This window comes from Bos indicus, chromosome 7, assembly GCF_029378745.1.
Source record: "Bos indicus isolate NIAB-ARS_2022 breed Sahiwal x Tharparkar chromosome 7, NIAB-ARS_B.indTharparkar_mat_pri_1.0, whole genome shotgun sequence".
NCBI lineage: Eukaryota > Metazoa > Chordata > Mammalia > Artiodactyla > Bovidae > Bos > Bos indicus.
In genome coordinates, this window is record NC_091766.1 from 68,557,699 (window position 1) to 68,617,590 (window position 59,892).

Below are 59,892 nucleotides of genomic sequence, written 5' to 3' on the forward strand. Positions count from 1 at the left end.
GTAGTGATGCTTTCTAAGGCCCACTTTACTTCACATTCCAGGATGTCTGGCTCTAGGTCAGTGATCACACTATCATGATTATCTGGGTCGTGAAGATCTTTTTTGTACAGTTCTTCTGTGTATTCTTGCCATCTCTTCTTAATATCTTCTGCTGCTGTTAGGTCCATACCATTTCTGTCCTTTATCGAGCTCATCTTTGCATGAAATGCTCCTTTGGTATCTCTAATTTTCTTGAAGAGATCCCTAGTCTTTCGCATTCTGTTGTTTTCCTCTATTTTTTTGCATTGATCGCTGAAGAAGGCTTTCTTATCTCTTCTTGCTAGTCTTTGGAACTGTGCATTCAGATGCTTATATCTTTCTTTTTCTCCTTTGCTTTTTGCTTCTCTTCTTTTCACAGCTATTTGTAAGGCTCCCCAGACAGCCATTTTGCTTTTTTGCATTTCTTTTCCATGGGGATCATCTTGATCTCTGTCTCCTGTACAATGTCATGAACCTCATTCCATAGTTCATCAGGCACTCTATCTATCAGATATAGGCCCTTAAATCTATTTCTCACTTCCACTGTATAATCATAAGGGATTTGATTTAGGTCATACCTGAATGGTCTAGTGGTTTTCCCTACTTTCTTCAATTTCAGTCTGAATTTGGCAATAAGGAGTTCACGGTCTGAGCCACAGTCAGCTCCTGGTCTTTTTGCTGACTGTATAGAGCTTCTCCATCTTTGGCTGCAACGAATATAATCAATCTGATTTCGGTGTTGACCATCTGGTGATGTCCATGTATAAAGTCTTCTCTTGTGTTGTTGGAAGAGGGTGTTTGTTATGACCAGTGCATTTTCTTGGCAAAACTCTATCAGTCTTTGCCCTGCTTCATTCCGTATTCCAAGGCCAAATTTGCCTGTTACTCCAGGTGTTTCTTGACTTCCTACTTTTGCATTCCAGTCCCCTGTAATGAAAAGGACATCTGTTTTGGGTGTTAGTTCTAAAAGATCTTGTAGGTCTTCATAGAACCATTCAACTTCAGCTTCTTCAGCATTACTGGTTGGGGCATAGACTTGGATTACTGTGATATTGAATGGTTTGCCTTGGAAACAGAGAGATCATTCTGTCATTTTTGAGATTGCATCCAAGTACTGCATTTCAGACTTTTGTTGACCATGATGGCTACTCCATTTCTTCTGAGGGATTCCTGCCCGCAGGAGTAGATCTAATGGTCATCTGAGTTAAATTCACCCATTCCAGTCCATTTCAGTTCGCTGATTCCTAGAATGTCGACATTCACTCTTGCCATCTCTTGTTTGACCACTTCCAATTTGCCTTGATTCATGGACCTGACTTTCCAGGTTCCTATGCAATATTGCTGTTTACAGCATCGGACCTTGCTTCTATCACCAGTCATATTCACAGCTGGGTATTCTTTTTGCTTTGGCTCCATCCCTTCATTCTTTCTGGAGTTATTTCTCCACTGATCTCCAGTAGCATATTGGGCACCTACTGACCTGGGGAGTTTCTCTTTCAGTATCCTATCATTTTGCCTTTTCATACTGTTCATGGGGTTCTCAAAGCAAGAATACTGAAGTGGTTTACCATTCCCTTCTCCAGTGGACCACATTCTGTCAAATCTCTCCACCATGACCCGCCCATCTTGGGTTGCCCCACGGGCATGGCTTAGTTTCATTGAGTTAGACAAGTCTGTGGTCCTAGTGTGATTAGATTGACTAGTTTTCTGTGAGTATGGTTTCAGTGTGTTTGCCCTCTGATGCCCTCTTGCAACACCTACCGTCTTACTTGGGTTTCTCTTACCTTGGGCGTGGGGTATCTCTTCATGGCTGCTCCAGCAAAGCGCAGCCATTGCTCCTTACCTTGGATGAGGGGTATCTCCTCACCGCCACCCTTCCTGACCTTCAACGTGGGATAGCTCCTAGGTTTTGTATATTTGAAATGGGGGGGGGGGGGGACTAAACATCTATGTGTGAGGAAGTGATTTCATAGATTAAGTACATTTGTTCTACTTAATACTACATAGCTGTCTAAGTAAAGGCTGTTGTCCCATTCTCACAGGGAATGATGAGCTTCTGTATGTAGTGGAAAAAATTAGGTTACTGTGTGTGTGTATGAGTGAAAGAGGGGGAAAAAATAAGAGAATAGCCTAGAACTTTGCTAACTCTAGAGCCACTAGCCACATGTGGCTACTGAGCACTTAAAAAGTGACTAGTCAGAATGGAGATGTCCTCTAAATGGAAAATACTCACTGAACTGTGAAGACTTATAATGAAGGGGGAAAAAAAGAACAAGAATAAGAAGAGAAAAAAAAACACTGCATTTCTACTGGACAGTGCTGACCTAGGACTGTTCCTGGGGATTGGGACTGGGGAAAAATTTTGATGGAGAGGACAGGGAATAGGCATTTCCAGTTTTAATTATTTTTCAGAAAGCACTTAATTTAAAATTTTAAAAATCAGAGTAGGAATCCAAGCAAAATTTATCGTTTAGTTACTATTATGTGTCAGTCTTAATTCCTTAGTCTTCACAAATGGTACCATGGTTATGTAAGCTGTTAACCAAAAAAAAAAAAAAAAATCTGCTGAATACAGGAACTCTACACTATCATTGCAACTTTTCTGCAAATCTCAAAGTATTTAAAAATAAAAACCTAAAAAAAAAACAACAATGAGGGAAACAAGCACTCTAACAAGATATATCTTCCGCTTAGAGATTCTTACTTGGAGTTTCAAAGTACTTACTGTAAAGTAACTCACCTACCCACAGTTCCTTGTAAACACATTTGCTTGAAACAAGGCAGCTAGGATTACTAAATATCATATTCCTTAGCTCCCACCTGAAATTCCATCAATTCAGAAAACTCCCTTCTCCCTTGGTGATTAGAAGCTGCCTGGCTGCTGCTTAGGTACCAGGGATTTTTGCTGGAGTAGGAGGCTTGCTCAGAGAAGAGGAAAGCTGCCACCTCTCCAAGGACTTCACTGAGGCCTGGGCAGCTAGAAGTTTTCAAAGCCCCTTCACTTGCTCCTTGCTCCCTCATCGGCTCCTGGCTCCAGCCCTCAGACTAAACCAACACTAAGGTCAAGAGATTTTTGTCAAGCTACCAACAGTATTCTTCACAGAGCTAGAACAAATAATTTCACAATTTGTATGGAAATACAAAAAACCTCGAATAGCCAAAGCGATCTTGAGAAAGAAGAATGGAACTGGAGGAATCAACCTACCTGACTTCAGGCTCTACTACAAAGCCACAGTTATCAAGACAGTATGGTACTGGCACAAAGACAGAAATATTGATCAATGGAATAAAATAGAAAGCCCAGAGATAAATCCACGCACATATGGACACCTTATCTTCGACAAAGGAGGCAAGAAAATACAATGGATAAAAGACAATCTCTTTAACAAGTGGTGCTGGGAAATCTGGTCAACCACTTGTAAAAGAATGAAACTGGACCACTTTCTAACACCATACACAAAAATAAACTCAAAATGGATTAAAGATCTAAACATAAGACCAGAAACTATAAAACTCCTAGAGGAGAACATAGGCAAAACACTCTCCGACATACATCACAGCAGGATCCTCTATGACCCACCTCCCAGAATATTGGAAATAAAAACAAAAATAAACAAATGGGACCTAATTAACCTTAAAAGCTTCTGCACATCAAAGGAAACTATTAGCAAGGTGAAAAGACAGCCTTCAGAATGGGAGAAAATAATAGCAAATGAAGCAACCGACAAACAACTAATCTCAAAAATATACAAGCAACTCCTACAGCTCAACTCCAGAAAAATAAACGACCCAATCAAAAAATGGGCCAAAGAACTAAATAGACATTTCTCCAAAAAAGACATACAGATGGCTAACAAACACATGAAAAGATGCTCAACGTCACTCATTATCAGAGAAATACAAATCAAAACCACAATGAGGTACCATTTCACACCAGTCAGAATGGCTGCGATCCAAAAGTCTACAAATAATAAATGCTGGAGAGGGTGTGGAGAAAAGGGAACCCTCTTACACTGTTGGTGGGAATGCAAACTAGTACAGCCACTATGGAGAACAGTGTGGAGATTCCTTAAAAAACTGGAAATAGAACTGCCTTATGATCCAGCAACCCCACTGCTGGGCATACACACTGAGGAAACCAGAAGGGAAAGAGACACGTGTACCCCAATGTTCATCGCAGCACTGTTTATAATAGCCAAGACATGGAAGCAACCTAGATGTCCATCAGCAGATGAATGGATAAGGAAGCTGTGGTACATATACACAATGGAGTATTACTCAGCCATTAAAAAGAATACATTTGAATCAGTTCTAATGAGGTGGATGAAACTGGAGCCTATTATACAGAGTGAAGTAAGCCAGAAGGAAAAACATAAATACAGTATTCTAACGCATATATATGGAATTTAGAAAGATGGTAACAATAACCCTGTGTACGAGACAGCAAAAGAGACACTGATGTATAGAACAGTCTTATGGACTCTGTGGGAGAGGGAGAGGGTGGGAAGATTTGGGAGAATGACATTGTAACATGTAAAATATCATGTAAGAAACGAGTTGCCAGTCCAGGTTCAATGCACGATACTGGATGCTTGGGGCTAGTGCACTGGGACGACCCAGAGGGATGGTATGGGGAGGGAGGAGGGAGGAGGGTTCAGGATGGGGAACACATGTATACCTGTGGTGGATTCATTTTGATATTTGGCAAAACTAATACAATTATGTAAAGTTTAAAAATAAAATAAAATTAAAAAAAAAAAAAAATAAAGAAATGAAGGAAAAAAAAAAAAAAAGAGATTTTTGCTAAGATCTCATCGTGAACTTTGAGATTAAAAAAGTGAATCAAAAATCAATATCATTAGTATAACAACCTTCACCTAACACCTTGTACAGGTGTTACTATTTACTTAAAGGTTTCCAGAATAAGAACTAAACTCAGCATGCAAATGAGTAGGAATGGCAGGTAAAACTGGATAACAAAATTTAAAACAGATTTGATATAGATATATAGATACATGGCTATTTCAGAACTGGCCAAATGAAGATAATTTTAAACACTGCATTGGAGTGTAAAATACTTTCATTTTACATGAAGTAGGTTTAAAAGGCATGAAATGTAGAAATTACAAAGGACAACATGTCAGATTGTCATAAGGCATGTTGTTAAGTATAGACTATAAACCTGCAACAAAATACTTTCCAAAGGTGACCCACCCACAAAACAATTACATTAAAAATAATGTGGGTATTTAAACATTCTACCACCACAACCACACTTGCATAGCTTAAACAATTTTTTAAAACATCATTACTTTCTCTGGAAAAAGAGTCACACCATAAGCAGAAGGAGCTTGACTAAGAATTACGAAAGAAAACTGCTACTATGTAAATGAGTGACCTTTATAATTACAGGCAATACAACTGAAAAAAAGATGTAGAGAGAGGATCTAGAATCTTGAAAGTCACATTTCTGATGCATTCTCTACTGCACAGCTTTTCCACTGAAAACTGGTTAAAATCTGAGCTCCCCTTAAGCTTGAGAACTCTCCAACCAAGTGTCCCAGCTGCCTCTCTCCTTTTCCCCTTTCCAGCTGAGTTCCAGAAAAGAATGACGAAAATCTTTAAAATTACAGATCTAGGGCATCTCTACTTACCTCTGGAAAGACTTTCTCAGTAGAAATATGGGGACAAAATTAATTTGTATTCAGTTAAAAAACAATTCAAACTTATGTGAAAATTAAATTTAAATGGAAATAAGCATAAGGGGATGTTCCCAAATAAATGAATGACAAGTCAAACCGCTTGGAATTTCTGCCTTGGGAATTCTAACACTAAAAGTGATAGGCAGATAAAACATGGCAAGATCTTAAATTTTCAGTCTGAAAAGATCAAGGAGCTTCTTCGGGCCCTGTGGGTGTCTATGGCAGAGATCTAGGAGAAAAATTTCTAAGGCACTTCTAAGAGAAAAACCACACATTCACTCTTCCTACGTTGTTTTTAATTAAGTAATCACTTGTCATCACCCAGACCCTTTGTGGGTTCCTTGATAGTTTGTTATCTTTCTGCCATCTTCCTCATTACAAATCACTGATACAGAGTTGACCCTACCCTGAAAACCAGGGTCCCAATCCCTGCTGGAACCACTCTTGACACGTCCAGAGTGATGCTACACACTACGCTGGCTGTGACCTGAGCTTATCCAAAGTCTTCATTTCTTTCTGTGAGGAGGAGGGTGGACAGGGAAACGTTGTGATCATACTTAAATCAATTTCTTTATTACAAAAAAATGGAGAAAATGATTCAAACAGTTATAGAAGCACATAAAAGGAAAAAGTGAAACTCTTGACTATTTGCCCCTGTGGAATAACCATATTAACTTTGGAATATGCTTCTGGAATATTTTACAGTAAAAGAAAAAAATAGTATTAACTATACTATTTTAGAATCTTTTTCTTTTTATTAGCAATATAGATTTCTCCTTTGACAAGTAACACAGCTCTGTGAAACTAGGGATTTTGTCTGTTTCCTTCACTACTATATTTCTAGGAACTAAATCACTGTCTGGCACAAACTAGGTGCCAAAAAATGTTCACTGAATGAATGAATGAGATCCTCCTTCCTGTCAGATCAGTCAGAAGTTCCATGGGGTCAGGGATGTGTCTATTCGGTCCCTGTGATCCCAGCACCAGAGTCCCTGGCACAAGGTAAGCACTTAGTATCTGTTGAACTAGCAAAACAACTCAATGATGAAACCACCTAATTTTTTTTTAACTGTTCCAGTGTGTTGGCAATACCATAATAACCATCTATTCCCCAATTCATGGAAAAAGTGTCTCACAAATACTGTTGCAAGAGTTGTTCTTATATATATATATATCCTTGTTTAAAGATTTTTTTAGGATAAGAATCCCTTTTGTGGGACAATCATTGACCTGGTTTAAATGTGTTCTGAAACCTCTTCCCTCTAGAATTTCATAAACTAAAAACACTTAAGATTAATTATTCAGCTTGTTTAAAAGCCACTGCCTTGAACTTTGCAAAATGATCTCCCTTTCAAATCTCCAGTAGAAAACCAATGCTTCCCAATCCTATCTAGATGCAGCCTGAACACTGTAACAAACAGGCTGCCTGCATCCTTGGTGACCAACATCTCCTGCATGCAACACAGTAGCACTTTAGTCATCACCCGGAGAAGGCCGTTTTCAGGCAGGTCTCTACTGTTGATTCATCCAGCAGAAAAGAGAAAGAAAACAGGAGAGTAATAGACTTCCAGGGCCTGAGCTGGAAGAAGATGCTAAGAAAATAAGAGCTGGACAAGACCAGAAACAGAGGATTAAGAGTATTTTTTAGTTCCCCACAAGTGAAGGTACAGAGCTCTATCTGAATTCTCCAATGGAAAAGTTTTTCCAGAAATTTGCCTTTCTGCTTGTTTAATTTTTTCACTCCAAAGATATTAAGTAAATCTCTATTATGTGTCAGAGTTGAGCCATAACTGAGGAGGAAAAAACAAGCAAGATGGACCTACTCTCCACCATCTTGGCACTGAAGCTTAAGGACCATTGTCGAAGCATGAAGGGATCTGACTCTGACAAATAAAGATGGCTAGAGACCTTCACCTACTTTCCACCAGGGAACAGAATTTGTGTCCCAGTCCTGCTTCTTCTTTTATGAAAAACACTGCTCCATTTCTCTCCATGAATGGAGAAGTCGGTTAGAGATCTTCCCCTTTGAGTACCCTCCAAGCAAAACTGGTCAATACACACTGAGCGTACTTCCTTTTTCTCCAGGAGCATCTGCCACACCACAGGCCTTGCTGGCCCATCTTCTTAACTGAGGCCAAGGAGAGCTGTGCATTGGCACTTACTGTTGCAGAGTCAACATTCAAAGAAGTATAAACCTTGAGGCTTTGAGGGAATCAAGACCATCTAGTCCTACTCCAGTAGTTTCCTAACCCCTTCTATGGATCACAGAGCTCTTTGAGAATCAGTGACCCTTTAGACTTCGTGTATTGAAAAAGACACACATGTATCTCAGCACATAATTTCCCCTGTATTTTCAGGAGTTTCATGGACACACCATGTAATCGAATATCTAGAATTCCAGAGATCCCATATTAAGAATTCTTACTCTCTATAAAAGCCCACTGGAGCTCTAATGTCCCAATTAGCAGTCTCTGAGTTGGGTGGATGGAACACAGAGGCAATGTAGTGCCTGTGTATTACCACACAGGTCCCAGCTCAATCCTCAAGTGAGCTAGTTATCTTTAAAATATGGAAAAACTCTGCTCGGTGGCCAAGGGCAGAATTTCTCAAATCAGTCAGCTGAGCCATCTCATGTTTTCAAAGAAGACAACACCAAGCCCCTAGATGAAGTGGTTGAATCTGGTGACGTTGAAAGGTGACAGCAGCCCAGAGGTTGTTAGGATTGATGCCCACTGTTGACGGAGCAGTAACACTCGTATGGATCCTCCACTTCATATATGTTTTCCTCAATGATATAGATGTTTTCCACTGGGTGCATCCCCTCTGCTGCTGTATTTGCCAACCCTGAAGGAGAAAGGTTGGCCAAAGTGATGAGGCTGTGGAAATAAAGTATTGTAGTTGAGTTAAGCATTTTCTGGACAACGTGTAGTAGAATTGAGAGAATGGGCTTTACTGAAGAGTTAGCAACCAAGGAAGTATATGATCCTTGATCAGGTCCTGACTAGGAAGGGAAAACATAAAATAGCAATGAAATAATCTGGGGAATACTCTGTACAAATTCAAATTAATCTGAAATTTCTTAGGTATAAAAGTGGAATTGTGTTATCTAAGAGAATATACTTATTCTGAGGAAGTGCAGACTAAAGTGTTTATGTGAAGTGTCAAGATGTCTGAAACACCTGTATAAATGGTTCAGAAAAAAAACAAAATTGTATACGTAAAGACAGAAACAAAGTAAATGTGACAAAATATCAAATAACATGCTCAAATTGCACTGTTATTTCAATTATTATGTGGGTTTAAACAATTCTGAAAAGTAAAAGGAATGTGTTATGGATCCAGTGAGACTTGAGTTTGAATTCTACCTCTGTTGCTTACCATCCGTAAGATCTAGGCTAAGTTGGATTTGCCTTTTCCATTTATTCATTAAAGAACTATTTAGTGTGTTACACACTGAGCCCATGCATCAAGAGATACTACAGTGAACAAAACACAAAAAGCTCCTGGAGGCTGTATATTAGTAAACTCAGGGTGTTAGGGTCCTCATCTATACAATAGGAATAAGTACTCTTCTCTCACAGGGCTGCTGTAAGGAACATTTATCCATGCAATCCTCAAATATTTATGAAGTGTGTACTAAGATTCAGGTGTGCACTAGGGGATACAGTTATTAATGTGGCTGATAACTTACTAATTTTCTACGGAGTTTACATTTATAGGTAGAGATAAAACATTAACCCAATAATTTCATAAAGAATCTCAGGGATGGCGGAGCCTGGTGGGCTGCCATCTATGGGGTTGCACAGAGTCGGACACGACTGAAGTGACTTAGCAGCAGCAGGAGCAGCAGTAGTACACATAAATGTAAATATTACCTATTGATATTATAACATTTCAGGTTTCAGCTCTAATAAATGCTGCTTATATATCATATAGAGCCATGATGATTAAATGTTTTATTTGGTCTTATTTTACTTTTTTACTGCAGACTATTTTGTCTTCATAACTAACTATACCATCTAGTGTGTGTGAATGCTAAGTCACTTCAGTTGTGTCCAACTCTTTATGATCCTAGGGACTGTAGCCTTCCAGGCTCCTCTGTCCATGGGATTCTCCAGGCAAGAGTGGGTTGCCATGCCCTCTTCTAAGGGATCTTCCCGACCCACGGAGTGAACCTGCATCTCTTATATCTCCTGCACTGGCAGGCAGGTTCTTCACCACTAACACCACCTAGACTTAGTCTAAAATTATTAGTGGTTCAGATAGTATTCAGTGGACAGAATCATTTTTTTCTTAAAATATATTTCATTCTGCCCATGTCCCAAATGTCACAGAAACCCAGTAAAAGTTATATAAGCTTTGTGTGTATGTAGTGTAATTAGGAATGGAGACTAATTCTGCAATATGACAGACAAGCAGTTTTCAACTCTGTTTGTATATTACAATTACCTAGAAAGTTTTTAGAACAATAAGGGCTTCCCTGGTGGCTCAGATAGTAAAGAATCCACCTGCAATGCAAGAGACCCGAGTTTGATCCCTGAGTAGGGAAGATCCACTGGAGAAAGGAATTGCCACCCACTCCAGTATTCCTTCCTGGAGAATTCCATGGACAGAGGAGCCTGGCGGGCTACAGTTCACGGGGTCACAAAGAGTCGGACACAAACTGAGCAACTAACTCTTTCACTTTTTCACTATGCTGAGACCTCATCCCCAAAGATTCTAAAGTATTTGCTCTGGGATAGACAAATATGTTTAAGTACCCTAGGTGATTCTAACAGGCAATCAGAGTTCAGAAGAACCAGGCTGAGTTATGAAAAGCTCTGAGAGTAGACGCTGAGCTTCTCGTTCACTTCTGTAACCAGTGGCCACCTAGAGCCTGGGTGGAGTAGGTGCTCAATCAGCTGACGGCTCACTCAAGATCCCCACCTTCTCCTACCCTACTCATGATTCTTACCTTGAATTTTGTATCTTCTCTTTTCTATCAGAATACCCTAAGTAGAAAGGCAAACGAAAGTCCACTTAAAATGATTTAATAAAATAAATGAGATAAAAAACAAAACACGCTAACGGGAGGCAAAGATTGTTTAGGGAAATCTGGTCTACCGGTTAAGATTGAATTACATCAAACCACTGATGTGTGTCTTGGTATATTACATAAACTGTGGTAGAAAGTAATAAAGATGTATTTTCATATTTAACAAATATAGGGAGTGCCTACTACATATCTGGTAGTATGCTAAAGCACCAGGGACACAAAAATGAATTATGAGCCCTGACATCATTAAGCTTGTCTTCCAGTGGGGAGACATTTAAGAAAAAAAAATAAGAAATAGAAAAAATAAAACAATTTCAAACTTGATGTGACAGAAAGAAAAGTACTGCAGCAAAATGGATTAACCTAGAGATTATCATACTGAGTGAAATAAGACAGAGAAAAACAAATATGGTATCATTTATATGTGAAAGCTAAAAACATTAAATAGCTTTATTTACAAAACAGAAACAGACTCACAGACATAGAAAACAAACTTATGGTTGCCAAAGGGTAGAGAGGAGCAGAGATTAATTAGGAGTATGGAATGAACAGATACATACCACTAAGATGATCTTTAAGATCAGTTCTGAAAGAAGAGAATGAGTCAGCCAAATGAAGAACCAGGGTGAGCATTCTGGATTGAGTAAAGCCCTGGTAAAGATGGTGATAAGTGCCTGAAACTGAAAGCATGACTGGAATAAAAGAGTGGTACAAGATAAGGTCTGAAATGGATGCTGGGCTAGATACTATAGGACCCTTGAAGCCATAATCAGGAGCTTGGGTTTTATCCTAAGATATAAGAAATAATTGAAGGCCAGAAAAATGATATAACTGGGTTTCAAGAAAATCACTTTGGTTGCTATGAGGAGAATGAACTAAAAGGAGGTATGAAAAAAAGAGCAGGTAAGGCATGAACTGCCTCAGAGTAAGGTAGTGACAGAGAGGCACAGAATCATGAATGGATTTTAGATATGTTTTGGGGAAAGTGCAAGAAGTGAAACTGGATTGTGTGTAGTTGGGATTGTGTGTTAGGAGTGAAGAAGGAGAGAATTCAAGGAGGGCTTCTAGCTCAGGCAACCACTTGGATGGTAGGGAAACACTATGATGAAGACCCAGCGAGGTGGGGTAGGGTTTTTAAAAGGTGGAATATAGACTCCAGAGCTCCTTTTTGGACACAGTAAGGTGGGAGACAAATAAGTAGAGATAACACCTGAACAGCTGGACAGTCAGTACCAACACCCTTGAGGGCTGAAGATAGAAACTAAGGATGACATTTAAGTCTATGGAAATATAGGTTATCATCATCCAGAGGGTATGGAGAGAGGAAAAACACCAGCTCTGGGGAATCTCAACAACTAAAGATCATGCTGAAGGAGAGAAAATTATAAAAATGACTGAAAAGGAGTGGCCAAAGTGAGAGTGGTCTTTCAGAAGTCAAGAGAAGGAAGACTTTTTTGGAATGAGTGAGGGTCAACAGGTGAATATTACTGAAAGATGGATGTATTGCAATGAAGACAGAGGTATCTACTGGGTTTATCAAAATGGAGATCACTGAGCTTGAACTAAAACTACTTCCATGGCAATTCAGGTGTAGAAGCTAAATGGGGCTGGGGGTGTTTGAAGAGTACAGAGGAATGAAATGTAGGAATAACTCATCTGAAATATGCCTGTGAAGGAGAGGAGAGAAATGGGAGTGGCAGGAGAGAAATGTGTGAACTAGATCTTATTTTTACACTAATAAAAAAAGCATAAATAGGAATGGAGAAAGAGATGATTTTGGAGAAAGCAATCAAAGGAAGAAGGAAGTCATGGCTATGCCAAAGTAGTTGAAACAGGCTTTTAATACTTCATTAGTGCAGTGAGAAGGGAGGGAGGTTTGAGAAGCAGTGAAATATGTGATGCTCATCTCAGACACTGCACTAGGAAGAAACAAGATTGCTGCACATTTCTGAGTGTCAATTTATGGCTTTGATGTCATGATTAAAAACCTGTTACCCTCGTTGTGTGATTTTCTCTAGCAGCTTCTAGGGAAAAGACTGCAAATTGTACACAACTTTCCCATCTATTCTTCTATGTAGTCATTTTTTTAATATAAATTTATTTATTTTAATTGGAGGCTAATTACTCTACAATATTGTATTGGTTTTGCCATATATCAACATGAATCCGCCATGGGTGTACACGTGTTCCCCATCCTGAACCCCCCTCCCACCTCCCTCCCCATACCATTTTGGCAGTTATCATATGTGTGTACAAAACACGACTTCTCCCACTCTTCATCAATTTCTTTCCATACCCTTTTACCCAAACCATAACAGTCCCCAATATCCAGGCCTTGGCAGAACACAAAAAGTGGGTGTTATCATTACTCCTATCAGCCTGTAGATTCCATATTCATGTGGTCAATTCCCAAACTCCACTGCTACCTCTCCATAAACTCAGGTAAGTGGGAGTGAGTAGCTTCTTCCTCTGAACAATTCATTTACCATTAATGGCAGAATAACAAAAAGGTAAGCAGCATAGCCCAGGTTTCAAATCCTCTATCAATTAACAGTGTCACGTTGGACTAAAAGTTACTTAACCTTTCAACACAATGGCTCTCCAACTGGTAAATGAGAACAATATTAGTACTTTTCTCAACAGGGTAATTATGAGGACTTAATGCACATAAAGCACTTGGAAGCTTTAAGCCACACAGGATGAGCAGCTCATCCCAGTTTTCCCTGGACTGTCCCAGTTTTAGCCCTGAAAACCCACATATTCAGACCCCCTACCCCGCTTCAGTCCTGGGAAATTTCGGAATGGTTTGTAATGCTACACACAGTCTATGTTTACAGATGAGTAAGAAAGGCTACTAAAATAATAGAGGTATAAGGCCTTGGCCTCTGCCCCAAAGAGAAGAGAATATATCACAATTATTAAAGTATGTGAGGCTTTCAGAGTGATGGAAGTGTTTGGTCATTGATTGTGGTGATGGTTTCCTGAGTGAAATCATCTACAAAAATTCATTAAGTTGGACACATTTTACATAGACAGTGTATCACATATAAATTATACTTATTTTTAAAAAATAAACATAATCAACTTAGAAGTAAAAAGTTTGCTGAGTGCCACAATGGAGGAAAATTACAAATGCTGCAACCTTGACCATGACCCAATGTTAAAGGAACCTGCTGCCCCTCTTTAAAGAACCACACGTAAGAGATACATAAGATAGAAAATGCATAGAAGGAAGTGATTGCTAATTCATGAATTTAAAATATTTATGCTCTTTACAAAATAAGAAAATAGGTACTAGAATCAACCTGCCTGAATCTGAATTCCAGCTTTGCCACTTACCGATTCTGAAACCTTGAGAAAACCTTGAAAGTTTACTGTCTCTAAGTGTTACTCTCCTCTGCTGTAAAAAAATGGGGATAACAGTACTACCTACCTTATAAGATGGTGATGATGATAAATATAAAAACATGCTTGTTACACAGTAAGCACTGAATAAAAACAAGCTATTATTAATCCTGTGATTTGAAAGGACTGAAGAGTATTGATTCTAATCAATATAACCTAATAATTATAATGTCTAGGTTTGGGTTGGTTCCTATATTAACAGTTCCTTATCAGAGGGAGAGAGAAGCACCATCAGATGACTTACATTTGAGAATTAGACCACCAGAGATAAGAATCAGAGCCAGCCCAGCAAAGACTCCTGCTCCTATGTAGAGGCCTGTTCTGGTGGTGGCACCCATGTCTTGTAACTCAGTAGCCAGTGTGGATATTTCCTATGGAAACGCAAACAGAATTACAGCAAATGGCCAGAAACCCATTGTCTGCCCAGGTAATCTCACGACTTATGCATCAGAACAGCCCTTTCACAGTATCCCAGGAAAGCAGGGACCCTGAAGTGACTCACAATCTGTCCCCTTCTAGACAAACTTCAAACCACCCAAAGAAAAAGATTAGCTGAAGTTTTGGACTTAGCAAGAGAATAAGATATGCTTGTCTGCAGTATGGGTGGAGAAGTAGCCTTAGTAAATGGACTCCCAATTTCCCCAACAAAAATGAACATTAAAGTGGAACCCTATTTATATAAGATTCCCTCATGTTTCCAGGGAGTTTCAGAGAGGTCTAAATTTGGTGTTGTACCATGAAACCCCAATTTCCACAGAAAGATAGTGATTTAAAAGCTAGGAATTTGCAACCTGACAGTCTTGGGTTCAAATCCCAGTTCTGTCACCAAACAGCAGAGTCATCTTGTAAAGTTATCAGGAAAATCAAGTGACAAAAACCAGAAAACTTGGCACAGAGCCTGGTACAGGATAAATGTTCAATCAGCGATAGCTTTTATTGCTATTGCTCTGCATCCTGCTTCTAAACTTTCAGTTCATGTTCCCCCTTTAAAAAGAGCAACAGTGAACACTTTTAAAACAACATTAAGCAATTAAGTTCTCCATTTATTCAACCCACATTTACTGCAAGTGCACTGTGCAAATGCGCCCTGAGCAGTGTGGCACAAAGAGGTATTTAAAAGGCAGTCCTGGATTGCAAAGACCGCAGGACAAACACAAAATACTTGAGAGTGAGTCAGACTGTGTCAAATGAATGCAGACTCCCGGGTATGTCCTCAAACAATTTCCCAGTCACTGCTATCAGATTGTTTTCTAGTGGTTTTCCCTTGCATTCTGAGAAGGTGGGAGATATTAAAATGGTGGTTGATTGAAATACAGCTTTGTTTTTGGTTAGATATGTAAGTTCTTACCTTAGAATATTCCTGACTGGTGTCTTGTCATAAATAAATAAATTTAAACAAACAAACAATCTTTCTCACTAGGGTAGAAATGTTAACAAGGAAAAACACTACTCTCAGGAGATGCAGGGTGTCTGAACCCTCCACAGTGGTATACAGTTGTGAAATTTCAGGATAAGAACAAAATGCTAGTGAGTCTTCCTTTTGGCACACCTACTATGTGCCAGGCACTTTTATATGCATCATCTCACTCCATCCTTACAACAGGCCTCTGCAATTACAATTGTCATCAGCAACATGTTATAGTCAAGGAACCCAAAGACAAGGGAGATTAGGTATTTTTCCCCAAGGAAAGAGTGGACAGGAAGGAAGTCTAAAGCCATACTTTTTTTTCTTTGAGTTGAGCACGAGCTGAGTTCACACACACAGTTACTTACTGTCTGATTTTTATCATGGAGGGTCTTCAGTGTCCGTGTCTCTACCACAAAGAAGAAAAATAGCCAAAACAGTTAGGAATGCTCTTTTATATGAGGTTTGTTGTTTTTTTTTTTAAGCTGCCTATAATTCTACTTGAAATTAATTCTACTTCATACTCTTCACAATAATTAACTGAGAAACCAACGGAATTTATTGAACACTTACAAATCAACTCTAGGATGATGTTTTTTCACCCAGATAACAAACCGAACTACCTATGTTCTATGAAATGGAGACTTCTTCTGGGAAGACATATTTGAATATGTAGTTTGTTGTGTCCATAGGACCTAAAATGGTCTGCAAAATTCTAACAGCATTGACGATACACAAGCAGGCATTATAATTAGACTTTTTTTAGATCACATGACTGCTCTTCAATATTTATTTTGTTCATTTTTTAATTGATGTATAGTTGATTTACAATGTTGTATTAGTTTCAGGTATACAGTAAAGTGATTCAGAATATATATAGTCTTTTTCAGATTCTTTTCCCTTACAGGTTATTACAACTTACTGAGTATAGTTCCCTGTGCTATACAGTAGATCTTTGTTGGTTATCTACTGTATATATCTGTGTGCTCAGTCGCTCAGTCATGTTCAACTCTTTGAGACCCCATGGACTGTAGCCTGCCAGGCTTCTCTGTTCATGGAACTTTTCCAGGCAAGAATACCAGAGTGGGTTGTCATTTCTTACTCCAGGGTATCTTCCTGATCCAGGGGTTGGACCCCATCTCTTGCATCTCATGCATTAGCAGGTGGATTCTTTACCACCAGGGCCAACTGGGATGCCTCGTCTATGTTAATCCCGAACTGCTAATTTATCCCTCCTTCACCCTTTTCCCTTTTGGTAGCCATCAGTTTGTTTCCTATGTCTATGAGTCTATTTCTGTTTTGTAAGTAAATTCATATGTATATATGCAATATGATACGACATTTGCCTTTCTCTGTCTGGCTCACTTCACTTAGTATGATAATCTCAAAGTCCACCCATGTTGCTGCAAATGGCATTATTTCATTTTTATAACTAAGTAATATTCCATTGTATAGATGTCCATCAACAAATGAATGGATAAAGATGTGGCATGATTAGACTCTGAAAGGTAACGAAAGTTGATTTTCTCAAAACCATTTAACATTAAGAGAGGGTATTTTGTTCCCTAAAAAATGAAAATAATAATAACTGTAACTATAATTTACTATGAATAGGCATTGTGTTAAATTCTTCAAGGAAGTATATCTCATTTAACACTCAAAACAACTATCTTACAGTAGGGAGTATCTGTCCCATTGCACAGATGAAGAAGCTGAGAATTAGGAAGCTAAATGACTTACCCAAGGTCATACAGCTTAGCGAATAACAGAAATGGCCTTCCAATTTAGGTCTGCGTGGCCTTAAGTACACACTTAACTATGCTGCCTCCAACAATGCTCACCTCAGCACTGTGATTACTAAGCTCATCATGTTGCCCAGATCCCAGATCACTTTCTTTCCTTTTTAGGTATTCATTTATTTATCTGCCTATCCATTCAATGAACATATATTACATCCCCACTCTATGCCAGGCACAGAGGACAGAACAGTGAACAAGATGGGTGCAGGCCCTTATCTCATAAACAATGCATTTTAAAAACCAATAAATTGTCAGCCTTGGGAAAAGTAAGGATGCAAACTCATTTTTCTGGTTGAGTCAGAGGCTATGAAACTTCCTAAATGCCATGGTCACTTTCTGGTAGCTTCAAAGTCTAAGCCTTTTAATGCTAAACTCCTGGCATACAGACTCTGATTTTAATACTACAAAAGCATATTCTCAGCCTAAAGTTTTGTTTATTTTTTAAGAAAAGGAAAGACGTTATCTCCCATTTACCTTTGCTCCTTTACGAAAAGGAATTTTAAAACCACACTGGTGGAACTACTAAGTAAACTACACATACAATATTTTCTAGTGTAAATCTAGTTTCTGCTTCCATACAATTACTTTTCTTGGCTTAAATGATAAGACTGTCTGACTTCTAACTTTTTTTTTTAACTTCATCTTACAGTGAAAATGATCAATCAACTAAAGCCCTATTGGGTTATCACAGCTTATTTTCACATAGATTGACGTCAACCAAGATGGGTGGGACAGATGGAGGAAGTTACAGTGTGTTTCCTAGAGGACCCAAGACTGGCGGAGCAGGTTGATGATATTAAAAGTATACAAACTTAATATTTACCATCTAGCATGTTTTATGTGCCTGACACAGTGCTTAGTACTCTACATGCACAATATCTTTTCATCTTCACCACCGCGTTGTTCTTGTTCAGTCACTAAGTCATGTCTGACTTGCAACCCCATGAACTACAGCATGTCAGGCTTCCCTGCCCTTTACTATCTCTGTGAGATTGCTCAAACTCATGTCCATTGAGTAAGTGATGCCATCCAACTATCTCATCCTCTGTAACCCCTTCTCTTGTCCTCAATATTTTCTAACATCAGGGTCTTTCCAATGAGTCAGCTCTTCACTTCAGGTGGCCAAAGTATTGGAGCTTCAGCTTCAGCACCAGTCTTTCCAATGAATATGCAGGGTTGATTTCCTTTAGGATTGACTGGTTTGATTTCCTTGCTGTCCAAAGGACTCTTAAGAGTCTTCTCCAACACTACAGTTCGAAAGTATCAGTTCTTCAGCGCTCAGCCTTCTGCATGGTCCAACTCTCACATCCATACATGACTACTGGAAAAACCATTTTGACCACACGGACCTTTGTCAGCAAAGTGATGTCTCTGCTTTTTAATACACTGTCTAGAGCTGCCATTGCTTTTCTTTGAAGAACCAAGCATCTTTTAATTCATGGCTGTAGTCACTGTGTGCAAAGTACTATTATTTTCCCATTTTTCAAATGAAGAAGTCTCAGAGAGGTATTTTGTCCAAGATCACATAGCTATTAACTGGAGAACCCAAGATTCAAATCAAGTCTACTTCCAGAGCTAAGGATTCATCCATGATCCAGTTCTGCTTTCTTCAGGTGGAAGAGAGATTTCATTTGTCCGATGTTCAAAGTTGGTTTAGGAACCTCAAAGACCCTTGGAACTCTTACTTGTAAAGGCTCCTCTCCACTTCATAGCAAGCATATGTACCCACATTCCACGTTAAAGAAACGGTGTGTACAACTACACACAAGCTGACTTGCAGGTAATTAACTGGTATAATGTTACGTATTATAGTCATACCATTAAATACTAATTAATTAACTAATTAAATACTAGTTAATTTCAACTTTTCCTTTTATTTCCGTAGTTTGGAGCCATTGCCTTTTTTTGTTTAAGTATTTTCTCAGGCCTTTGAAAAGCTCAGAGATTGTAGGCACTCTCCCTATATTCCCAGGTACAAAAGATGGCCCCATTCTGTTGCCCTAAAGGGAAGGAACAAACAAGTAAAACCTGAAGTGAAGGCCACTTCTGGTTATGGTACAGACACCTCAAAAAACGTGCACTGCCTTGTGAGGAAGCTATTTCTCTATCTGGGAAGGTGTGTGGTCACACAGCAAATGTCCACTGGGGCGTGACATTGTAAAGAGCACTGAAACCCATGATGGGTAAGTGGGACTCCCACCATTCCCTTCAAGGTCTACAGTCGTGGAATTCTTTAAAATATAACAATGACATATGATAAACACTTGGTATGATTTGATTAGCTCACTATGTGGGTGATCATCTGTTTTCACCATATTTAACTTCCTTACTAATTGCATGAGAGATCTTGGTACCCAGTGACTAAAGAACCAACAAAAAGATTCAACCTCTAGAGAACTGACATTAATATTTAAAATAACTAATATTTGAGTGCTTTGTCTGGGCAGGGCATTATGCATTATGCTTAGTGCTTTACATATGTCATCACATCAATCTTTACAATAGTCTTATGACATAGGCACTGGAAATTAGCCTCATTATAGAGGTAAGGAAATTGAGCCTCACAGAGTTTGAGCAACAAAACTGAGTTTATAAAACTAACACAAAAAGCTGACATTAGAACCCATTCTGCCTATCACTGAAGCACTGTGCTGTGCTCACTTGTTTCAGTCATGTCCAATTCTTTGCAACCGTATGGACCATAGCCTGCCAGGCTCCTATGTCCTTGGGATTCTCCAGGCAAGAATACTGAAGCGGGTTGCCATGTCCTTTTCCAGGGGATCTTCCTGACTCAGGGGTTGAACATTCATCTCTTGTGTCTCCTGCATTTCAGTCAGGTTCTTTACCCACAGAGTCACCTTGGGAAGCCCATCACTGAACAAATACTTAACTGCAACCTCATTCTGCCTCTAGATCTTACTGAAAATGACAATAACTAACATGTACTGGGTATGTACCATGATCAGACTCTGGGCTAAGCACTTTAGACACACTTCCTTATTTAAATCTGAGAGATTTAATAGATTAGGATTGGAATTTACCTATTATTAAATTTTAGGGCTTTCCTGGTTGCTCAGTGGTAAAGAATCCACCTGCCAATTCAGAATACGTGAGTTCAATTCCTGGGTCTGGAAGATCCCCTGGAGAAGGAAATGGCAGCCCACTCTAGTATTCTTGCTTGGGAAATCTCATGGATAGGAGCTTGATGGGCTACAGTCCATGTGGTCACAAAAGAGGCAAACATGACTTAGCAACTAAACAACAACCACCTCATTTTACTGAATCAAAGACTATGCTTTGGAGAGTTTAGAGAGACCAGAACTCCTCCCTGATCAATGTGACTTGAGGTCTGCTCTGTCAACCTTATTTTCTTTCTAGAGCACTGTGGAAAATACTTGTTGAAATACTTGAAGGTTTTAGCTGCTCCTTCTGAGGTCAGAATCTGAGGAAGATGATGGACTTTATTCCAGTTAGAAGGAACTCTTGAAATAGCCTAATCCAAATTATCCCAAACATGGACTGGGGCCAATACATGACAAAACATCATCAGTACAGGAGTAAATCAGAAAATAACAAGGAAACATGAGTTTTTCATTAAACTTATATAAGAGTATCCTCTTTTTTTTTTTTTTAAACACGGGGATGTCAATAGTAGAAATCTTTTTTTCCCTTGTTTGGCAAAATAAGAAGCTCATCAAAAATCTTTTTCAAGAGTCAGGAATTATTGGGTGGTGAAATCCAAGTCTCTGAACTCATTCCTCAGACAGAAGAGGAAGCTGCTATCAGGAGAAGTGAAAGGCTTTGGCTCAGGTAGAGGGCTACTCATGACTAATTCAGAATCCTAGCCTGGGGCTCTTTTTTCCCAGCATAAATTTACCTCAAACCCTTCCTTACCACTGTCACTATCTTGGGTGCACAGAAATATTCGTGCCTCCACTCAAACTATTTTCTCATATTTTCCCCATATTCTAAATCTTCTGAACTCTGAAACCAACTAAAGGTTTCCTCCTATACACCATGTGTAATTACCTGAGACTGGTCCCTTTGTGGTGAGCATCCTTGGAAAGGCTGTAGTGATGTCCCTCCATGGAGTCCAAGCTGGGGTGACCTTGGCTAAAGTCAGAAACCAACGTAAAGATGAGGCTTCTCTGACAGCAGAAAAGTGGCAACAGAAAAAAAACTGTAAACACAACAATAGAAGAGAAACACATGCTAAACTTCCAAACCTACCTGAACACCTTCGTTGAGAGTATATGACACTCAGAATGTCTGACAGAGGTGTGTTACATCATTATTATCACAGTCTAATTGTTAACAATAAAACTTACAGCCATAGTAAATGCATTTGACAAAACATCTCATAAAATACTCCCAGTGGCCTCTAGGGTAGGTAATATTATATTTTATAGAAGAAGAGGTCACAGAGTTTAAATAACTTGATCAAGATTACATAGCTGGTAAGAAGCAGTGTCAAATTTGAACTTAGCTCCATCAACCACTAAGTACACACTCTATAAGCATTAAAACATGAAAGCATACGTGCCCCCTCTTCCCCACACATGCAGATCCAGTGGTTCTCAATCTTGGCTGCACATGGGGAAGAATCATTGGGTGTAGACTTTGTAAAACTCCCATGCTCAGGCTCCATCCACCTCCAGAAATGCTGATTTCCCTGGTTCAGGGCTGGAGCCCAAGCATCTGTGGGAGTCAAAAGGCTCCCCAGGTGATTCCAATGACCAGTCAGGTACTCAGACCACTGATCTAGCACTTTCCTTCATTCTATGGCCATGAGGTTCAAAATAGATGGAGGGAATTAAACACGGTTGGACCTGTTAAGCTTTAGGTCTTAGGGTCCCAACTGGAGGGCTGTAATTGGGAAGACCAAAGGTGAGATCAGTCAGTGTATTTAATATGATCCACAGGCAAATCTCATTCAGAAAGAAGGTATGCAAAAGTCTACTCACCTGGTTTGATGATCAACTCCAGGTTTGATTTTCGATCATTCATTAGACCTGGGAATTGGATCCGGCAGCAATAGGTCCCACTGTCAGCTAAAGTCACATTCTTTATGGTTAAGGTCACGTCTCCTTTGTGCAAATCCCTCTTTAGTAGGTATCTGCTGGATGTCTGATAGGTCACGTTCCTTCCATCAGTCCTGAGCACCAAACTGTAACATTCAAACACAGGGCAGGGTCCCTTGCCCCAGCACACAGGCACGAGATTCTCAGTGGTAGCTGGAGAGTAGGTGCAGGGCAGATCAGCATTCTGACCCACCTGAGACACATATGCCCCTTTCAAAGAACCTGCATAAAGAGGGAAAGAGAGCAGTGAGAGAGGTTGTTCCACTTCAAGAAAACTGCAAGCAGTGCTTTGCAGAATAAAGAGGAAACCACTGCTGCTGTCCTGCTTGGAGAACAGTTCACTATAGCAATGATTCTCAGACTCAAGGGGCACCAGAATCACCAGAAAGCCTTGTTCAAACAGAGAGAGCTGAGCTCAACTGCTAGAGTTCCCCATTCAATAGTTCTTGGGTGGGGCCCAAGAATTATATTTCTAACAAGTTCCCAGGACACGCTCAGAATATGGCTCATCTTAGAACCTCACTTTGAGAACCAGTGCCCAAGGAGAGAATCATGGCCTGGTCCTGTAAACATTGAAGGGCACTGCTGATGGAAACAGATAATCAGCAGTGAGTCACTGCCAGCCAGGAAAAGAGCTCACCCATTTAGGCTAGTCGTCTATTCACAAACTCAGGGCAGTTATCCTGACACAAAACTCTCTCTCCTTTTTTTTTAATGAAGGACCAGTCACATAATGAATAAAAACCCTTGGTTGAATAAGAAGTTAATGTATGGCTGTTCTGAGGTTTAAAATTTATGTAAACTACACACTAATATACATGCATATTAAAAAGCAGTATAAAAATATACACACATATTATAAAAGCAGTATAAAAAGCATATGACAACTCTCCCGTACCCTGCTCTTTTCCATTTCCCAGCTCCCTTTCCCAGAGAAGCATTCATGTATTCCCACTGCCCTGTGACACACACAAAAACAAGTCCAATATATCCATTTTTCTGCTCCTTGCTTTCTTCAATTAACATTATGATTTAAAGACATCTCATATCATTATGTTTCATCAGCTTTGCAATTTGTATCATGGATATATCACAATTTCTTTACCCACCTTCTGCTGGTGGATATTTAGGTTTCTTCCAAGCTTTTGCTTATTACAATGATCATCCTTGCATCTTTATCTTGTACTATCCAACTGCAAAAATCCAGACTTACTTGTAAGCAGTAGCAGCATGAGCAGGACACAATCAAAAAGAAGATGTGAAAACATGGATTCTGAAGAAGAAAGTCAAACAATGGCTCTGTTTAGGTGCCGTTTCAATTCTCCAATCGAACTGAGTATTTCCTGGAACTGTCTCTCCTCCCAAGTCACAGGAGCAGTGGCCACTCTCCAGACTGCTGGCCCAGCACAGCAGGTGTTCGACTACCAATCACTGCTCTCTTAACACTGTCATCTACGATGACAGCAAAGGAAATGCCAGTTCTCTCTCATGCTAGACCACACACATCCTGTGAAGACTGACATTTACCCTGTCCTCATCAACGAAGAGGAAGCAATACTCAGAGGAAGAAAACTGTTACTCTGTCAAGTGTCTCTTGGCAAAGAGAGTAAACCCTCTACTATCTCCAGTGAAATAGTAGTCCTCGGTCTGAAATGGACAGTGTTCCCTGGGAACACAGGTAGAAATATATCACTCATACATTCATTCAGTCAAGTCAGTCAGCTGGTGAGTTCTGTGACCAATGTTTATGAAGCATCTGCTACTTGTCAGGAACTGGACTAGGAGCTGGGAGATACCACCATGAATGAATGGCCTGATTCTTTTTTTTTTTTCCTTTTGGCCATGCCATGTGACTTGTAGGATCTTAATTCCCTGACCAGGGATCGAACCCATGCCCCCTGCATTGAAGTGTACATTCTTAACCACTGAACTGCCAGGGAAATCCCAGGCCTGTTCCTTATCCTCACATTTAGCTGCCCTTTCTACTCCAATCATGAAACTAGTTCTTAGCCTTGCTCTAATACAAACTGAGCTATGTCATATAAGCTTACTAGGTTGGCCTCCCCATTTATAAAACTTATAACATGAGGAAATTGTGTTAGGTGATATATGAATAGCTGCTCTAATATTCTGACTTTGACCTGAACTTTCAAACTCTTCTACCAAGGAAAAATGCATTCCTTCCTGCAATGATTCTTTCCCCCTCCTGTTGGGGGAACTGAAGGCACCTCGATATTCTATTTCCTCCCATATAAACTAGTTGTCCCCTCTCCTTCCATCCCAGGGGCTTTGGGCATCAATTGCCAGAAAGTGTTGAACCACACTCTCCATTATTGAGATTAACATCTCAGACTCAAACAGTCTCAACTCTGGGAGAGTGACTTTTGTCTGGAAATCTTAAAAGCAAACATCTATTTATAAAAGGGAAGTGAGCTCTCAGATGGAATAGTTTCTGAAACCCTGTGGTCTTCCTCTGTCTTCTCTGCCTGAATTTCCTTGTCACTCACTTTAAAAGTTACTAAATGCATTTATTATAAATATCCAGCTTGTTCTGTGTGTGTACCTTTATAGTGCCACAAAGTTAGTGGTGACTCAGGAGATCATGTTCAATTTCTTTATGGTATATATCCACTCCAGTGTTCTTGCCTGGAGCATCCCAGGGACAGGGGAGCCTGGTGGGCTGCCATCTCTGGGGTCGCACAGAGTCGGACACGACTGAAGTGACTTAACAGCAGCAGCATAGACAAGGAAACTGAGACCTGAAAAGACCAATTTGCCCAAAGGTATATGACTGTTCATTTCAGGCAAGAACACGAGTTTCCCTAAGAACCAGATTGTTTTCCCACTGCAAACTATGTTTCATAAATTTCATATTTGTCCTTACTATGTCTGCCCACATACCTAATAACAAGCAAATGTACATATTCAAGTGTAAGGTAGATTTGATTAAACATGGGGTCAGAGGTTAGATTTACTAACAGCATGCGTGAGTCCAAGCAAAACTGTTAAAAGTTTCAGGCTTCACATTTTGTGTTCTGATTTTGGTTTATTGTGTTTCTTATTATTACTCTGTCCTTTATACATCTCTGGAATTATTACTGGATCCAGCTTTATAAAAGTTTAACAATGGGAACTTCCCTGGGAAGCCACCTGCCAATGAAGGGAACACAGGTTCAATCCCCATAGCCCAGGAAGATCCCACATGCCATGGAACAACTAAGCCCACATGTAGCAGCAAAGACCCAGGACAGCCTAAATAAATAAATAAAATTATTTTAAAAATGAAATTACTTACTAGTCAGGCTTTTAAAAAAAATTAACAATGTATTAATTCATTGAGGTCTAGACATGAAGTTGCTTAGAAATCTACTCTAACCCCTTTCTTTTTCTGTGTATACAGGACTTTTTCTGAATATTATCATTTTCACTTAACTTATTTCTTGGTGTTTTTTTTAACTGTTTAGGCAACACATCCAAATGGCTAAAGTTTAAAGCAATATAAAAAACCTATACTGAGAAGCTTCATTCTCACCCCTTCAAGTCCACCAGTTTCCCCCACCCACCCTACAGGTTTCTATTTTCATAAATCTTTTGTATATCCTCCCAATGTAAACATAAGAAAATAAAGTATATATTCTTATTTCTCCCTTTTTCAGACAAAAAAGCATATCATAACACATTTTACAATTTGCATTTTCCATTTACTATTTTATATGAATTTTCTGACATATCAAAAGCAGAGAGAATAGTACACATTCTCAATACACAAATTCAAAATTATCAAATTTTTCTTTTAAAACAAATCCCAGATATCATGTTATTTCACCCTTACAGACGTCAATGTGCATCTTGTTTTTTAAAAATTGACACTCTGCTAATTACAATGATCACATAAGACAAAATTAATAATGATGTCTTAGCAGCACCTGATTCTTCAGTCCATAATCAAATTCCCCTGATTATCTCAAAAATGTCCTTTAATAATAGGTTTAAACCCAGATCTAAACACTGCATTTGTTTGTAATAACCCTTGTGCTTTTGGTTGTTGTAACCCTACACTGCATTTGGTTGTTATAACCCTTGTGCTCTGTGTGCTCAGTCACTTAGTTGTGTCCGACTCTTTGCAACCCTTTCGACTACAGTAGGCCAGGCTTCTCAATCCATGGGATTTTTCAGGAAAGAATATTGGAGTGCACTGGGACAACCCAGAGGGATGGGATGGGGAGGGACGTGGGAGGGGGGTTTGGGATAGGGGACACATGTACACCAGTGGCTGATTCATGTCAATGTATGGCAAAAACCACCACAATATTGTAAAGTAATTAGCCTCCAATTAAAATAAATACATTAATTTTTTTAAATCACTTCAGCTGCTGCATTATAAAACCAGTTAAGAAGTGTTCACAGATTTCCCGGTGAGAGATAATAGTAACTTGAATAAGAGTGGCAGTTCAGTTCAGTTCAGTCGCTCAGTCATGTCTCACTCTTTGCTACCCCATGGATTGCAGCACGCCAGGTCTCCCTGTCCATCACCAACTCCTGGAGTTTACTCAGATTCATGTCCATTGAATCCGTGATGCCACCCAACCATCTTGTCCTCTGTCAGCCCCTTCTCCTCCTGCCTTCAATCTTTCCCAGCATCAGGGTCTTTTCAACTGAGTCAGTTTTTTGCATCAGGTGGCCAAAGTATTGGAGTTTCAGCTTCAGCATCAGTCCTTCCAATGAACACACAGGACTGATTTCCTTTAGGATGGACTGGTTGGATCTCCTTGCTGTCCAAAGGACTCTCAAGACTCTTCTCCAACACCACAGTTCAAAAGTATCAATTATTCAGCACTCAGCTTTCTTCATAGTCCAACTCTCACATCCATACATGACTACTGGAAAAACCACAGCTTTGACTAGACAGATCTTTGTTGGAAAAGTAATGTCTCTGAATTTTAATATGCTTTCTAGGTTGGTCATATCTTTTCCTCCAAGGAGAAAGCATCTTTTAATTTCATGGCTGCAGTCACCATCTGCAGTGATTTTGGAGCCCCCAGAAATAAAGTCTGTCACTATTTCCACTGTTTTCCATCTATTTGCCCTGAAATGATGGGACCAGATCACCATGATCTTAGTTTTCTGAATGTTGAGTTTTAAGCCAAAATTTCTACTCTCTTCTTTCACTTTTATCAAGAGGCTCTTTAGTTCTTCTTCACTTTCTGCCTTAAGGGTGGTGTCATCTGCATATCTGAGGTTATTGATATTTCTCCCAGCAATCTTGATTCCAGTTTGAGGTTCATAAAGCCTGGCATTTCTCATGATGTAATCTGCATAGAAGTTAAATAAGCAGGGTGACAATACACAGCCTTGATGTACTCCTTTCTCTATTTGGAACCAGTCTGTTGTTCTGTGTCCAGTTCTAACTGTTGCTTCCTAACCTGCATACAGATTTCTCAAGAGGCAGGTCAGGTGGTCTGGTATTTCCACCTATTTAAGAATTTTCCAGAGTTTGTTGTGGTCCACACAGTCATCAAGATGAATAAAATTGCTTCCAAGCTCTATTTGAGATGTAGAACAAGCAAGACCAGATGGGACCAGAGGGGTGAGTGAAAGGGAGGAGTGGATAATAACATTCAAGTTTCAGGCTTCAGTGACAAGATGAATGAGGGTGTAATTCACCAAGATAAAAATAAGTCAGCAATGGTACGTACTGGCCCCAAAATATGCTTAAATAAATCCTGAAAACCTTAAAAAAAAAAAAAATACTGGAGTGGGTTGCCATTTCCTCCTCCACAGGTTATAACCCTTAAGTTTCTTTTCATCAAGGCCAGTCTTCCCGCCTTTCCCCCTGCCACTGACAAGTTGTACAAAACAATGTGCTGTTCCACATTCTGGGTTTGTTTCCCTGTGTCTCTTCATTTAAAATATTCCTCTTTTCTTTGTATTTCCTATAAATGTAACTTAGCTCTAGAGATTTGGTTAGATTCAGGCTTGATTCTTTGGCAAGAACACACAGCTGGTGCTACTCCATCACAATTGAATGGTTGTGCCACATCTAGAGATGCTAAGATCAATCAGCTTGCATCTTTCTTTTTCAACTTCATATTCTATTCTGAGTATTTCTCCATTTCAGCTCATATAGAATGTTCTTGTTCTTTATTATGGCAACATAGATCTTATTGGGTGAAAACACTGGGTGGAAATAATAATGATTATTCTTTTGAAAGGAATACAGCGTGTCTAATTTATTTATAAAGATGAGCATAAAAGACCCATGAAGGTCTATGATTCTTTAATTATGTACAAGAGAAGTTTGCTTTTTGAAAGGAGACATTGAATGTATTTTTGGTAAAGAAGTCTTCCATAGTGTAATATTTTCTATATTCTGTTTATTAATAGAAACTCATATCATGAATTTTCTTAAGGGTTTGTTGAGGGTTGGCTGTAATTACGTGGAGGGATAACTACACAATAAAACGACTACATATGATACTACTGTAGAAGTTAAGTGTTCTGTTTTCTCCCTCTGTCAGCAGGAAACGTGGCAGAAAATCTCAGACTCCTTAAAGATATCCTCCAAACACTAAATGGAAACACTGGAATTATGTGTAATTACAATTACACATTTATAGATAACTAAGGGGCCACCTGATGGGCTTCCCAGATGGCTCAGTGGTAAAGAATCCACCTGTCAAAGCAGAAGACATGGATTTGATCCCTGAGTCAGGAAGATCCCTTAGAGAAGGAAATGGCAACCCACTCCAGTATTCTTGCCTGGGAAATCCCATGAACAGAGGAGCCTGGTGGGCTACAATTCATGGAGTTACAAGAGTCAGACATATGACAAGAGACAAGGGACCACTTGACAAAATGTATAAAATGGAAGTGAGAGAATTTTACTCAGGTCAGAAGATAGGAAAATGTGGGTGAGACAGATAAGATCACCTGGAAAACTCAGTTCACTTAGAATCTACCCTATACAACGGGAGAACTGCAGTTGACTAGGTAATGGAGAGATAGTAATGCCCACTAGAGCTGGAATTCTAGACATACTTAGTTTGAACCAAAATCCTCTCATTTAAATCACAGCATCTCAGTTAGGTTCCATGTACCATTAGTGCCAAAATTTTGCAAAGGCAGACACTGAGGTTGGATATAAAGGGTAAGAAGTTAAGCAACTCTGAACTTGATCTTGACCTATAGATTACAGCTAGCCATGTGACTTCTCTTTAAAGGGACTATAACCTTATGTGTCTGTACAATACTTAAAAAACTTTTATTATATACATCATAGTCACTGTAGAAAACTGTGAAAAATAGGAATAAATAAATAAAATAAAGGCCAGACCCCGGTACCTTGAAATATCCACTGTCACCAAAACAGTAATGTTTTTCTCCTTTCAGATATTTTTAATAAATTTCTCTCTATATATACAATGTGTTAACACCATACTTTTGGTAGGTCTATCACCACTCAGAAGGTCTTACTCATGGACAATTGTGAATATCCTGAATTCACTGGGACCCAGGAAAAGGTACAAAACTCCCCATTAAATCACCTATCAGTGTGTAGACTGCATCTCAGATGATCTCAGATGATGCAGTCTACAAACTGCATCGATGAAAGTCTTTTTATTTTACTTTTGTTTGTGTGGTCTTGGTGCTTTCATTCGCATCAAAGTGCTTTCAATATTGCCTTCTGCACCTGGTCCCAGCACGGACAGAGTACTTCGTCCCTCTCATCCAGTATCTTAGGGTTAGCTGCAAGACAAATTTCTTCCTTGCTACTGCCCACCTCTCAGAACATGATCTTGGTGTTCTTTTGCCAACAAAGACTTCTCTCACCAAAGACCCTATACTTTACTTATGTTGCAGATGACTGAAAATGCAACTCAAATTAGCTTAAACTATGGATTTATTGGCTGATGTTACTGAAAAGTCTAGCTTCAGGCAAAGCTTGGCTCAATGGCCCCAGTGAAAACATCAGGGACCTGATTTCTAGCTGTCCTGGCATTGGTGCCTTCTGCAGATCCTACAGTGTCCCTCTCCCGTCCCTTCAGAGCACATATCCGCACACCAAGAACATCTCTTGGCCACTTTCCCACAAGCCCACGGATGCACATTCCCTCAAACACCCAAATTGGGTTACAGACTCATTTTTGAACAATCTGTGTCCATAGGGTCAAAAAGGACTAATTGGGTAAGGCCTGGGTCACCAAATCTCATGCTCTGAAAGTGAGAGAAGGGTGGTTACCCTAAAGAAAAAAGTGTGGTGCATTTTAACAGGAGAAATGGATGCTGGGCAGCAGAAGCAAATATCCACTACAGCAGAAGCAAATGCCTCCCAGAAAGGGATGGGGTGGTGGGGAGATGGGGAAAGAAACCTTGATGCTCCAAATGTGGATGGCTCTTTTTCTTACAAAAAGGGTATTTTACTAACATAGTGCTTTTTAAGGACTTCCCTGGTGGCTCAGGTGGCAAAGCATCTGCCTACAATGCGGGAGACCTGGGTTTGATCCCTGGGTCGGGAAGATCCCCTGGAGAAGGAAATGGCAACCCACTCCAGTACTCCTGCCTGGAAAATCCCATGGACGCAGGAGCGTGGTAGGCTACAGTCCATGTGGTTGCAAAGAGTCGGACAGGGCTGAGCGACTTCACTTTCTAGTGCTTTTTAACTTAAAAAGGACACATTCTTCACAACCCCAGGGAGATGCTAAAGAGCTCTCTTGTCTCTAGAGTTTTTATATTTAGTAACTGGATGAGTGCCAGAGAGATTTTGCGGTCACACTCAAACCAAGGTCAGAATCAGCTTAGCGCTGCTTCTGCTCAGGTAATCAAACCTCTTCAGAGGGGAGGAAATGGGAGGGGTGTGAAATAATTAACCCTTGATAACTCACCGAGGCTCCCAGTGACGAAACTGAAAAGCATGAAAACCATCAAGAAAATTCTATTGAGCTACGTAGTGAGTCACTGTGGGAACTCCTATCTGAGGTTTCAACTTGAAAATGCCAGTCCCAGTCTCCTCCAATGTGATGCTGGTTGGGGAGTGGTGAGTGGTTGCTCACCCCAAGCATGTTCAATATGGCAATTCTTTGTGTTCATTATTTTTTTGCTCCAGGTTCAGATACTAAAGCTAATCATCCTTCTCAGTTTAACAGACGTACTCTTCATCGTCCCAGTGAGGATTCTCTCTTATTTTACTTCACTATTTCCCCACTTTGTCTCTGACTCACAATCTTATTTCTTTTAAAAAAATTTTTTTTAATTTATTTTAATTGGAGGTTAATTATTTTACAGTATTGTATTGGTTTTGCCATACATCAACATGAATCCGCCACAGGTATACACGTGTTCCCTGTTCCGAACCCCCCTCCCTCCTCCCTCCCCGTACCATCCCTCTGGGTCGTCCCAGTGCACCAGCCCCAAGCAACCAGTATCATGCATCGTACTTGCACAATTTCATTTCTTTCATCTCATGGGCATTCACTTCACACAAGAATGTTGAACAATTTTCTAAAGTGTTTATTCCAGCTTACAATCTTACTGGCAGTGAGAACTCTTAATGCCCTACATCTTTGACAATATCAGGACTGTCACACTTTTTAATTTTTTCCTGAGTGTATGATGATGTCACAGTATGGCTTTTAAGGTTAAACTACTCTGTTTAATGGAAAACGGTAAAGATGTACAGAACACTGCAAAAACTTAAATTTACAGTTTACCAATACTTAGAAAGCAAACACACAAGTAACCAGGACCCAAAACAAAAAATAAAACATAGCCGATCTCCTAAAGTCTCTCTGACCTCTACTCCTTTCCCAAGCACAAAACCTTCCTCTTGTCCTATAGGTAATCACTACTCAAAATTTTTCAGTAATTACTTGTTTTTAATAGCGTTACCATTTAGGTAATGCATCCTAAAGTTATATGTATAATTTTGCTTGTTTTTGAACATCATATAGTGAAATCAAATTGTCTATAGGCTTTTGCATCTTGCTTCTTTCATTTAACAGTGTACTTGTGAGATCCATTCATGCTGCTTTGTATCTCTGTGGGGTGTTTTTATTACTGAATAGTTTTCCTGGGACCGGATATGTCTCAAATTGTTTATTAACTTTGAAATGAACATTTCATCTTGTTTCAGTTTTCAGGAACAATGTCACCCTGGACATTCTCATTTATGAATTCATGGTGGACACACAGGAGCTTCTCTGCAGCATACTTCTGACAGTGGAATTAGTAGGTCAGAGGGTATATATGTTTTGAGCCTTATTAGATAAGGCCTGTTTCCAAGACATCTACCAGTAGTGTATGAGCTTCTCCTATTCCATATCCTTCTCAACAGTTGGTATTGCGAGATTTTTTTTTTTTAGCCAACTGGTAAAGGATATGATGGTCTCTCACTATAGCTTTATTCTGCATTATACTCATTACTAACAAGGTTTTGAGTGAAAAGTGAAGTCTCTTAGTCGGGTCCAACTCTTTGGGACCCCATGGACTGTAACCTATCAGGCTCCTCCAACCACGGGATTTTCCAGGCAAGAATACTGGAGTGGGTTACCATTTCCTTCTCCAGGGGATCTTCCAGACCCAGGGATCAAACCTGGGTGTCCTGCATTGCAGGCAGATGCTTTACCATCTGAGCCACCAGGGAAATAGTCACTAACAAGGTTAATGAACATCTTTTCTTTGGTTTATGAACCACATGGATCTAGGGAGTGGAGGGGCACAAATGCTTATATGGGTCTTTTGCCTATTTTTTCTGTTGGGTTTCTCAGTTTTTTATTGATGCATATGAGTAATTTATATACTCAGGATACCAGTCCTCTGCTGGTTTAATCTGTTATTAATATGTTCTCCCACTTTGTGGCTTTTCACTTATTAATGGTATGCTTTTTGAATACAATTTCTTAATTCAAATGTAGTAAAATTTACTAGCTTTTTATTTTGCCAGAATTGATTTATATATATTTTTGTCCTAGCCCCATTTATTGAAAATTCCAGCATTTTCCCACTACTTTGCAATGCCATCTCTGTTATATTTGAAAAATCATATAGGCATGAATCTGGTTTTTGGTTTTCAAGTCTGTTCCAATAGTATATCTGTCTTTCCTTCTGTCAGTATAAAACATTAACTATTGCAGCCTTATGGGACATCAAATCCTCCACTTAGTTCTTTTATCAAGAGTATCTTGGCTATTTGGGTCTCTTGTACTTCTCTCCTACACATTTTAGAACCATCGCACCAAATTAAAACAAAACCAAAAACAAACTAGTAAAAATCTGACTAGCTTGCATTGACACTGCAGATCAATGTGGAGGAAATTTGATCTATCACCTTGAGGGTTCCATTCCATAAACATGCTTTATCTCTGCTTACATTTAGATTTTCTTTAATGCCTCAATAAAAATTTAAAATATTCTCCCTAGTGGTATTCAGCTTATTTCTTAATGTTTTTTCCTGGGCATTTCTTATCAATAGATGCTATTTTTCATAGTATCTTCTTTTTTCTATGTTAATTTTTTAATTTTATTGACAATAGTGAACTTACAATGTTGTGTTAATTTAAAACTTCTGTTTGTTGCTGGTATTCTGAAATGCACTTTATTTTTGAACGCTTTTTTCCTCCAACCAATGAACTTTTTTATTAATAACTAGTTCAGTTCAGTCACCCAGTAGTGTCCAACTCTTTGTGACCCCATGGACTGCAGCACACCAGGCTTCCCTGTCCATCACCAACTCTCAGAGCTTACCCAAACTCATGTCCATTGAGTCAGTGATATCATCCAACCCTCTCATCTTCTGTCATCCCCTTCTCCTCCTGCCTTCAATCTTTCCCAGCATCAGGGTCTTTTCCAACGAGTCAGTTCTTCGCATCAGCTGGCCAAAGTATTGGAGCTTCAGCTTCAGCATCAGTCCTTCCAATAAATATTCAGGACTGATTTCCCTTAGAATGGACTGGTTGGATCTCCTTGCCGTCCAAAGGACTCTCAAGAGTCTTCTCCAACACCACAGTTCAAAAGCATCAATTCTTCAGTGCTCAGCTTTCTTTATAGTCCAACTCTCACATCCATACATGACTACTGGAAAAACCATAGCTTTGACTAGACAGACCTTTGTTGGCAATTAATAATTTACATGTAGATAATTAATAAAACCATAGTCAAAGCTATGTGAGATGGACCACATAGAAGGCTGAGTGCCAAAGAATTGATGCTTTTGAACTGTGATGCTGGAGAAGACTCAAGAGTCCCTTGGACTACAAGGAGATCCAACCAGTCCATCCTAAAGGAAATCAGTCCTAATATTCATTGGAAGGACTGATGCTGAAGCTGAAGCTCCAATACTTTGGCCACCTGATGCGAAGAACTGACGCACTGGAAAAGACGCTGATGATGGGAAAGACTGAAGGCGGGAGGAGAAGGGGACGACGGAGGATGAGATGGTTGGATGGCCTCACTGACTCAATGGAATTGAGTTTGGGCAAGCTCCAGGAGATGTTGAAAGACAGAGAAGCCTAGTGTGCTGTAGTCCATGGGGTCACAAAAAGTCAGACACAACTGAGTGACTGAACAACTATCTGTAAATTATACTGAATTCTCTTATGTAGCCAATCATATTTTCTGCAAATAATGACAGTTCAGTTTTTTCTTCTTCTTCAACCCTACATTTTTCTTATCAAATGTTAGGCAATGTGTACATATTTAATTGAAGTTTTGATAGCAGACATCCTTGTTTCATTACAGCTCTTAAAGAAAAGGTTTCACCTTTCACCTTGGGTATAATACATGCTGTAGATTTTATACAGCTACTATTTACTACATTAAGAAAGTTCTCTTCTATTCCTAAACGTTCTAAGTTTTTTCTTTTTCATGAATGGATACTAAATTTTATATATTTTTTGTGACAGACTACATTTTCTAGTCTACATTTTAAAAATAAACACAGATTGACCATAAAGATCACATTTTATTTTCACTTGTTTATTATGGTCTCATAAAAACAACTGGGGGTTCTTCCATTTCCCCTTTTTCTATTCTGAGTCTGTATTTTTTTTTTTTTTCCCAACAGTGTTTGGTAGGACTTGTCAGCAAAACTATTTGAACTTCAAGTTTTCTAAGACTTTGACAACTTTCTTCTTAATAGTTAGAAAGCTACTCAAGTTTCCTACTCTTAAGCCTAGTTTTATAAGAATTTATCCATTTTACCTAAATTATCAAATTTGTTGGTATAAAGTTATCCATATTTTATTATCTTATTTTCTATCAAATCTATAGTGATGTCCCTTTTTCATTTCTGCTGACTATTTATGGCTTCCTCTTTTTTAACCACTCTTCCCTTTAGGTAGTAATGAGTCAGAGCCCCAGGCTCATGCACCACTGAAGCCTTTCAGACACCCACTCAGCCCTTCCAGATCAGATGCTTCTTCAGAGATGATTAGCAAGCCTAAAACCTGAATATGTTGCTTGGGGACAAATAAATTTCAGAAAGAATTAGTGTGGGCCTTCATTTTTGACATTAGATGGTAAATACCCTGTGTGCTGCATTGTGCTGTCATGTTCAACTCTTTACAACCCCACAAACTGTAGTCCTTCAGGCTCCTCTGTCCATGGAATTTTCCAGGCAGGAATACTGGAGTGGGTTGCCATTTTCTACTCCAAGGCATCTTCTCGACCCAAGGATAGAACCCACGTCTCTTGTGTCTCCTGTGTTGGCAGGCAGATTCTTTACCACTGTTACCACCTGGGCTTCCCAACTACTCTATGAGATGGGTCTATAATTATCATAGCTAAGGAAACTGAATGTCATTGTGGTTGTATTTCAAACCAAGGCTACAGTGCTAGTACATACAAGAGCTCAAATTCTACCATGTCTTACTCTTTTTCTCTTCTCTTTTAAACCTTATTTTTAACTCAGCCATTTACTAGCCAAAGTGTCTTCAATGTGTAAGAAGTTACATCTTCATCCATAAAATAGTTTTTAACATTTTTCCAATCTGAGTATGGAAAGACAGACAGACAAACATATATACCAACTCAGACTATACTCAGCAACTTGCTGTTGCTATATATAGAATATACTTTCACAACAGTACTCCCATTCTTAATGGCTCTTAACGAGTACGTGGTATTCATAGTATACCTTCATGCTTGTTGAATGACTGAAAAATTGTGAAAATAAAGACCCAAAGGCACCTTTCCTTGTAGTTATGATACAGTGTATTCCAAGCCAGCCATGTCTCCCCCTCCCAATCCCCGACTCCCATCCTTTCAAAGCCCTCCCTTATTCCCAACCTACAAACAGCAGGAAACCAGCAGCTTCACAGATGGTGCTTCACAGCTTGATGCTAAGCAGATGTGAGAAGCATCTTTCTGTCATCATCTACTCAGAATTAACCAACAGTGTCTTAGGTCTTCCTCAGGTCTTGTCCAGGCAGCCCTGAGAGAAAAGCTCTAATCAATTAAAAAAAAAAAGAACTCTTATTCACAACACAGTACTGATTATTTTGAAAAATCTATACCCTATTCTTTCCATGAGAAAAAAATGCGTAGGCCACAGCAGATACGGCATCCCACTCGTTAAATACAAAGTTCAGTATTACCATCAGCATCTATGAGTTTCTCCATCTGAGTCCCCTCTTCCGCCACCTGGCTGCAGCTCCTAAACAAGAGGTAACAGTGCCACTTACTGTTAGACTCATCACATTACAGTTTGAAACCAGTTCCTCAATTTTGGATTCTAAATGCCAAATGCAATTAGCAGGAAAAGTAACAGTTGACCTTTGAGAGTTTACTAAGTACCAGAAATTATGCTGAGTGCTCTGGAGCCATAATCTCACTTCAGCCGCAGAACAAACCTATAATTTTTATTTTGCAGTTATTAAGTGGTTTTATGAAAATATTCCAGGGTTAAGAATCTAATCACCTAGATCAGACCCTCTGGCCAAATTCATTCGGCTGCCTGTTTTCGTACATTCCACAAAATAGGAATTATTTTTAACATGTTTAAATGGTTTGGAAAAAATCAAAAGAATATTTCATAACATGTAAAAATTATTTAAACTCAAGTTTCAATCTCCATATCTAAAGTTGGAACACAGCATTCTCATTTGTCGACATATTTTCTATGGCTGCATTTGTACCGCAGTAGAGGAATAATTACAATGGCTAAAAAATGTCAATTCCTGACCTAGATTCTAATCTGGATACACCACCTGAGCAAACCACAAAACTGATCCCCATTTTCATAAAGTGGGGGTGATATCTACTTAAAGAGAGTTTTAGGAAGGTTAGTGCTTAAACACACAGCATCTCAAGACAGCAGCAGAATTCGATATAAATGCTTTAAAATGTTCAAAAGGAGCTCATAATTTCCATCTACAAAATCCTTCCTCAGTCTAATACTGTGTGATGTATAAAATAAGAATTTGGGGGTTAAATATCAGATTCCACTCTTGACTCTGTTACTATCTATGATTTATTAAATATATGATGCTGCAGCAACAGCACAGAGAGGTAATAAAGTATGAAGGTTTAGGCTTTGAAACTAGAATATTTCAATCCTGGCTTTGCCACTCACTAGCTTGGTGACCTTGGATAAATGATACCCCTCTGAGTCTCCACTCCCTCATCTGAAATAATGGTGCAAAAATCATGATTTTAATGGGTTGTTTTGAGGATAAAGAAGCTTTTTGTATATTAAGTGATTAGAACAGTGCCAACTAAGTGCTTTATATGCATGCTATTGATGTATGTTACAACTTAGGGCAGGGTGCCCCAAAATATTTCCAATGGCATACTGAACTAAGAAGTGGCCAATACAAGAGCAACACTCTGACCACCCTCTCCCAACCCCAATTTCCCCCACCCCACCCCACCCCTGCACCGTTTCCCCCAAAGCAAAAAACAAACCTCTCCCACAAAAGGTGCACTCACCACAGTGAAGGGAAAAGGACACCCTTATCACCAGAGATAAGGAATTTGAGCTGAAAAGCCTATATAAATAAACCTTGTTACCTCTTTATTACTCCAAGCCCAAATTGTTTAGATTCCTCATTGAGCACATGCCAATTCCTCACAAATTCAGTGTTTGTGTAAAGAATATAAATGCTCTGGCTACTTCTTAGGTCCCATTGCTGAGACCTCTGTGTATAGGAATTAAAATTTTCTCCTATTGTCTTGTGTCAGTTTTATTAGTCCAATCACAAGAACTCAAGAGGGATAGAGGGGGAAATTCCCCTCTCCCCAACACTTCCCATCAGATTTAGGATAGAACAAACTCCTTTCCTAGGCCTTCTAAATCCTGTAATCTGACACCATCTGCTTCTCTAGCTCCAACCTCCTCCCTCCCTATGGTGTGGCCCTAACAGCCTTTTCCCTCAAAATTATGCCAACTTTTGTCTCAAGAGACACTTGTACTTGCTGTTTCCTGTGACCTCAGGACAGGTCTTTTCTCTCAAATACAACACAGCACAGTTGAAATGGTCTTCCACAACCCTTAACAATTTCAAACACAGAAACAACTTGAGAAATAATGTGGGCAAGGCATTTTGAGTAGGAAACAGAAATATATTGGAAGCAAGATTCTTGTTATAATGGCTGAATGGTTAATGCAAGAATTTATGCCTTCAAAAATTAACCTATTTATGTTCCTGTTTCTTTCATTTTCCTTTCCACTCTTCATACCCCCAGGAACTAAACCACTGTCAGGAATAAAGAGGACCACAATATCTACTAAATGAATAGAGCAAATAAATGGACTTAAACAGAAGGGGGGACCACCTCCTTCCATACATTAACATGTTGGGATCTGTCATATTCTTACAGAATCTGCCCCCCGCCCCCCACCAGCTGAATGGCCCAGCTGAAATCAGGAATGCCACCCCTAACTTCTCCCTCCCAGCTGGTCAATTACTTTTTTTTTTTTTTGAGACAACTCCCAGACAGTAGTACAGAAAGACTTAACACTCAGGAACTGTTAGTACACATGTTCTCCACTCATACCATCAAAGAAGCTGGTTTGTATAGAATGAAATTACAGAAAAGTCAGAAAGGAGGGACAAAGTGTTCTGGACCTTGCCCTAAAGAACCTCCAAGTCCTCTTCATGGTTTGGATGTTTAATTTATCCCTCAATCATGTAACACATGATTTCAATAATCATGTTAGGGATTTCATAAATCCTTCATTTCATAAATTTAAAAGGATTTCATAATCCTTTCAACAAATTCATCTTTTGCTTAAACTAGTACAAGTAGAGAGTACTAAGTAATGCAATCCTTTATCCTATGGCACAGCAGTCACCTACAAACTTCTTAAAACCAATTTCAGGGCCCCACTCCAGAGCAATGAAACCAGAATCCTTGCAGTCTGGGTCCCAGCACTGGTAATCTCAAGAGTTGCCCTGGTTATACCTTCAGATATTCCACTTCAAAGTATCAATCTATACGGAATATTCATTATGATCAGGTGTGCAAAGATATATTTTAATCCTCAGAGTTTTTACATACACTTTGAAATTTGTAACAACTATCAGACCACTGCTGTTTTTTCATCACATTATAACAGCAGGAGTTCACATCAGAATAGTTCCACCCTGAAAGATCTGCAAGCTCACATATCCCCTCAAAGTCAGAATTTAAGATTTCACATGAAATTTTAATCTCTTACTCTTTCTCTCCAACAAACATACATTATATACAAATAATGTTGTGACTCTCTTAAGGATGTGATAGTGATAATGTGATTCAGTTAGTTTTTTCCATGCAAGGATTTGCAAAATTGGTTTTGTACCTCAGTGTTGTAAGAGGGTTGTGGTCAAAGGAGATTCCTTTGGAGAGTTGCTAAAGTGTTATGTTATGTCTACCTTATTCTGCCACAGGGAGATAAGGGGGTTTCCCTCCCCCTTCAATTTAAACTTAACAGAGCCCAGACTGCATCTCCTGGAGTCTATGGAGCCCCAAAATCAATACCAAACACATATGAGGAAAAAACAAATGAGATTTGCCAACTATCTGCCTAACAGAGAGGTTGTCTACTTGAAAGTTACACAGTCATGTCTGACTCTTTGTGATCCCATGGACTGTAGCCTGCTCAGCTCCTCTGTCTATGGAATTCTCCAGGCAAGAGTACTGGAGTAGGTTGCCATTTCCTTCTCCAGGGGATCCTCCAGACCCAAGGATCAAACCCAGCACTGCAGGCAGATTCTTTAGCAACTGAGCCACTGCTGCTGCTAAGTCACTTCAGTCGTGTCCGACTCTGTGCGACCCCAGAGACGGCAGCCCACCAGGCTCTCCCATCCCTGGGATTCTCCAGGCAAGAACACTGGAGTGGCTTGCCACTTCCTTCTCCAATGCATGAAAGTAAAAAGTGAAAGTGAAGTCGCTCAGGTTGTCTACTTGAAAGTTATACAGTCATGTCCGACTCCTAGCGACCCCATGGATTGCAGTCTACCAGGCTCCTCCATCCATGGGATTTTCCAGGCAAGAGTACTGGAGTGGGGTGCCATCGCCTTCTCCAAACTGAGCCACTAGGGAAGCCAAATATTTTTTATGACAGGCAAGAGGCCCATGAACAGAAGAGAAGAGTGGCCTCACTTGCCAAGAACGTCTGTCCCTCATCTGGCATGGCTTAGGCCCAGTCCGGGAGAGTGCGCAAACAGGCCATCTACTTTGGACCAGCCTAAAGCCCCCAGAATTTTAAAGAAAAGGATAAATGAGGGTTTCACACACAGAATTTACCCATGGCCACTTTAAACCGGACTTTGCCTGTTTATTTGGGAAAAGGCCTTACCATTATCAGGGATTCTTAAGCTTGAGCCTGCACGGGAATCACCTGAGAGCTCTTTAACACAGTTTGTTGAGCCCCACTTCTACAATTCACTTTAACATGGCTGGGGTGGACCTGAGAATTTGCATAACCAGTCCCCAAGTGATATCAATGCTGCTGGTCTAGCACTATGCTTTGAGAATCACTCAAAGCATATTTCTAAATATGCTTAAGAGGAAGGCTGATAGAAACCCTCAGATACAAGGCAGACTCTCCATCAAGATTTCAGTGGAAGAGGGGTTGGAGAAAAGAAAAGAGAAGTGCAGAAATGAAATCTCAGTGCTCAAAACAACAGTAACAACAAAATAACAACAGTAAGTTGACTTCTTATTCACATGGTGAAGTTAAATCAGCAGGGGTGAGGAGAGGGGTGGGACTGGGGCAGGGGAGGGTGGAGTTGAAAGGAGGGCCTAGTCTTCAGGCATTCAAGGACCCAAAATGACCAAACTTTTGCCATCTTCAAGTGGCTTCCAAAGTTTTCCTGGGTGTGACCATCAAACCAGCAGATGAGAAGACAATGGTGGGTGATATAAGAAACTTTTATGGGGCAGGCCTGGATTTTTACATCATATTCCACTGCTTAGAACTCAGTCACATGGCCTCATAGAGATGCACAGGGAATGGAGAACCACAGTTTCTGGCAAGGCAGCATGTCTCAGGGGAGCAAGAATCTCTGGTGGACATCCAGCGCTCTCTGCCCCCAAACCCCCTTTCTATAGCAGGTTTCCAGCCTTAAGCAAGTCTGAATCTAGGAAATATAGTGCAGACAATTTACATAGACATTTTAATGATTAAAATGAATGTCTGTAACTAAAAGTGATCAAAGGACTTCTTAGTGACTGAATAAAAGTTCCAGGACCCATCCAGGACAGGGGTAAGAGGCTGAGACGGTGTTTGCAAGAACAGCCAAGAGAAAAAATGAAACTGTTTTATAACTCTGGGGTTCCTCTCTTTAAACATGTTACACTATTCTTTTTTAGAGATTAAGCAAGTTTTTAAGTGAAACAAAGATCGCATAATTTCACATTTATAAAGTCTGATGTCCTTTATTATCTATCACTCTTAAAGCAAATGACAAATCTACTTCCCAGTGTTGAAACCTGCTATCACTGAAGATATCTTCAAAATTCACTGCAACTCTGGAAACAAGGATATTCCACAAATACCTGCACTCTGCTTTTTAAGGTAATCACTCTTAATTAATGTAGGCACACTCATTTACCTATGCTTGCCATAAGGTGAAATTACTGCTGTGACTTCTCACAGTTGAGAAAGTTGGAGAATCAAGCTGCTTGCAAGACTTCTTTCTAGTTATATCTTCTTTTGAGACTCTCTAAAAGTGAATTAACTAATATGTTTACCATTCACTGAAGGGGAAAGGAAAAGAAACATCCTTCACGGCCTTTCATTCATTTCGTCAATCAGGACACACAAGGCAGCATCTTTCTCTATAATCTGATCTCTCCGATGACCTGAATTTTCTCTTTGTTGTTCATTCTGTCCAATACAATTGTTGCTGTCATCAGCGTCCATTGGTTCAGTTTTTACTCTCATCCCTGCTTCTGAATGAGGCAAATCATCAGGCAGAGAAGCCAAGCAATTCTGAATCATCTCAATGACTCGTTCCAGATGCTTTTGAAACCTCTCGGCTGTCTCAAGACGTTGACGTTTCTGCACCTCCATCATGACTCTCAAGGTCTCTCTTGCTTGGTGGGGTCGGTATTCATTTATGAGATGATGTACATGCACAAAAAGCAGCTTAAGATCTTCTAGCTTCTCTTCTCGTTTTATACTCCCAGGGCTCCGTATCAAGATATCTAAGAGGTCTAAGAAATTAATAAGGATAGACATATTGAGTTTTCTCAGTTCTTTCTTGTGATCAAACTGCATAGGATGAAGTCGTTCAATACCCTGACTTTCTAAAGGGCGGATGATAAGATCATCACACTGGAACTGGTTGCCAAACATCATGTAACTGTCCTTTATTGGAGGTGGAGGCTTGGGAGCGAGGCCTTCCTGAATATTTTCATCTGTATACTCCTTGATGTACTGCATCGGAGGGGGTGGGAGGGCACTCACTTGCTGTGGCTCACCCATTGTGGAAGATCAAGAACCTACAGAAATAAACCATCAAACAAAAAATAAGAGGAAAACAAAACGTAACACACACACACACACACACACACACACACACACACACACACACACACACACAAATAGACCAAAGATTGAGAGTGGAGCTACAAAACAAACCTATCACATTCAGTGATTAATGACAGAATCATTTCCCTTTTCTCCCATGGCCATTTGGTGCCCAAGACAAAATGATCTCCCTCGTCTCTAAAACTAACATTTACAACAGGGTAAACCTGCTATCTTTTTCTAATTAGCATTATATACTCAATCATTCAGGTATTTTTCCAGCTCTACTTAACATTTCCATCGGCACAAAAAACTACTGTAGTATACAGCTGACCTTCAAAGCTATGGTTTTTCCAGTGGTCATGTATGGATGTGAGAGTTGGACTATAAAGAAAGCTGAGCGCCAAAGAATTGATGCTTTTGAACTGTGGTGTTGGAGCAGACTTTTGAGAGTCCCTTGGACTGCAAGGAGATCCAACCAGTCCATCCAAGGAAATTAGTCCTGAATATTCATTGGAAGGACTGATGCTGAAGCTGAAATTCCAATACTTTGGCCACCTGATGTGAAGAACTGACTCATTTGAAAAGACCCTGATGCTGGGAAAGATTGAAGGCGAGAGAAGGGGACGACAGAGGATGAGATGGTTGGATAGCATCACCAACTTGATGGACATGAGTTTGAGTAAGCTCCAGGAGTTGGTGATGGACTGGGAAGCCTGGTGTGCTGCAGTCAATGGGGTCACAAAGTCGGACACATCTGAGCAACTGAACTGAACTGGTATCACTGGACAACATAGGTTTGAACGTGCAAAGGTCCACTTACATGTGGATTTTTTTCAATAGTAAATACTAGAGTACTACAAGATTTATGGGGCTTCCCTGGTGACTCAGTGATAAAGAATCCACCTGCCAATGCAGGAGATGTGGGTTTGATCCCTGGGTCAGGAAGATCTCCTGGGGAGGGAAATGGCAACCCACTCCAGTATTCTTGCCTGGGAAATCCCAGAAGAGCCTGGTGGGCTAATCCACAGAGTTGCAAGAGTCAGACATGACTTAGTAAATAACTAAAAACAAGACCCATGTTTGGTTAAATTCTCAGATGCAGAACCACAAATGTGAAGGAACGAAAGATACAAAAGGTCAATTCTAAGTTATACTCAGATTTTCAACTGTGCAGAGGCCGGGCATCCCTAACCTCCCAGTTGTTCATGGGTCAACTATATTTTCATCTATAAGTGAAATAGTCTGGATTCCACACCCCTCACCAGTTATGCCTCATTTCTCTATCCTCTCTGCAGCCAAACTACACATGCTGTCTCCCCATCTCATGTTATAATCACTTGTTTTATATTACAGATTGATTTCCAAAAGCAAACACCTGTAACTCTAAGGAACACTGACAAAATTACCATTGCTCTAGTCTAAACAAACACATCATCTGAGCTTCTGTGATCCAATTGCACTTCCTTTTATTCTACAATGTATTTTACAATTCTTTATAGATTCACTAACTTTTCTACATCCACTACAGAACTTTCAAACTCAAATATATCTTCAATTCAATAGCCACAATAACCTCTATCTATTCCATTTTAACTTAGGAATATCATAAAATGAGAAGATCCTGAGTGCTCATTTAGACTGATCTTACCAGATTTTCAAGATTTATTTATACAATCCAACATCAGAGATAGCAAGTAATATACTGGAGGAAGATTCATACTTGGAATTTCTGAGGTACTAAGGGCAGCTGTGGGGCAGTCCTGAGTTTCCACCAACCTATGGTGGTGAACTGCATACTACTGAGTCAATATGGCAGTGGCCATGGGCATGATGCATTACTCTAACTATACCAAGCTACACTTCACTGCTCTACTAGCTTTCTGTTTATCCATTTTTATCACTATTCAATCTGGAATCAACCTCCTTCCTCCACAAATACTCAAAGTCATCAACAATCATCACATGACCAAATTCAATGGACATTTTTCTAAAGTGATCTTAATCTCTAAGCACCATTTTCTTCCTTTTCAACCCAGTCCCCTTCTCCTTCAGCATCTGTGATCTTACATTTATGTTTTCCTCCTACCTTACTGGAGGCTCCCTCTCAGTCTCCTTTACTGCCCCTCCTTCTCTATCCAAATTTTAATGTTGGCATGCATCAGAGGAGTGCCCTATAGAGTCACAAATTCAAAGATCAAAGGGAAAAGGCAGGGAACATAAAGTTACACATGCAGGGGCAGGGATTAGAGAGAACAGAGGATCTCCAAGCCAGACCTCAAAGCCTCCAGCCACTAGCATTCACTCATGAATTAAGATTCACTGCACCTTAGTCTTGACTTTTCAAGAAAGGAAGGAAAAATCCAGAATTATATGGGGAATTTCTCAGTTTTTAAAAATACTAGCAATTAATTCTGGAAACTGTCAAGTACTGTTAAGTCAAAAAGAATTTCTAACAACCTCTGTGGTCTGCAGGCCACTAGTTTTAGGCCTCTGTTTTATGTTCTTCCTGGGATGACCTCAGTCAACTGCATAGCTTTTATTAGCATTTCTATCAGTGGTTCTCAACCAGGTGTGATTTTTGCCAGCTCAGTTCAGTTCAGTCGCTCCTTCATGTCCGACTCTTTGCGACCCCATGAACCGCAGCACCCCAGGCCTCCCTGTCCATCGCCAACTCCCGGAGTTCACCCAAACCCATGTCCATTGAGTCGGTGATGCCATCCAACTATCCCATCCTCTGTGTCCCCTTCTGCTCCTGCCCTTCAATCTTTTCCAGCATCAGAGTCTTTCCAAATGAGTCATCTCTTTGCATCAGGTAGCCAAAGTACTGGAGTTTCAGCTTCAGCATCAGTCCTTCCAATGAACACCCAGGACTGATCTCCTTTAGGATGGACTGGTTGGATCTCCTTGCAGTTCAAGGGACTCTCAAGAGTATTCTCCAACACCACAGTTCAAAAGCATCAATTCTTTGGCGCTCAGCATTCTTTATAGTCCAACTCTCAGATCCATACCTGACCACTGGAAAAACCATAGCCTTGACTCGATAGACCTTTGTTGGCAAAGTAATGTCTCTGCTTTTTAATATGCTGTCTAGGTTGAACGTAACTTTCCTTCCAAAGAGTAAGCGTCTTTTAATTTCATGGCTGCAATCACCACCTGCAGTGATTCTGGAGCACAGAAAAATAAAGTCAGTCACTGTTTCAACTGTTTCCCCATTTATTTGCCATGAAGTGATGGGACCAGATGCCATGATCTTAGCTTTCTGAATGGTGAGCTTTAAGCCAACTTTTTCACTCTCCTCTTTCACTTTCATCAAGAGGCTCTTTAGTTCTTCTTCACTTTCTGCCATAAGGGTGGTGTCATCTGCATATCTGAGGTTATTGATATTTCTCCCAGCAAGCTTGATTCCAGCTTGTGCTTCTTCCAGCCCAGCGTTTCTCATGATGTACTCTGCATAGAAGTTAAATAAGCAGGGTGACAATATACAGCCTTGACATATTCCTTTTCCTATTTGGAACCAGTCTGTTGTTCTATGTCCAGTTCTAACTGTTGTTTCCTGACCTGCATACAGGTTTCTCAAGAGGCACGTCAGGGGACTGGTATTCCATCTCTTTCAGAATTTTCCACAGTTTATTGTGATCCACTCAATGGCTTTGGCATAGTCAATAAAGCAGAAATAGATGTTTTTCCGGAACTCTCTTGCTTTTTCGATGATCCGGCAGATGTTGGCAATTTGATCTCTGGTTCCTCTGCCTTTTCTAAAACCAGCTTGAACATCTGGAAGTTCATGGTTCACGTATTGCTGAAGCCTAGCTTGGAGAATTTTGAGCATTACTTTAATAGTGTGTGAGATGGGTCAATTGTGCAGTAGTTTGAGCATTCTTTGGCATTGCCTTTCTTTGGGATTGGCATGAAAACTGACCTTTTCCAGTCCTGTGGCCACTGCTGAATTTTCCAAATTTGCTGGCATATTGAATGCAGCACTTTCACAGCATCATCTTTCAGGATTTGAAATAGATCAACTGGGATTCCATCACCTCCACTAGCTTTGTTCGTGGTGATGCTTCCTAAGGCCCATTTGACTTCACATTCCAGGATGTTTGGCTCTAGGTGAGGGATCACACCATCGTGATTATCTGGGTCATGAAGATCTTTTTTGTACAGTTCTTCTGTGTATTCTTGCCACCTCTTCTTAATATCTTCTGCTTCTGTTAGGTCCATACCATTTCTGTCCTTTATGGAGCCCATCTTTGCATGAAATGTTCCCTTGGTATCTCTAATTTTCTTGAAGAGATCTCTAGTCTTTCCCATTCTATTGTTTTCCTCTATTTCTTTGCATTGATTGCTGAGGAAGGCTTTCTTCTCTCTCCTTGCTATTCTTTGGAACTCTGCATTCAGATGCTTATATCTTTCCTTTTCTCCTTTGCTTTTTGCTTCTCTTCTTTTCACAGCTATTTGTAAGGCCTCCTCAGACAGCCATTTTGCTTTTTTGCATTTCTTTTTCTTGGGGATGGTCTTGATCCCTGTCTCCTGTACAATGTCACAAACCTCCGTCCATAGTTCATCAGGCAATCTGTCTATCAGATCTAGTCCCTTAAATCTATTTCTCACTTCCACTGTATAATCATAAGGGATTTGATTTAGGTCATACCTGAATGGTTTAGTAGTTTTCCCAACTTTCTTCAATTTCAGTCTGAATTTGGCAATAAGGAGTTCATGATCTGAGCCACAGTCAGCTCCAACCTGGAGACACTTAGTTGCCACAACTTGGTAAAGGGGTGTTAGTGGCTTCTAATGGGTAGAGACTGGGAATGCTGTAAACATATAATGCACCAGGCAGTCCCCCACCACAAAGAATTATCCCATCCAAAGTGTCAATATATTGTGCCAAAGTGGAGAAATCTTGGTCTGTATTTGAGTCTTGGGTTTTTTTTTTTTAAACTGAAGTATACTTTATTTACAATATTGTGTTAGTTTCAAGCATACAGCAAAGTTATTCAGGTTTTTTTTTTTCAGATTATATTCCATTATACGTTATTATAAGATGATGAATATAATTTGCTGTGCTATAAACCAAATCTTTGCCACTTATTTATTGTACATATAAGACTTTGTTAATCTCATATTCCTAATTTACCCCTTTCTCCCTCTCCCCTTTGGCAACCAAGTTTGTTTTCTATGTCTGTGAGTCTGTTTCTATTTTGTTTATATATTCATTTGTATTATTTTTAGATTTCACATATAAGTGATATCATATAATATTTGTCTTTCTCTTGATTCATGAGTTTTGATCTCTAGTCCAGACTGCCTCTGGGCTCTCTATGGATACCTCATAGGGCATTCAAACTTAAAAAAAAATTTTTGATTCCATCTACAATACATACCCTCTAAATCTGCTCCTCTCATAGCTTCTAAAGCTTTAATCTTTCCTATCTCAGTAAAATGTCCCCATTTCCCACCTAGTATTCCAAGCCAGGAACCTAAAGTTTATCTCAATGCTCCTTTTTTACCAACTTCCTCTCCTCACCACCACTGCCAAGTCCTGAGATCCCCCAGAGTAGGAAATGGCAACCCACTTCAGTATTCTTGCCTGGAAAATTCATGGACAGAGGAACCTGGCAGGCTGCAGTTCATGGGGTTGCAAAAGAGCTGGACTCAACCAAGCATGCACACAGGCACGCTGATTCCAAACCCTTGCTATCTCAAATTCATCACTTCTGACCAAGACACCACTCCCTCTTATTTGGAACACAATGGCTTTGCAGGGATCTTTTTGTTTCCACTACAGTTCATCCATACAATAGCCAGTCTAATTCTCATACCACATTCCCTTTTACTTATATCCTAGCAATACTGTCTTCAAGTATTCTCATACAATTCTTTACCAACCTCTTCTGCCTCTGGGTCTTTTCATGTGATTTTCTTCCTGCTTCAGGCACTAGCTTAAAAATGTCACTTCTAAAGATATAACTTCTCTGATTATTCATCAAAAGCAGACCCTGTCTTCCCCCTTTTATTCTCTTCATCAGTATCTGATTTGTGTCCCCAACCAGACTATAAACTCTATGAAGGGAAGGACTATGACTATCACAGTTCTCACTGGGTTCAAAACCATGCACATAAGCTTCATAAGTCTTTGTTGGTAGCTCCATTCATTTCACAAGAGCTTCAAGTCAAAGGGAATTTGAAAGCAGGTACAAACATCTTTAATGTGTATTTACTCCTTCAAGTATTTAATGTTTGTCTAATACATAACAATAATGATTATGATGACAGGTAATACTTGATTGAGTGCATACTACGTGCCAGGGACTGTTCTTAACTTCTCTCATGGTTGTGAGAAATCTGAGAAAAGAAAGGTGAGCTTTCCATTTCAAGGATGAGATCACTGTGGCTCAGAAAGGTTGATCCACTTGTGTAAAGGAAGTAGCCAGAGCCAAAAGATCTCAAACACTACATCATACTATCTTTCAAAGATAAATAAGAAACACTGCCTCCATGCTAGTGTTCCTTACAATCTATCAAGGAAAACAGACAAAAAATAACTGTACATTTTAAGGGTTCTACAAAAGACCAACAGATCTGACTACCAAAAAATCAATCTAAAAATTCTATATGGGAAAATACATCAGAAGCAAAATTAAAAGATAATCCTATTTTTCTGGAAGAAGAGTGCTTGCAAGCTAACAGGGGTAAATACTAGAAATTTAATTATGATTTTTTTTAAAACATATTTTCTGATTCCATCCCTATGAGAAGAAAAGCACTATGACTTCATATTGCCTTTTATTCACAACTCTACCTCTAGCACCTTAAGCAATGGCTAGAAGGTGCTAAATCCTCAATAAGGATCCACTGAGTTTTTTTTTTTAACCTGTATCTTTAAAAAAAAAATGGAAAAATAGGCAAAAGATGAAGAAAACGCAAATGCTGGATAAAAGCAGGAAAATATTCAGAATAATACATTGCTAAAAGCAAATTTTTAAAAGAATCCTTTTTGAAACAATCCCATTCACCATTCTAACAAAAAGAGTAAAATACCTAGGAATAAACCTACCTAAGGAGACTAAAAGACCTGTATACAGAAAACTATAAGACAATGATGAAAGAAATTAAAGATGACATAAAGAGATGGAGAGAGAGATATCATGTTCTTTGATTGGAAGAATCAATATTGTGAACATGACTATATTACTCAAAGCAATCTACAGATTCAACATAATCCCTATCAAATTACCAACATTTTTCACAGAACCAGAACAAAAAATTTTACAGTTTTTGTATGGAAACACAAAAGACCCTGAATAGCCAGAGCAATCTTGAGAAAACAAAATGGAGTTGGAGGAATCAACCCTCCTGAATTCAGACTATACCACAAAGCTATAGTACTCAACAGTATGGTACTGGCACAAAAACAGAAATACAGATCAAAGAAACAAGAAAAAAAGCTCAGAGATAAAACCTCACACCTATTGGGCACCTTATCTTTGACAAAGGAGGCAAAAATACATAAGAGAAAAGACAGCCTCTTCAATAGGTGGTGCTGGGGAAACCGGACAGTTAGCTACATGTAAAAGAATGAAGTTAGAACACTTCCTAACACCATACACAAAAATAAACTCAAAATGGATTAAAGACCTACACATAAAGTCAGAAACTGTAAAACTATTAGAGTAAAACATAGGCAAAACACGCACTGACTTGAATTACAGCAAGATCCTCTTTAACCCACCTCCTTGAGTAATGAAAATTAAAAAAAAAAAAAATGGTACCTAATTAAACTTAAAAGCTTTTGCATAGCAAAGGAAACTATATACAAGGTGAAAAGACAACCCTCAGAATGGGAGAAAATAATTCAAATGAAACAACTGACAAAGGATTAATTTCCAAAATATACAAGCAGCTCATTCAGCTCAACACCAGAAAAACAAACAACCCAAAGAGTGGGCAGAAGACCTAAACAGACATTTCTCCAAAGAAGACATACAGATGGCCAACAAACACAAAAAGATGCTCAACATCACTCATTATTAGAAATGCAAATCAAAACTATAATGAGGTATCACCTCATACCAATTAGAACGGCCATCATTTAAAAATCGACAAACAATAAATGCTGGAAAGCCTGTGAAGAAAAGGGAACCCTCCTGCACTGTTGGTGGGAATGCAAACTGATACAGACACTACACAGAACAGTATGATTCCTTTTAAAAATTCCTTTAAAAAACTAGGAATAGAACTGCCCTATGACCCAACAATCCCACTACTGGGCATATATCCTGAGAAAACCATAATTGAAAGAGACACAAGTACCCCAATGTTCATTCCAGCACTTTTTACAATAGCTAGGACATTGAAACAACCTAGATGTCCATTGACAGATGACTGAATAAGACAGGTGTGGTACATATACACAATGGAATATTACTCAGCTATAAAAAGGAAAGCATATGAGTCAGTTCTAATGAGATGGATGAACCTAGAGCCTATTATACAGTGAAGTCAGAAAGTCAAATATTGTATATTAATGCATGCGTATGGAATCTAGAAAGATGGTACTGATGAACCTATTTGCAGGGCAGCAATGGAGATACAGGCATAGAGATCAGACTTGTGGACACAGTGGGGGAAGGAGAGGGAGGGACAAACTGAGATAACAGCATGGAAACGTGTACATTACAGTATGTAAATGTACCATATAGTGAAAATCTGCTGTGTGACACAGGGAGCTCAACCTAGTGACAACCTACATGGGTGGGATGGGGTGGGAGATGGGAGGGGAGTTCAGTAGGGAGGGGACTTATGTATACCTGTGGCTGATTCATGTTGATATACGGCAGGGGTCAACACAGTATTGTAACGCAATTATCTTCCAATTAAAAAAAGAAAAAAAAAGAAAAAAAATCCCAACATATATGTATAATAGCTAATGAGAAGTTGCTGTATAACACGGAGAGCTCAAATCTGGTACTCTGTGACAACCTAGAAGTGTGAGATGGGGTGGGGGTGGGAGGGAAGGTTCAAGGGAAAGGGGACATATGTACACTTATGGCTGATTCACAGTTGCCAAATAAGCGATTATGCTTCAATTAAAAATAAATTTTAAAAAAGGATCCTATCCATATAAGACTATCAAGATTTCAAATCCTCCATCACTTAACAAATAGAACACTTTCTATGTGGCAGGTGCTGGATTCCAGCACAGATCACACTCTACCTTTCAGCTTCTTCAGAGTGGTCATGCCAATTTTACAAGCAAGCTCTTAGCTACTCCAGCCCTGCAGGGAAGTCTTCTGCGGTGGAAAACATCCATTCCCCTGAGGTCCCACAAACACCATCACAGCCACCATAATAACACTCTAAGGTGGCAAGCCAGTATCACCAAGAGAATATAGGGAATTCTCATATACAACTGATAGGAAAGGAAACAAATATGCTTACTTGGAATTTAATGTGACAGTATCAAACATTGTAATGCTGATATTCTTTGACCCAACAATCCTTTTTATTATTTTATTTTATATTGGATTATAGCTGATTAACAACACTGTTGCTGTTGTTCAGTCGCTAAGTTGTGTCCAGCTCTTTGCGACCCCATGAACTGCAGCACCTCAGGTCTCCCTGTCCTTCACTATCCCCCAGAGTTTGCTCAAATTCATTTGCATTGAATCAGTGATGCTATCTAATCATCTCATCTTCTGCCACCCCCTTCTCCTCTTGCCCTCAATCTTTCCCAGCATCAGGGTCTTTTCCAATAAGTCAGCTCTTTGCATCAGGTAGCCAAAGTACTGGAGCTTCAGCATCAGTCCTTCCAATGAATATTTAGTGTTGATTTCCTTTAGGACTGACTGGTGACCCAACAATTCTATTTCTAGAAATTTATCCTACAAAAATATTGGTACAAGTACACAAATCTGTGTATCAGGATATTTAGTGCAGCACTGTTTGAAAAGAGCAGGAAAAGCTGGAAATAATCCAAATCTTCATCCATACTTTCACCCATATGAGGGCTTGGATTAAATGTCTATATATACACAATATGGCCTGAGAAAAAAGGGGTGAAATTACATGGAATGGAGGGTTATAAATACTGTGTACTGTTTCATTTATTTACAACACACTTATGATAGTTGCAAATAGTTATAACCAATGTTTTAACTTTTAAAAATTCAGTCTTTTCAGCACATGAATAATATTCCATATTCTTCAGATTCTCCAACTGTTAACATTTTCCTCATTTGCCTTATTGGGTCTCTCATTTCTTTATCTAAGATACTTCAGTGGATATCTCCCAAATAAGAATGTTCTCTTATAACCACATAATTACCAAAATCGGAGAATTAGCAATCATCTGGTACTTAAAAATAAATTTCATACAGCCTAGGTTTCACCCCTTCAAGCCTTTTCAGATTGGAATTCCTCTTCTGCCAATCCCAAAAGGGCAACTAAGTGACAGGCATCACTATTTTATATCCTCTTTTACTTACGCTTCAAACTAATTCTATGAGTTAAGTACTACTATCAATTTCATTTTAGAGATGAGGGTTCCAAGTCTGTCTCACCAAGAAGTGTCTGCAACCAAATCAAAGGGCCAAGAAATGGCACAGCAGGAATTCTCAACCTTGGTTGTTATGGTTGCACAGCACAAGCTCCTTTAAATCAGTAAACAATGAAGCATCTGCCAGTACAAAAGGAAACTGACATACAACAGAAATCATGTTTATTTATATCACTTCTCCAGACTAAACGTGCCAAAGGCAACGGAGGTTTTTCGTAAGACACGCGCCAGGCATCATAGCTGATTATCAGACTCAAGATCCACCTTTTAGTGTTTGTTCCGTTCTGACGGATTTAACCACAAAAAGAAAGGTACTGTAGGGTCTTATCTCCAGACGTTCGACTCGTTTGTGTACTGTGAATGGAGCTGCTGGAATGTTGTTTTTAAAATCTTCCCAGAAGATCTAATGAATGACGCGTGGGACCTACCTCCTTCCCCGTCTCCCATTAAATCTTTTGATTTCAGGAGTGCTCCCTGAGGAAGAAGGGCGAGACTGGTTAGGGACAAGGCCGAAGAAAGGCCAGAAGACGTGGCGGGGCCACACAGCTCGGCAAACCAGCGGCGCGGGTCTAGAGCTCAGGTGTGCCAACCTCCGGCCGGGCTCGGCCTCCCCACCGGAGGAAGCCTAGAGCCCGCCGCGCAGAGGGTACCTTCCCACGGGAGGCCAATCACCCCACCCACCCCTGACCCCGGCTCCGCGAGCTGCGGGGAAGGTCGCGCTCTCTGAGGAACGCCGGAGAGGAAGGCGGGCGAACGTCCTCAGCACCAGGCCTCCCCGGACTCCCAGCCCTCTCAAAGGAAGCAGCGGGGTCCGGAAAAAGAAATGTACGAGGAACTGAGGCCCAAGCCGTCGCCGCCCACTTACTTCAGCTCTGGGTTTACACTGGCAGCCGCCTTCTCCACCTCAAGCCGAAATCCAACTTCCGGCCTCCACTTCCTGGAAGAAGCCACTGATGCTGCCCTTTGATTGGCTGGAAAGAGCTGTCCTTTAACCGAGGCTCTAGTCCCGCCTCTGTGACGGTTGGCTCACTATTTCGCCGGCACATAACTCCCCCTCTCTAGCCAACCCTCTCCCCCTACCTTCCTTCTGGCACCGCCCACCCTTCCGGGATTAGGCAGCAGCCACAGGGTTTTGGGGTCGCGGAGGATGTGTGTTACCAATAAAAGCAGTTACTCTTTGCTTTCTTTTTCTGTTTTCCTGAATATTCACTGGAAGGACCAATGCTGAAGCTGAAGCTCCAATACTTTGGCCACCTGATGTGAAGAACTGACTCATTGGAAAAGAGCCTGATGCTGGGAAAGATTGAAGGCAGGAGGAGAAGGGGATAACAGAGGAGGAGATAATTGCATGACATCACCGACTCAAATGAAATGAGTTTGAGCAAGCTCCTGGAGTTGGTGACGGACAGGAAGGCCTGGCGTGTTGCAGTCCATGGGGTCGCAAAGAGTCAGACACGACTGAGCAACTGAACAACAACTATTTAATATCGTCAAAATCAAGTCAGTATTTGGATACCAATTATCTGAGGATCCAGTAAAGTCCACCCCTTTGTGACTGGCTGTATCAGTCAGTCTGATACTGGATGTATCTTACTAATCATCTTTTAATCTAGTTTCCTTTCTCTACCTCAATCTCCTCCACCCACAATCTATTTGTTGAAGAAGTGTGTTCACTTTTGAGCATACCCCAGTTAGGCTTTGCTCCCTTCATTGAGACCAATGTGACATAAACTGTGACCTCCAGTGGGCATTCTTAGTCCTCATCTTAGTCTACTCTCAGCAGCATTTGGCACCCTTGATCATTTGAATTGCCCTGGGACTGAGTTCTCTGTTTTTAGTGGGATGTCATCCAGGTGATAATACTGAAGTGATATCTAGATCCTGGCAACACCCTGTCCCTTGCACTCAGACCCTCTTTTTTTTTTTTTTTATTTTATTTTTAAACTTTACATAATTGTATTTGTTTTGCCAAATATCAAAATGAATCCACCACAGGTACACATGTGTTCCCCATCCTGAACCCTCCTCCCTCCTCCCTCCCCATACCATCCCTCTGGGTCGTCCCAGTGCACTAGCCCCAAGCATCCAGTATCGTGCACTGAACCTGGACTGGCATCTCCAACAGTATTACACATCTTTATTCAACTGTAAAGTCTCAAACACAAAGGTTCATCTTTACTCCTCTTTCTCCCATAATCTATTCAAAATTAGGGTGTCAGTCTTTTGTATTAGTTCTATGTGGAAATAAGTAAAAGTTCTAAATATTAATTTTCACCATCCACACTGCCTCCATCCTCATCCATGCCATCATAACCTTCCCCTGACTTCTGAGATAACCTCCTAAATGTCAATAGTTTCCTTGCTTCCACTTTTGTCCTTCCTTAGCCTATTTAAGAGTCGGACATGACTTAGTGACTGAACTGCAACAACAACAAAGCCAATTTTATCATACTGTCTTAAAATATGACTGATCTGACCACTCTTCTCAAAGTTCTCCAAGGCTTCACATTCATAATAAAATCTAATGTCCTTACCATGGCCTATAGAAAGTGCTACAAAAATCTCATCCTTGGCTACTTCCCCAGTAATACTTCCTACCATTTTTTTCCATGTTCAATCTTCTCCACATACAGGATTCTTTCTTTCCCTTGAAATTTTCAAGTCTACTTCTGCCTAAAGGCCATTGCATTTGCCTAGGACTCTCTTTCCGTAGATATTCACATGCCTCACCTCCTCACTTCATACTGGTTTCTGGTCAAATGTGACCTTGTCAGATTGGTCTTCCCTGGATACTCAAAAGTGGCGTGCCCCAATCATTTTCTTGGGGAATGTCCCTAATTCCCTTACTATGCATTATCTGTCCTTCATAGAATGTGTTACAATCTGATATATTATGTAGTATATGATTTGTTTATATTCATTGTCTTTTTTTCCCCATCAAAATAAAAGATTCATCATCATAGGGTCTTTGTTTCATTCACTGCTGCATCATCAGTACCTGGAACAGTACCTGGAATTGGCCAGTACTCAATGAACATCCACTGAATAAGTAACAAAATGAATATAATCATTTTCAAATGAATTCACAGTGTGACATCAATGGATAAACCAGGGTCTATATAGCCAAAGCCTGTTATATGAAATTATCTTCCTTCCAACTTTTGCTATTGTGAATATACTGGATGAGTATCCTAGTTCCTGGTGCACACGTATATGTTAGTGCACCTGTTCAATGTTTTCCTTGAGATAAATTTCTAGAAATGAAATTTTGGATCCAAAGGTTCAGTATCTTACAGTTAAGGGGAGGATTAAGGCTGGAATCTGGGACTCTTGACTGTTAGTCTAGTGTTCTTTACAATAAACTACAAATGAATAATGGTGTGAAATTCACATCATGAGAGGAACTAGTGAAAATATGGTGTATAATAGACATTCGCTTATGTGGCTACACTTCTGGAATCTGAATGGAAAGTTTCTCTCTTAAAGGTGCCTTTTCTAGCTTAACAAGGGCTGTGAAAGTCGCTCAGTTGTATCCGACTCTTTGCGACCCCATGGACTATACAATCCATGGAATACTCCAGGCCAGAATACTGGAGTTGGGTAGCCAACCCAAGGATCAAACCTAGGTCATCCACATTGCAGGCAAATTATTTACCAGCTCCAGAAGATCTTTCTGACCTTGGAATTGAACTGGGGTCTCCTGCATTGCAGACAGATTCTTTTCAACTGAGCTACCAGGGAAGCCCAATAAGGACTATACCTGTTCAGCAAATCTTTATTGCATCTATTGTGCCAAGCACTGTTCTAGACGGTAAAAATGACAAACAAAAGCTTTGCCTTCTCATAGATACAAACAACAGCATACAAGGAAAAAAAAATTCTAATGGTGATAAGTGCTATGGAGAGAAAAATAATACAAAATAAAGTGATAGCTATGTGGGTTGATAGGTAGCTACTTTCTAGAAGGTGATTGGGGTAGCCTCTGCTAAGAGGTGCTTTGGAGCTAAGACAAGTGATGAGAAGGGGTCAACTGTGCAGGTATCTTGTAGACAGCAAGTGCAAAGAGCCCGAGGCTGCCGTGATCCTCTGAGAGACAGGAAGGGGGCCCATGTGTTTCACAACTAACAGCAAAAGGACAGTGGGAGGAGGTGAAGCAGCAGTTACAGGCAGGAGTCCATGGTAACTAGCATCTTGTCTGTTTTTAGGAGTGTGGCACATTATAAAGAACATCTTTATCATTTGATCCTAAGTGGCAAGCAGAAATAGTCACACTCTTTCTACACCCTGTCAATTTTTTAAGGTTGTTTGTTCTTCAGTCGCTCAGTCATGTCTGACTCTTTGTGACTCCATGGACTGCAGCACCCCAAGCTTCCCTGTCCTCACTATCTCCCAGAGTTTGCTCAAACTCATGTCCATTGAGTTGACAGGTTTATTGAGTCATAATTCACATACAGTAAAATTAACTTCAGGTAGACAGTTCGATGAGTTTTGATTAATATATTCTGCCTTCTAAACACTATCGCCAGAATCAACGTATAGAATATTTGCATCATCCCAAGCAATTCCTTTTGTACCCCTTCAGTATTCATTCCCCTCCCTCATCCCTAGCCCCTGGTAATTGCTGATCTGATTTCCATTCACATAGGTTTGTCTTTTCCAGAATATCACATAAATGGAATCCTGTAGTATGTAGACTTTTGTGTCTGACTTCTTTCACTTTAGCTTAAAACTTCTGAAGTCCATCAGCATTGTTCTATGTATTAATAGTTTGTTGCATTTTACAGAAAAGGGGTATTCTATTGTATGGAGGTACCATAATTCATTCATCAGTTGATGAGAATTTGGGTTATTTCCAGTCCTATGTATCACATACACATCTTTGTATGGACATAAAGTTTTCTTTTTTGTTTTCTTTGAATAACTACTAATGGATTGTAAGGCCTTATAATATAGGTACATATTTAACTATATAAGAAAGTGACAAGCATTTTCTATAAAAGATACATCATTTTTCATTTCTACCAGAAAACTATAAGAATTTCAGTTGTTCTGTACCCTGCTCTGCTATTTTCCTTTTTGCAATGCTACTGGCTAAGTAGTGGTTTTAATTTGCATTTCTCTAGTGTTGAGTATCTTTTTGGTACTTATTTGTCATACATATCTTTTTTTTTTGGTGAATGCTCTGTTAAAAGTTTTTGCCCATTTTTTTTAAATGGGCCAAAGAACTAAATAGACAGTTCTCCAAAGAAGACATACAGATGGCTAACAAACACATGAAAAGATGCTCAACATCACTCATTATCAGAGAAATGCAAATCAAAACCACTATGAGGTACCATTTCATGCCAGTCAGAATGGCTGCAATCCAAAAGTCTACAAGCAATAAATGCTGGAGAGGGTGTGGAGAAAAGGGAATCCTCTAACACTGTTGGTGGGAATGCAAACTAGTACAGCCACTATGGAAAACAGTGTGGAAATTCCTTAACAAACTGGAAATAGAACTGCCTTATGATCCAGCAATCCCACTGCTGGGCATACACACTGAGGAAACGAGAAGGGAAAGAGACACGTGTACCCCAATGTTCATCGCAGCACTGTTTATAATAGCCAGGACATGGAAGCAACCTACATGTCCATCAGCAGACGAATGGATAAGAAAGCTGTGGTACATATACACAATGGAGTATTACTCAGCCATTAAAAAGAAATATCATGTATGAAACGAGATGCCAGTCCAGGTTCGATGCACGATACTGGATGCTTGGGGCTAGTGCACTGGGACGACCCAGAGGGATGGTATGGGAGGGAAGAGGGAGGAGGGTTCAGGATGGGGAACACATGTATACCTGTGGTGGATTCATTTTGATATTTGGCAAAACTAATACAATTATGTAAAGTTTAAAAATAAAATTTTAAAAAATGAAAAAAAAAAAAAA

At 39.8% G+C, this 59,892-nt stretch overlaps 2 protein-coding genes across 9 annotated transcripts; both read right to left on the bottom strand.

Annotated features, from left to right (window-relative positions):
• Positions 1–5,994: 5,994 nt before the first annotated feature.
• Positions 5,995–54,885, bottom strand: LOC109562245 (hepatitis A virus cellular receptor 2). 7 transcript variants are annotated; one of them, XM_070793919.1, is made up of 9 exons: positions 42,618–42,753; positions 37,034–37,092; positions 23,659–23,718; positions 22,329–22,667; positions 21,394–21,477; positions 15,934–15,974; positions 14,405–14,531; positions 10,675–10,711; positions 5,995–8,564 (listed from the first exon to the last, which is right to left on the bottom strand). In XM_070793919.1, exons 2-9 carry the CDS (start codon positions 37,056–37,058, stop codon positions 8,507–8,509), a joined length of 771 nt encoding a protein of 256 aa, XP_070650020.1. In that variant the 5' UTR covers positions 37,059–37,092; positions 42,618–42,753; the 3' UTR covers positions 5,995–8,506. The 7 variants fall into 7 exon arrangements, with proteins under 7 accessions (XP_070650020.1, XP_019820862.2, XP_070650019.1 ...); XM_019965303.2 differs by having other exon boundaries at positions 5,995–8,596; XM_070793918.1 differs by lacking the exon at positions 10,675–10,711.
• MED7 (mediator complex subunit 7) lies at positions 42,276–54,953 on the bottom strand. 2 transcript variants are annotated; one of them, XM_019965306.2, is made up of 3 exons: positions 54,822–54,877; positions 54,385–54,430; positions 42,276–43,370 (listed from the first exon to the last, which is right to left on the bottom strand). In XM_019965306.2, the coding sequence occupies exon 3, from the start codon at positions 43,351–43,353 to the stop codon at positions 42,652–42,654; it is 702 nt and encodes a 233-aa protein (XP_019820865.1). In that variant the 5' UTR covers positions 43,354–43,370; positions 54,385–54,430; positions 54,822–54,877; the 3' UTR covers positions 42,276–42,651. The 2 variants fall into 2 exon arrangements, with proteins under 2 accessions (XP_019820865.1, XP_019820864.1); XM_019965305.2 differs by lacking the exon at positions 54,385–54,430 and having other exon boundaries at positions 54,822–54,953.
• Between the last annotated feature and the right edge of the window lie 4,939 nt (positions 54,954–59,892).

Coding starts and splice junctions, on each gene's coding strand:
- LOC109562245 (XM_070793915.1), bottom strand. CDS start 37,058: ATGGAGAAACTCATAGATGCTGATG. Junction 21,478..22,328: donor GGAGTTGATCATCAAACCAG/GTGAGTAGACTT, acceptor TTCTGACTTTAG/CCAAGGTCACCCCAGCTTGG. Junction 8,597..14,404: donor TGGTGGTCTAATTCTCAAAT/GTAAGTCATCTG, acceptor TTATTTCCACAG/CCTCATCACTTTGGCCAACC.
- MED7 (XM_019965305.2), bottom strand. CDS start 43,353: ATGGGTGAGCCACAGCAAGTGAGTGCCCTCCCACCCCCTCCGATGCAG.